Raw genomic sequence first — 72089 nt, forward strand, 5'->3', positions numbered from 1 at the left:
CTCTTTTGGATGCTCTCTAATGGCTTAATATCTTTCCTATATTGCAGTGTCCAAAACTGCTCACAATATTCACGGTGAGGCCACTCCAGTGCAGAGCAGAGCGGGACAATCACCTCCTTCATCTGGTTGGCGATGCTGTGCTTGATGTCCCCCACCAGGACACAGATGGCCCTCCTGGCTGCCAGGGCGACTCATATCCAACTTGCCATTGACCCTGTTCTCTTTACTGTTGAAATCACTTCTTGAAGGTGTCAGTCTCTTTGCTCTTGTGGTATTCTGGAGCAAAGGGTGAGTGTGTGTTATAGGTTTGAAAAAGAGATGTTGGAATTTTTTCCCAGTGTCGGTCACCCCCCCATCCGTTTCTCTGGGATGGGGGAGGCAGAAGGGGGACGGAGTGGGTCCGCACACACAGGGCAGTGCGGGGGTGGGGGGGAGGTTCCCTTTAAAAGCCAACCAGCACGACACCTCGGAAACGCCTTTGGCTGGAGGACTTGTTGTTTGCCGTCCGACAGAGGGAGAGCCACTCTTGGTTTTTCGGCTGCCCCCTCCTCTTTCCTCCTGAGGAGAAGTTTTTTGATTTTTCTTTCTCCCTTTTTTTTTTCTTGCCAGACACCGTGTGGAGAATGACTGGGAGAGAGACCGATTATCTCGGAGGGAGGTGTTCTGCCCTGGACCGTGACAAATTTCCCGCAGCGACTGCCTGAGTACTGCACCGTAGCCCTGTGCCTGAGGGAAAAAGGGACTCTTTCCTGGCTGGCTGCGACATCACCGGCTGCTCAGGTGGCTGCCGGGGACAGTTCACCCTCAGCCCCCCCTCGTTTGCTGCGGGCTTCTTTCCCCCCTGGGGAATTAGGACTTTGTTTAGTTTCTTTTGAAAGTTTTGGTTGTGCCATTGTTGTTTATTCGGGTTTGTTAGTAAAGAGCCCTTATCTTCCTTTTCCACACTGTCACCTGAAGCCTTTTAATTTCAAAGTTGTAATCTTGTTAAACTAAGACAATATGTCATCATATCCCTGTCATCATATCACAGTTATCATATTAGTATGGCCAATCTTTGCGAGCGAAGATTTGGGAAAGATCATTACCCTTCCAGCCTGTGCAGTGGATTTTTTAGGTGAGACACAGTGTGCGCTGAACTGAACCCACCCTTTAATCCTGAGGTTCATCTGCCGAGGCTGAGCGAGCTCGGACGGTGGCAGCGAGGTCCTCAGGACGTAGGTTTGTTTAGAGTGACCTTCTCTTGGATGGATGGCCTTACAGGGCTGACGAGCTCCATCTGCCCGGGGGAGTTTCCCTGACCGGGAATCGAACCCGGGCTGCAGTGGTGAGAGCGCCGCATCCTAACCACTAGACCACCAGGGGGCCCCAGAGTTATCATATAACTGTGATTTTATATTTCAAGTAGAACAGGATAAAAATACAGACTTTTGGATCTCATATTAAGCAGAAGAGGAGGAACAGATTTTAGTTACTGATGTTTATGGTCTTGAAAGACTTTAAATATACTTTTTTTTGCTGTTCAGGGGTTCAGAAGGAGGGGTGTCATTATCTGGGCTGGATGAATTCTCAAATCACGGTAAGGAAACTCATGTTTCTTTAAGAGTCTTTTGGTTGTCTTTTGTTATAGATTCACGAATAGGCTGAGTAGTTGTATTTGGAACCAAAATTAGACTTCCACCAGTGGAAAAGCAACTGGCTGACAAGGCAGTGATCATCTTAATCCTGGGCCTCTCACTTCAGTGACTTCCTAAAATGAAGATCCAGGAAGGTCGCATGACACTTGAATGTAATCTGGTTTGATTAAATCTGATGACAGCCAAATTGTCATGTTGTTCCAATTTAGGCAGGTGAAGAAAATTAAGGTCTTTCTTCTTTTGACTTCGCTTTGAGTGACTCTTGCCAACACACAAGGTAATAATGTTGGAAGTGTGGAACTTCAGAGTGGATGAATTAGAGCTCACACAAAAGGAAGACACAATTTAATAAGTTTGTCAAGGACAAAAAGAACAAAAGAGAAGGCAGACTGTCTTTGTAATGCTACCAAGTCATTGTCTAAGAAAGCTGAAGTTCTCAGATCTTTCAGAGAGACTGGTGTTAGAGACACTTCTTTTAACTTTGCAGCATCTGCAGTATGAATTAGTCCTACCAATAAATAATTAATACAATAGCTTTAGCGAGAATGCATGATCAATTGTGACTGGTGAACTCTTCCTCAATTATTAGAAGAGAGACAACTGCATGTTCATAATTTTCAGTTTAATTTTCGATTAAAATCTGTAGCCTTTGATGACTTAATAGATGTTATGAGATGTTTTGAGACATCTGTTTGATAACAATTTTCGATAAATGTTTCACACGATTATAACAAACAACCTGCTTCAGAATGTTGAACAAGCCTGGAGGAGCCAGAGGGTTGACTCAATCCCTCCATCAAGGCAATTATATTGAGAACATATCTATAAAAGGAAGAAAAGAAGTTCTGTATACTTTATAAGAAAGTGTATTTCAAAAATATTTAATTTTATGGGTGTTTAGCATGGATTCTCCTGGCACTATTACTGATCTGAGATGACCTGGAAACAGATGCACTGAAAGGTTAGCTGTGAGCAGTACAAACTGAATGCAGTGTTTCACTGAGCTGACTGGAAAGGCTTGGTTGTGGTGCACTGTGGTTTATTGCTGCAGTGATGCATAATTCGACTAGGAAAAGACAGAGATAATATGTCTACCTATAAATGTCTATGCAATGTAGAAAATACCTGACCTTTAGCACTTTCTTTGTCCATGTTATAAGCAGCTCAGAATGCATATGTTATATATCATAGAGTAACTGGCAACTGTTTGGGAACTTTCTTAAGTGGTAGAATATTCTTGACATTTTAGAGAAATACTGCTGCCTACTGTCATATCTTAGGATGCCTGTGGAAGTATCTGCAATCTAGGACAAAACTTCAGTTTCAAAAATCAGAAAAGGCTGGATCAATGGTTTAATATTTGTGCTTGCCCTAGTGTTATAGGTTAGAAATCCAGGAGAATTTTTCTTCCCCCTGCCCCCACTGTAGGAAAGACGAAGTTTGAATGGAAAGAGAGGCGATTAGCGTTACAAAGGGTCTAGCCAGCCAAACTGCATTCCTAACGAATGGCCCATCGGAGGCTGGGAGAAGGTAGAGAGGAGTTTTTGGGGGGTTGCTGGCACTCCTCAAAGGGGGGAGATCAGACTGTGGAGTTCTCTCTCTGGGACGGAGATGGGGGCCTTGCGTTCGTGCTTTTGGAGAGAAGGCCTGGAGGCCGGGCTTTCTGGCTTCCCGCCCTGGTCAGCCCTGACTGCTGGCCTCGACTTGCAGGCAGGCTGTCTTTGTCTCCATCCCGGACCTGCTGCGTTCTCATCAGAGAGTTTTTGTGCTCACCGGGAGAAGAAAGGAGGAGCCTTGGGACACTGTCATCTGAGGACAACAATGAGTTTTGTGGGGGTGCACTGTTTTCCTTTCCTCTTTTCTTCCATTGGGGGAAGGGTTCTCGTTTTCTTTTTGGCTCCTCCCACAACCCCAGACCCCCCCAGACCCCTCCCCTCATGGTGACCGCAGAGCCCGACAGCGCCCCCTGCAGGCCAACACCGAGCACTGCAGGCTCTGCTCCTCCAGTGACCCAACAGCGCCCCCTGCCGGCCGGGACTGGAACTGCGCTAAGGACAAAGAAGTGTTCATTCAGACTTTTTCTTTTGTTTGAAGGGGACTTTTTGGGTACAGGACTATTGTCTAGGTTTTTTTGTGTTCTGTTGCTGTTCTTGCCAACATACATATATCTTTTAATAAAGGGTTGTTTTTTTCTTCTGTTTTTTCCACATTTCCTTGATTAAAGCCCCTTAATTTTGAATTTACAATTGCTGAGAGAGAGGTGTTTGGTTTGTCTCATAACTCATCTTCTTTAGCAAACATTCCAGTCTCTTCAAACTGAGACACCTAGCCATATTGCTTTTTGTTGTACAGTAGGATAAAATCAGTTACTAAAGACAAAGCTTTCATGTAGTTGTATGTTTCATGCACTTTTATCAGCAATGTTTCTATGTAGTTTTTTATAATAGATATCATTAGTATGAGAGTTTGTAATGAAATATTGCTATGTGCTCTGTATTTTTGTGGTTACAAAATGTTTCAATAGCACATAAATAGCCAGAGACATCATCTTAGGGGCCTTGCTAAACATTTATCAGACCTATTTGACTTGAAAGGAATGTTCACCCCTTTGAGTCTGTGAATAAAGAGATAACCGAACAGACATAGATCTTAACACAAGGTGAGTTAGAATCATCACCTGTAGTTGATACTCTTTAGCTGGCATGAATCTTTTATAAAGCAAGTACAAAGCAGACGCATCACAGAAAATTCAGGGGGAAATACTTCAGGCAGAGGTTTTACATATCAATTCATTATTTCTGTGAAACTGGGAATTATTCTCTACCAAAAGACAAAGATTAATACAGTACTGCAGAGAAGCTTCAGACCAAATTACAAACCTGGATGGACCTTCATCTGGATTGTTGTGTGCCTGGCCTTCAAGTTCCAGAGCCTTATACCTATTGTGTAAGGACACCTGAGCAGGTGATTAGGCTGGGAAGAGATTTGCCTGGCACCTGGAATATAGATCTAGTTCCATTGCTCCCCATGGGTGTCCTTCTGCCTGATGGTGAGGCAGTAGGAGACACAGGATGACAGAAGAGATGGTGTATCAATCCTTACCCTTTTATTATTGCTAAAGTTCACTTTCAATGTGCAAACATATTAAAGACATATTGAGGCTGCTAAACTCCTGTGATGGAAAGCAATGATAGCTGCCAAAGTCAAATAAATGCTTTTGCTATGCTTGAATGAATATAGCTTTTATTCAAGAAGCAAAATCATAGTTTGTTTTTTGAATTTATAAATAGTTGATGTGTAAAGGAAAGAAAATGATTTGGACTGTTGCAGTTAACATTTTATTATCATGTGCAGAGGAGACATGAACAGAAGAGTCAGGAAGTTTTAAAAGAAAACTTTTTTTACTTAGAAATATTAAAAGGACCAAGACTACTTTCCCCTGCTCCTGCTGCAGGATTCATTCTAGGCCTTTTTTCAATCCATACTGGCAGAAATTATAACATTGACTCTTTAAAAAAGATATATTTTTCCTGAATTGTTTGCTTATAGGTATGTTAATAAAAACAGTATTAGCGGCTCCCACTGCATTCAGGTTTTTTCTTCAAGATATTTTGAGTCTGACTGCTGTCAGGCAGATTTTGAAATCTTCCTGCTCCTCAGTAGCCCTCTTTGCAGGCTGACATGTGGCTCATTGCCTGCAATCCCTAGGAACATCCCTGCCTGGCATCTCTGCCACTGCTGCTTCCAGTTCCAGAGCTCCGGGAGCTGCTACATAGCCAGGGTCCATTCCCTTCAGAGAGGCATTCCAAAGACTTGCTTTTCACTGCAAGTTTTAATGTATAAATACCTCCACAAAACTGAATTGCAGTTATTCATGTTGTTTTATTCATGTTTTCTTTTCCAGACGTAATTCCATCCATTAAGAAAGAATTCAATGCTTTAAGAACAGATAATTATATTTGAGTTCTTAACCCTCTCATTCTCCAGCTGTTGTTGTACTGTGACTTTCTTAGGACGAGAGAGACTGTTTTTTTCAGGTTGTTATACCAACATTATGTACTTCAGAGCTGACATATCTTTGTCTTTGGAGACAACAGATTTCAGTGCTATTACTGGAAGGTTTTTTTGATCCATTTTTCAAACATTAAGTACATTAGTGAGACAAAATACGGATTCACACAGAACCATAGAAGAGTAACCTAAATAGAGTGTGATAGACATCTTCACTTAAAGTGAAAATCGAAATCAGTAAATAAGTAAAAAAGATATTTTTGAGATCTGGATTGCTTTGGTATGTGATAACTCGAAATGGTTTTACACAAAGAAGCTTTAAATTGATCTGACCTTTGAAAAAATAAGCTGCCTAACATGTCTTGTGTTATTAACAGCACATAACAAAAAACTACAGAAGGAGCACTGAGTAATACTGGAGCAGGGAAAGAAATTCAGTAGGGAGAGTTTATAAATCAATGTCATGAGTGTAAACTTGAACTCACAGTCAGAGTATTGCAGAAAAAAAGGACAACAGTCAGGCTCTGGAAAGAAAAATAAGCAGGAAGCTCTTCCACATTCTAACCACATTCTTATGTTCTCTCCAAAAGAGCTTAAGACATGAAGCATTTCCAGAATCTGTATGTTTTGTGTCACCACAAATGTAAGAAAAAGCGTGGAAGGAGACCTAAGTTCAAAGGTAGAATGAGGTATGTTTCATTTCTAGACAGGATTTAGTAGAGTCACATGGTAACAGGTATTTTTTCATGGAAACAGGTTTTTTCACTTCGGCTGGTCCACCTCTGCTCTTCCTCATCATAAGCCACAAGAATGTAATGCGTGATTAGTTTCTTCATATGTGAAAAGAGGTGCTCTTTTTCTGAGCTGTATTATAGCTTGCCTGGTCACCTAGCATCCGATTTAGCAAAGCAAGCAAAGCCCTTCTTACTGTGTTAGAATTCTAAATGATAACTAGTACGTTGTCTGTACTAGTTGTGACATTCCCCCAGCTGGAAGGCAACTCTGTACTGATGCTCTGAAGCACCACCAGCCACAGATAGTTCTCTGCCTGCTTAACCTGATGCCTGACTCAGTGAGGGAATGACTTCTTTCATCCAGTTTCTGAATTGGCATCATGTAAGAACTTAGAGAGAAAATGCTTTGGACAGTTAGGATTTTTAGGAATATCCTAAATAAAGTGATAATTTATTTTGATTTATCAGTGAAGTTCCCATCATTACAGGAACCAAGATGAAGAGATCTACTTGTTTTCCTTTGGGCTAGACTGATGCAAGCACTTTTAATTTCCTATTAATCTGTTCTTTAATATCGCTGATGAGGTATAAAAGTCCAATCTAGATAAATTAAGCTTAATTAGACAGCCAAGATCCTAAATCTTGAGTCCATCTGTGGTCTAAATATGCTGAAATATACAGTGTCACTTAGGGATTTCATCAATCTTCTTTTTCTTGTATGAGCTTTTTGTCCTTTGTATCCCTTCCCAGTTGCTTACAAAAAGACAAGTCTTCAAAGTGTGGGTTTTTTTAACCTTCCTCAGGGTTCTTCTTGAAAATAGAGAAAGGCTCAGATGAAAACATCTCATAACCTCTTCCAAGCAGGATAATTCATTAATGCCATCTCAAAAAGATATCTTGCAGAGCTATTTTTATGGAATTAATGTTAGCAGAACTAAGAAAAATATGCAGAACTGACAACATTTTATGTAGATTCTCAGCTTTCTCAATATAGTGTTCTAATTCTTTAGTTTTAAAGAATTTCAAGTTTTATATTTAAAAAAATTTAAATTTTAATGATTCTGTTGCCTTATGATATTATTCTTTAATCTAGTTAGTGAAAACACCTAATAAACTTCTGTTTTGTTTTTTCATTTGGAGGAAAAAAAGCACTTATTGTGTGTCAAAATCAGTATTCTTATCTGTAATAATAATGACAATAATGACAAACACTTTGAAACATTAAGAAAAAATCTTTTATGACAAGATTTTATAAGAGAACTCTCTTTTATGAGAGAGCTGCCTTTGGTTTACCATTTGCCTTTGTTCTTGATGCCAGCTGTCTCCATAACAGGCAAAATAAATGCACAACAGCTGAGACAGAGTGGCTTATGGTCCTTCTGCAATAGTTATTTAGAAAGGGAGATAAATACTGAGAAAAAACCACCAAAGCAGGTATTTGGTAACTAAGACTAAACAAATTGCAGGTCAGTCCAAAATACCCATGTAAGTTTTTGTTTGACATTTTACCTCCATTCTTTTCTTGTTCAAAGTGTTCTAGGCAGTCAAGTAGTAATCCCAGAAATGCTGACATATGTCATATGAAGGAATTGATAAACTGTCTTTAGTGCCATTACACAGATACATTTGTATTAGTGCTCTACTTGATCTAGGGAGATATTTATCTAAATTACAGTATTATTCTTATTTATTGTCCTCGGGTTTGAATCACAGTGGGGGTCCCTAGGTTTTCAAAATTGTTTGTGTAGGATCAAGTTAAACCAGAAGATGCATGAAGTTAATATGCCCCCTTTAGTAGCAAGCATTCATTCAACAAAGCTGAAAATAAAAGTATAATGCAGAAAATTAATCACTTGCACCATTTCAGTCCTCTTCTGCTAGTGCTCTGTACCACCTGCTAATTTTGACATGGTCAGTCCTTCATTTTTCTTTGATTCTTGTCCATTGTCTCTGAAGAAGATGACTGTAGCTTTGAAGAGTAGGAGGAGAGAAACATAGTTCAGTATTGATTATAAACTGCTTCGTCATTTGCACCAAAGGAACATACCAGGAGCATGCTCAAATGATCTGCCAGCTCCTCCTCTTAAACAAGAATGTGTAGAAATAACCATTTCTTTTGGTGAGGTGAGACTTAAAATGGATGATTTCTTTGTTTGATTTTTTACTGAAAATCGTAAGTATCTGCAGGTCACTTAATTTGGAAACAGAGAATCTTAACTTTGGACCAGACAAATAGAAAAAACATTGCAGCATAAAATAAATTAGCCTATATTTGATTAAAAACACTCTAAAGTGCACTCTAAAGAGAAAGAGATTGTAGATTTGTGGGCAAAAATTTCCTACTGAGTTAAACATTAAGAGAATTTTCACTAAAAAGTAAGTCTCAATCTCTTTTCTGTGTGATTTATTTTTTAAAATCAGAAACCCAAACCAAGTGACTCTGTACTTAGTGACTCCAAATTAATGAAGACCTTTCTGACATTTCAGGTAATTCAGAGAAGAGCTCTACTGATTCAAAGAAATCCTTAAATAATATGTATAAAGCACACTTTTATTACAGCCGGGGAGATGCAGGGCGTTTTGACCCCCGTGTGTGTCCGCTGAGAAAAGAAACACAACAGCTTTTTATACAGTGAGTTTCAAAATTTTCTATCATATACACTCTTTAAGAAGTCTGCCTTATCTAAACAGAGGTTTGGTTGCCTAACTCTTATTCTTATTGTTATAGAGTGGTAACATAAGTTTTATCAGTTCAAACAGCTTAGGTCGTCCGTCCCCCCCTCTCCCCCCCTCCCCCTTCTGTCTCCCTTGCAGTGCTATGTGCTAAGAGGCTTTTCTGCTTTCCCTGACAGTTCCTTTTGTTTGCGTAAGCTAGCTTTATCTTAATTGCCTACAATTTGGGCAGCAACCTTCTTTCAAGAGGTTACAATTTTGCAAAGTCACGCTAACATAGCTGAATTTTTATTTTATTTTGTCTTGTCTTTATTTCACTAGTAGTGACTTCAGTAGTTTATTTTTCAGACCACCAATCAGACAGCCAAGAGAGTGGACCTATGCCAAAAATAGTATTGCTTACTGCTATACTCTGTCACAAGTATCAAGTACAAGGACAGCAATACTTTCAGTCTCAAATGATTAATCAGTGCAAATCCGATTTTAGTGGACAACAGCTTCATTTTCCATTTCATTGAGATCAACCTTGTTTTTGCAAACTAAATCTCATCTTTTTGTAGTACAGAAACACTATTCACTGCAGTTTACTTGCACTTTAGTCCCCCAAACCAATTTTCCACACCTCATTGATACAAATAATGAGAGGTAAAAGTATGTCTTTGGTATGCAATAGTAATTATTTAGGCTTTTTGATAACTTTTTTAAAAAAAAGAGCATATTAGTTTTCCTGTCTTATCACAGAGACAATTCAAAGAATCTATGAATAATGTAGGTATTGTTTGAGTGGGAATGAATCTCTATTCAGGTTATTGAATTTTGATGCATTTTTATTTAAAAATAGAAAGTTTCACAATAATTTAACAAAATAAATTGAACAGCATAGCAAATGAAGTCTATTTTTTAAATAATATTTGTTAAAGACACATTAAAGTACATTCAGTTTAACTTACTTTATCCTTATAGTATTTAAACATAATTTTTATACTGTCTACTCATAGACAATTAGAAAATGAGGTTCATGCCATTTGGAAGATGAACTACCTGTTTCAAACTTTATATTGTTAGATATTTTTTCAACATATGTTTGTAATCATATAATGCTGTTATCATCATGTCCCAAATATTTGCAGACATGGGAATCTGCAATTTTAATTGATTCTTTAACTTCAGCCATAATGTATCCATTCTTAATTTTGTTTGTTTGTTTGCTTCTGAGTGTTTTTTTATAAACCACCAGTCTGCAGATACTGGATGAATTTGTTCCGTAATTGCCACTTATAAGTATTTGGCATAGATCACGTAGGTGAAAAAATTAAAGAGAGTGCTTAAACAGAGGAAGCGTGGAGCCAAGTAATTTATTAATTTCTGTTGAAGAATGGTGTTGGCTTATTTCCACAGAGGATATGACTTTTCCTTTCAAGTCTTAAATTTGTATTTTAAGAAGCCTTTGTAGCCATACAGTAGTGACAGCTGTTACATAACCCTCATTATGACCTACCTTAAAGTGCATTGGAAAAACGGCTTTAATGGACCTCCATCACTGCCTCAGTGACTTTTGAGACCAGAAAGAAAATTACAGTAAAGGGAATTTCCATTATCTTCTTCTCTTGTAGTGTGCCATTATATTAAATAACATGCTTGGGAGATAATAACGCTTAAAACCACAGCCTAGCACTAGCATAAAGCCACTGCATCTTCTCTACTGTTCTCCTCCTAAAGAAAATCAGATTGCCTACAGTGATCAGGGGACAAAAAGAGAAATGTTTATGGCATGAAACAACTGTCTTAGTGCAAAAGTGATGCTGTTTGTTCCTTTGCTCCACAAACACCAGTGCTGATTGAGGGAGACCTTTTCTTTCTCTGTTCAAGTTAAAACCAAATATTTTAGCTTAACTCACCAACATCCATTTCACTGACCATTTTTAATGGGCACTAGAAAACATAACAAAAAAAGTGCCAGACAAGACCTTGATAGGCAGAGGAAAAAAATATTTTGGTTACCTTTTTTACTTCAGGAATGATAATCCTGTAGTCAATGCTGTTAAAAGTGCATGGAGGACTGTATCACAACTGCAGGCATCCTGCCCATGATCAATAATAGTTTCTTGGAAGCATATAAACCAGAGCATTTAATCCAGAGCAAGTCACTCCAGTGACTGAGCAATCACTTTGTGCAAGAAAGATTTAGAAATGTCCTGTTAATTTTTCCATGTATTTACATTTGAGAAATGAGAACGTTTTATAGCCCTGAAATTCAGATAACTTAGTTTATCACCTTATCTATATGGTAGTAAATTTTAATTAATTGCAATGGCTGTCCCTTTCCATTTATCTCCATAAGTTTGCATCTATCATTTTTTCTGTCATTATTATGTAGTCCTACATCAATTTTGCTCAGCCAAATCTCACCCATTCTGAATTACTTGGAAGCAGAATGCTCTGTAAACTTTTTTTTTTTCACATTTTCAGATAATTTATAAATAAAAAAGGAACACAAAGACTGCACTAAAGACTTAATTTTTTAATATTTTTCAAGTACAGAGCTACCCTGTTAAATATTAGAAAAAAACCACTCTGTGGAGGACGAGATGACGGAGTGGCAAAGATTCCAGAGATGGAGAGAAGTGTATGGAAACTGAAAGAAGACATGATTGAACCGATTTTAAGGCTTTGGAATATTCATTGAATTGTTAATGCATGCATATACTGATGTACCACATTTGTTTCTATTGCCCGGGCATGTTCTGACTTGTTCACCCCCTGTTCTCCTGCTCCTCCCTCTTACTGGCTGAAATTTGCCACACTGTGGAGTGAGCTACCAGTTGTCTCCATGTTCCTCCCACCCTTCCTAGTTTATCCTTTGATTCATTCTCTCACCTATCAATGCCATACTCCACCCATTTTTCCAGCACCTTCCCCCTGAGACCCTATAAAAGCCCACACCCTCCTTTAATAAAGTTGCGATAGCCTCAGACCTTCCACCTTGCAAAGATCCCTTATTGGTTGTCGTCGTCACCATCCAAACCCGGGCAGTGGCACACTCCATAGATATTTTAGTTCTATTGTATCATATCACATCTTAAATTTCTCTAATAGATTCAGGGTAGATTGTGCAAATGGGTCATTCTTACTTACACAGTGACTCTCCCAAAAGTCTGAACCTGTGTCGATACTGATTTATGACGACTGCTTTTTCTCTGTAACAGCTTGTGGTGGGGGCAAAATAGTTTTCCCCCTGCAGTTATAAAATGGTAAAACCCCAGGGGGTGGTGACCCTGGAAGTTTTGAAGTTTTAACCAATGAGTGCTTCTGCAAAATATAACCATACCACAAGCAAATGGAAAAGAAGGTTAGTCGTAGTTTGGTAGTAGAAGTGGTAGCCATGTTCTGACACCACGAGGAAAGGGGTTCGGAGCCCCTTGGGGCCTCTGCGGTCCCCCAGCCCCTGGCTGGGGGGGGGCTACAGGGACTTGGAACAGTGTAATGTTGGGCTAAGTACCTGTGGCTCAAAGCTAAAAAAGTTTTCTCCACCGTGAGTAGCAGAAGCGGGGGCAGCATCCAGAGACTGTGGCTAAGAGCCAAGAGATAACTGAAGGAACAGTAAACAGCATGCAGCCAAGGAAGACTCAGAGTTGCTCGAGCCGAGATAGAAAGCTGGCAGAAGAGAGAAGTAGTTGGGGTAAGGACTGAATAAAAACCCCAAACTCCCTTTGAGACCCCTCCTAGAAAGGAGGAAGATTATGGACTCTTACTTGAAAGAGCCTTAGAGTGTTACAGCACTGCAGAAAGGAGCTAAAAAGCTCCGAGAAGAATGCGGAGGGGGGTGACCTTGGCCCCCCTGCTGCTTGATGGCAGAGCACAGGAGCTCTGAAAAGGGACTTGAATTCCCTCAAGATAAGGACCGTCACGGAGACCCCTGAGCTTCGTGATATGACGTAGTGAAGCGACCCTAGTCCTAGTGAACACAACCTACGGAAGAAGACCCTTGCTTGAAACAAGTGGCCGAGGGGGCTTGGATTCTCCCCTCGTGTGTGCTGGCAGAGATCCAGCTGCTGCATGAGAAGAGGATAGATGACTGCCGCCCTAGAGAAACTGCTGCTCTGAGACTGGAAAGGATCTTTCCTTCTTTCCTCCTGGACTTCTATTTGGAGGGGAGAAGAGATTTGATCCATTGTAAATACTTACGTCATGCTAGAGATAGCTAAGATTATGTATATGATGTATTATAATATTTATTTGTACTCTAACCACAGAGTTTGATTAGGCTATGCCATAGACTGCAGCAGAACCCTTATCTGACTAATATTGGTCTTAATTAGAAAAAGTAGCATTCTATAGCTGGAATCATTCGGAAGACACAGAAAAATCCAGGTAGACAATTTGTTTCTGTTGCTAACGCTTTGAACTCTGGGTTTTGATAAACTCTGTAAACTTAAAATAGATTTGTCCAGATCTATGCAACTTCAGCCTATATCAGTAGTGATTCAAATACTGCATTAAAAAGCAAAAGAAGGTGGTGTACCAGTTTATTTTCAGTTTTCATTCTAAGACTGTATTAATGTCAGTTGTTCTTGCTATTCAAGTTCCATTTAAATGATAAGTGTAGATTTATGACAGCTTGAATTGCCAGCTTAGAGTCAGTGAATTGAATTAGGATCTGTGCTATGGTACATTTGGGAGATTTGACATCTTTTATACATAAAAATGTCTGTAAGCCTTATACTGCATCCCAAGAAATGTGTTCCTTGTGCAACAAAAAATCTACCATTTGAGCAGCAGACCTGCTGACGTTGTTTTTTCAAGCTCGACTTTTTCATCATGTTCCTCTCCAAATCAGCCAAATCCCAGAAATGAAACTATATAATAACAATGACACTTTCAAGTACACCAGTAGATTTGTCTTTTTGGGGAGGGGGGAGATCTTTGAATTACTGAACCTGTAAGAAAAATGTGCAGAAATGTGAACATCACGGTAACAGAATAAAGTAGTTAATTTAACACTACACTGAGACTTGCCAAACTGGCTTGCCGACCTAAAGCAGAAACTCAGGAATGATGTGGTATGGCTTAGTGATAGCTTACTGCAAAGTAAACACTCTACTGTAGTGGAAGGCTCTTTATGTGGAATTCCATATGGAAATTTGTCTTTCCTGTATTTATTTTGGCTCCTTCATATTCCTAATGATAATGATGCTGATGTAATACCTCTGTGAATGCTCTGTGAATGCTTGTCACTTCTCCAGTTCGTTTAGAAGAAATCTTCTTATTTAGGTTATACATTTTTTTGTTAAAAAGTTCCTAAATTTTGTCACTTACTGATATTATTTTCAATTTCCAGTAAGAACTCAAAGACATTCTATCCTTTAGTACTGAATTTAAAATATAGCTTGTATAAATATATATATTATTGACATTCCAGAAAATAGTTGGCATAAGTCACTGCTGTGAATAGCCTGTAGTTATTTTCTTGGTTTTCTTTAATTTTAGCTTTATTTTTTTAATTTGATGTCAGTTTTTACAACCACAGATTTTTTTCAGTTCTACTGATGAGAACATGTTTATTTGAAAGACCAGACAGAGGAAACTTATTTCTTCTCTGGTTTGAATTGTCTCCCTGCTTTTATACCAAAAAATTTCAGTATCTTTTAATGTTGATTTCAATGTTAGCAATTTCATGCTATTCAGCACTCTTCCTATAACACGATCCCCACATTTCTCCTCTCTTTATTATAACAAGTGATAGAACAATTTTTAACATTACGACTGTGCTGGTTTAAAAGTTAACCAGCAGGGGAAATGAACTCAACTCAAAAGAGAGATTATAAAGCAGAATAACAATTTAATAAAATAATACAATAAGTACGATTATACAGACAAGCAATTTGGTTTTAACCCACAAAACCCAAATGTATAACCCAGCACCCTGGGGCATGAACAAAGTGGTGTTTCTTGGCCACCCCCCCCCAAGTCCAAAGTAAAACCTGCTGGTGGGAGAGCTGTTGCAGTCTGGTCAAAAGTGGTGATTGCAGTCAAGTTGAGAGTGGTGAGCTGCAGTCTGGTTGAGAGCGATGAGCTGCAGTCTTCCTCTGGATCCCATGAGTGGTAAAAAGGTTCCAAAACTCCAAGTTTATATATTCTCCAGTTCAGGTAGGAATGCTCAGTCCTTCCCTCAGAGCGGGGAATTCCATAAAAGGGTATGAGGATGCTCAGTCCTTCCCTCAGAGCGGGGAATTCCATAAAAAGGTATGAGGACAGGAACATCTACAGGCCTCTACTGCTAACAATTTCTGGGAAATGGCATGGAAGGCTATAGAATACACAGTTTTGGGTTACACCCATACCATGATGAACTGGTCTCAGCTGTCCTAACTAGGACAACGACAAACAATAGAACAATTCTTAACCTTTTTCTTAAACGTATTTTAACCATCTATATAATCAGGGCCTAACGTGATAAGGCCTTTATTGAAACTGTTCGTATAACTTTACTAACAGTGCAACTTCTCTAACTCCATAAACAGTGAAACCTTTAGAACTTGTAATGGGCAAATTCACTTAGAACTTTCTACCTAAGGTTTTGTGTGTATTTGGGTAGAGGCATCAGTTTTATTTTTCTGAGATTTTTTTATAAAACTGTGTGTTGTGTTATCGGTTTTTCTTGTTAGGACAATGTGGTTGAGGTAGTGTTTGTTATGTAAGTGTAATCTATTCAAGGCGCATGATGCACGAAGTATCTCCAAGTCTACTCACATACATGTCCACACAACTTCTCTCATTTACACAGGGCTCTGCCATTTGCTCGCAGATCACGCTGCTCTGGCTCAGCATGGTTCCAGCACTTCACTGTGCAAGGGGGGGTAGTCCCCGTCTCCATTTCAGGCAGCCTTGGTCCGGTCCCAACTCGCACTGTGTCCTGTCCCGCCACGACATGGCCTGTGCAGTGGCACCAGCGGCCCTGGGCTGCACTTGCCTGGCCATGTCCCTGTGCTCGCTCTGCCGCCGCCCAGCATGGTGCGGGCAGCGCCGTGGGGGGATTTTTGCAGCGAGGCAAGACACACACCCTCACTGCTTATTCCGCCCCCCTGCTAGGGCTCAGCACGGGTCACTGCACCACTGCAGCTCCGGCTGGCTACGGCACAGCAGGGACCCGGCACAGCTCCAGGCACGGCCTCGGCAGCCTTCAGTTGTCCGCTTCAGGCGCTGGTGAAACTACTGCCGCCGCCGGTGCCCCGCCATACTGAGCTGGATCGGGTCTGCACTCTGGCCGTACGGGACCCAGAGCCCTGCGCTGACTCTCAGCCACCCCCAGCTTCTCTTCGAACTCTACACTGCTGCTGCTGACAGGTGCTGTGGCCAGTGCCTCTGCAAACCCCATGCCACTTTGCTTTCCCTCAGGCGTTGTAGCTGGTGCTTGTTTAAGGAATTTGGGCACTGTTTCTGCGGAGCACAGCGGGTCCAATGGACTCTTTTAACAGCGCAGATGCAGTGGACGCAGGGGTAGGTCTCCATCCCTGCGCTGCACGACTCCCTGTCTTTTTTTGGAGGGAGCAAACCCAACTCCCCTCTGGTGTCCTCTGTTGTTTCACTGCTTACCGGATTAACATGCTCTATGCACACCTCCTCAAGCTGGGACACTCGACAAGCTGGCCGTGGGAAAGATGGCAATGCCCAGACCTCGGCGTGGCTGACACATGGTTGCAACTCGGCAGTGGCTTGGGGACTCAAAGTCTATCTTTCCCCAACAACCACACGGTCCGTGCCACATGATCGTTCCTGCCCGCGCAACACCTAGCCCAAGTCCATTGTTAGGTTCTCTCTGTCTGCACGCGGTTCTCCTCTACTCCAACATCTGTTCCCTGTGTATGGGGGAGTTCTCTGCCTGTTAGGGCTTGTGGGGGGAACAAGAGGTATAAAATTTTTCTTCTTGGACGAGTTTAAGTTTCTCTGTGAGATTTTTAAGGTGTCCACATCTTCCATCTTTGCTTTCTCTTGAGGTGTCTCTCCAATTTTTTTCCAAGCAGTCACACTAAGGATTATGCTGAGCAGAAATCCTGATGTAGTTATTTCTATCCATTTTAACGGTCCGAGTAGCTTGGTTTGCAAGGTTTCTTTTGAATATTACCTCAATGCTTTTGCATTTATGTCTGTTTCCCTTAAATTTAAGCTTCTCATGCCAGCTTCTTACTTGGGCTCTACTGTAGCTTTGCCTTTTTTTTCCCTTCAAACCTTACTCTGCCAGGTCTCCCGTGCATACAGTACTCAGATTCTCGGAGTTCCCCACGCGGTCCCTACCGCACGATGTCCCAATCCTTTTCGTACTGAATCCGACGTCCTTTCTTTAATGATGTCCTCCGCCTGCTTCTAGTTCAGTATGCGACGTCTGGCTTTTTTCCTCCAGAATGCTTTCCTCAGTTTTAAAACAAGCGCATGCGAACGCTACCGTAATTCTCTTTGTTTCAAGGCAGTCTCTGATCATCCGTGTTACAGGGAAAGCCCCACATTCAGGGTGCCAAATATGGCTTTATTAATATAGTTAAATAAACCCACATAGACCCAGCTGCTTGGGGGTCCAACAACAAAATCCCTTTATTCAAATGAGACAATAACTTACATGTGAGTTCAAATAGTAACATGCACAGCAGGTGACCTTAACAACCAATCACACCAAGGCGCTTCATTGCATGTGTGATCCAGTACTTGGGAAACTACATCTCCCAGACTGCTATTCAGCACTCTTCCTGTAACACGATCCCCACAGCTGGATATGTCAGTATTGCAACCTATTAAATAGAAATAACCTCAAAAGAGTTTTATTGTTGATGTGCACAGGAACATGATGCAACAACATACAAACAAGCAGTTCAGATCTGGAAGTGATTTGTCCCTCTTTTGGGTTTTATTGGCAATTTTCCAAGCCTTGCTGGGTCCTCTGTAAATAGCTGAAGTGCACCTCCACATGACTCTGCAGTGGTTTTGATTCTAGTGTTATGTATGCAGAAGCCAGCCTGATTTTGGCTCTGTAGTTTAATTCTGCAATGATTTCTAAGGACAAATAAATGCAGTTCGGAGAAATGAAATGAGGACTTCTGCTTTGCTGCAAAGACTTTTTCTTCACTAGCCAAAGCAAGAAGAGATTAAAGTACTGACAATAATGAAGTTCTGTTGCCATGTGTCATTGTCAATATTGTTAATGATTAGTGGATTAAGTTCCTAAAGTTTACCACAGAAAGTTTATGACTTATTTTAGTGATCAAAACAGGAGAGAGCTTGTTTATGTACCATATCGCTCTGTTTCCTTTGGTATTCTCTAGGTAAGAAAAAATGAGGAGAGAGAGTAGCAGAGGGAGAGATAATGGAAACATAACATTTTGTCATCTGTGAGAGGCAATCTATAAGCAATTTTATTTTTAATAGAATGTTACCAGTTGAATTTAGCTGTTTAGATAATTACAGTCATTAAGTATTTACATGAAGTGAGCTTTGGAATGGTTAGGAAAATAATAGTGTTGTGTATTTCAATATATGTATATTGGTGGATTTGGGTTTTTTGTTTTGTTTTGTTGATAGAAAGGAAATCTGACATTCTGGATAGAAATTGGTAGAGAAAAAGATCTGGATATAAACGTGGATTAATTTTGGTGCTATAATAGATGTAACTTAAGTGTGTTGAGAATTTTGGCCATTGAAAAGTGCATTATCTTTAAGCTTCTCTTTATTGTTTCCCTCTGGAGCAAAATGAAAAAGCTGGTAGAATTTAGGAAAATGGTTGACTGCTTGAATAAATTAATGTAATTAGTCAGTCCTAGCAAGTCACATATTCTCATTTCTCTTAGTGCTGGATGCTATTTTCTGTTTTTAGAAAAAAAAAAATTAAGGGAGTGATTGTTTAAATAAATGAGTGGCCTTGGCTGTAGAAATTTCAGTGTATGATATAAGATTACTAGACAACAGGTAAAATAATCAGTACAGCTTTGCAAACTGATTCTCTGCTAGGTCAGTAACTTAGACCAAGGGGTAGACAATGAAACTCCTCTCTCAGTATGTGACAAACTCACTACAATATGTTCATCATGTGTGGTTAAACTTTACAGTTACAGCCACACTGATTGTCAGCTGCTGTCTGCAACGATGTTGCTGCCAGTTTTGCAGCAAGGTCTAGTTAACATCTTCACGTCTTATCTAGGGACAAAAAAAAAGACTACGAAACCAAAGAATCTCAAGGTATTTAATCATCTGCTTCTCGTCCTGTGCAGAGCTGACAAAGCATTGCAGTTAGTCACAATAGTTTGCAAACAAAATGTCTTCTTAGCTGTGTCTGTTCTTTTTGTGGTAACTAGTTTCACAAAAAGATGCACAAATTATGAAAATCAGGATACTTTTATCATTTATGTAGGACAGCTTGAGGGAAAGTGCAGGACACAACTGGTATTCTGGATTTCAAAGACCAAAAACTTGTCTCTCTTGATAGTGCAATATGGTAAGAGGCTGAGAGAGGACTCTGAAAAATAGTAACATTTGTCACTGATTGCATCTTGTGCTTTTGTGCTTCACTAGATATTATGGAGATTGACTAATGAAATATCTGTGAAGAATTGTTTTGCAAAAGTTGTGATTACCAAAAGCACAAAACCCTGTGTGCTGAAGTATGTTATGCTATCTTTCCAAGTGGACTTTGCTTGTATGACTTGTTTATTATAGTGTAAAATCATGGGCATATTTCTGTACCCATGTATTTGTATTCACTTTTCCAGGACAGATTGGAAATTATCCCAATACAGAGCCTAAGCTTATATACTAATGGGAAACAAACTTTAAAAAGGCATTTCTATTATCTAGAATAAACTCCCTTATACTGAAATATTAAATTTGTTTTTTAAAAGAAATTTTACTCTTTGTTTTGAGAAGCCTTGTCAGTCTATGAAATTGTGATCACTCATTTTCATTCTCTGCTATATTAAATTGAATGTCGTTTATTTTGAATTGCTTTATTTTGCTGAAATATGTTTCAGTAACGCTGTCTGACTTGTTCTCTTGGGATATTCATGAAAATGAGATGTGTAGCACATGAAGTCAGACCAGCAGGAAAATTTAAAATACAGTAACCCCTTCTAGTCCTTCTCAAAATAACTAATATAAAAAAGTATCCATGCTGTTTTAATGGTTTTCTAGAAAAAACTCTATAGTTTTATGTATTACTTGTATATATCTTTTTTGCATAGTTATAGAACTAATAATAATTCCTATCTGATATCCCTTAATAGCGAAACAAGATAACAGAGCAACCAATGCTTTTCTCTCCTTGGAACTGGAATAGTATTAGGTTTCAGAATGCAAGAAGCTATTTTCAACAGAAAAACATTTTTAAGTTGTATTTTAAATAAAATATAGTCTATACGTGATCAGCACTTTTTCAAACTAGTAGTGATTACACAAATATGTCATGCATAACACTTTTGTTCATCCTCAAAGTTCAGTATATTTCTTGCTTTTTCTTTCCATGCAGTCTTTCTTCTAATTTGTGATTTACACAAACACAATGTAGTTTGGTGATGATTAGATAACTCAAAATATTAAAATAGCTTCCACAGTTCTTTTGGAAAGATACATTTGTAAAATAAGGCTTGTAATACTTTTTAGCAACGTTCTGTCGTAGAGCCTCAATTTCCAAATCAGGATGTCTTAGCTATTTGTGTTCAGAAATTTTTTGCTGTACTGTAGTCAGCAGTCTATATTTCACTTAAATACAGGCTTTGATAGGTTATTTCTTTGATATGCATTTGATAAGATTTCTTTTTGTAAGCATTTACTTTCATTTCATTGGTTTAAAGTTAATTTGTGATTGTCATGTTACAGAAGTAAGATATGCATGTCCATAGTTCTAACAACTAAACAAAAGATACTGTGTATTAAAATTTTGGATAAATATAATCCATGATTTCTGACTAAGAGTTTGGCGTTTAGTTGCATGAATCAAAATAGGTACGTAAAAATTATGTCAATTCTGTTATACAAAAAAGCTACTCATTTTACAACGAATGCATTATTCTATGTCTTTCCTCCCCTCACCTTCTTCCAGTGATTTACTACTGGTGGTTTTAGTACTTTTATCTAAATTTTTCAAAGAACTTCACTATCTGAAGAACTATCTGTCAGAACTGCTTTCTGTCAGGATGGCAATTTTCAGAACAGATCTAAAAGAACTAAACAAAACCCAAAGCAGGCAGTGGATGACATATATCAGTCTTTGTTGTCATGAAGTATAAAAATTCACATTAACATCAAAGTATATATTTTAAGAATGAAAGAGAAGTTAAGCATCTAATAAACATTGCACTGCAATGGAATTTACCCAGTAATTTCTTTCACAAGCTTGCAAGGTTTTATCCTGTTGTAATACTTTCCTACTACTACTTTTTCAAGCAAGGAATTACTGTTACTACTGTACAAACATTATGGATACAAACTGCAAAGTAGTTTGGTTATGGGACCAAACTATTCTCTTTGAGTATGAAGGATAATTTGGTTGTCAGGCTGAAGTCTAATGTATACTTATAGACAAATAGAATTCTCCTAGTTTCACATGTGCTGCAGAATTTTGACTTAAATCTAAGCAAATATCAAGCTCTTTCTGAAAACATTTCTTTCAGGTGCACTGTTGCAGCAAGTTTTCAGGATTCTTTCAATTTATAAATCATTTTTGTTCCCACATTCTCCCACTCAGAGATTGATCATTTTATTTCTACCAGCAGTGAAGATTCTCTGGAAACTGTTCAGGCCCACATCATAAATCATGTCTGGAAGACGAACACCTGCCATGAGAAAGTCATTCACCTTTCACAGTGAAAGGAAGTTATGCTTAGGAAGCTGCTGAATCACAAACATTTCCTACCTACCACATTAGCAGGTTGTTTGATATTCCATGGCTTCCTTTTGTTTCCTTACTGCACCCATTTGTCTGTCTTCTGCTTGAGTGACAAGTCACTTGGCATGCATTCTATTTCCGATGAGCGTGATGGACTGTTCTCTGATCTCAAGAAACAATCACTCAAACCCTCATGTTTTAGCACAGAAGCCCCTAATCAGGTCTCATGAGACTCTCTATTTCTATTTTCACAGCCTCTACCTTCCTTTCTACTTCTTTTTGCCCATCACTCAATATGTGAAAGAATGTAAATATAATGCTCTTTATTTCTTCATAAGAGAAGCAAGATACTGCTTCGTCGCTGATTTAAGAGTTCTTAGCTGTATCATAAGGATATTGAATTTCTTTTCTTCGAAGTTGTCACATAAACATGTTGTATAAGCCATTCATTTGGCAGTCTTTGGGCATGAAAATTGTAATGTTAGTGATGCAGTTTCAGATCCTTGGGGTGATACTAATTTGGAATAACACTTCAATAGATAAGGGGAATACGAATACAAACTCACATCATCAAGGGAAATTTATGGAGGTTTCAGAGAAACTTCAGTTTCCTTGGCAGCTAGAAACTGCAGGAGAATTTAAATGACAACAGTTTACGAAAAAACAAATCTGTGTTAATTTTCTATTTGACTTCTAATAATATTTTTTTACCTTCAGAATTGAAAATTCTCTGTTACCAAAAGCTTCCACTAGATTTATGAAATTCTTGGGTTATTTTAACTTCTAGATAAAAAGTTGGGGTTTTTTTTTGTTTCTTTTTTTTCCCCAGTAATCTTAGCCTTTCTCCTAAATCTTTACACTTGAAATACTCTCTGTAATTTTTTGTTTATTCACTTACTTGCAAACCTTTAAAAATGTTCCAAATACCTTCCAGTTGAAAAGAATACAAGAAGTTGAAATGAGGATGTCTCTTTTGACACTTTTCAGGTTTTTTTCATCATAAAATACACTCAATATATGCAGGGAAGTGAAAGAACAAAATATTTGAGGATGAACTACATAATCTCTTTCAGTGAGACAGACAATTAATCTGGTTTCCGAGGTAAAAAGACTACTACCCACACAGAATAAGCATTGTTTATTTCAAATAAACCATGCACCACTTCACTCACAGATGCTTTGCAGCACAAATGAAGCTAAAATCCAGTTCCATATGATACTAGTGGTTACTTAAATCATTAGACCTCCCTTAAATTTGTTTTCCTCCTCCTTAGCTTCCAGATAACCTTCCAAATTATAAGAGAAGAAGAATTCACTTTTATTAAACAGTCCTGCATCATCCTCTGAATACAACCAGGCAGTGTCTTGAATAAGAAAAAGCATTGTGGGAGATTTGTTCAGTGATTTAGAGATCCATTCACAGGGGGACCGAATAAAAGTGGTAGAAAAAAACTTAATTCTGGCAGCAGCATCTTTCCCTCTGTCAAGGTTCCCAGTCTGTGCAAGTTTCATGCTTCACACTAATGCAGGATTATTGTAAAATACTTGTTGCTGTGAAATTGTTACCCAATTCTTCTAGATTTGGAGGTGGTCATGGTTCTAAATACCTAAGAAAAGGAAATGCATATATATATATTTGATGCTTTAAATTGAATTCTTAATTTGGCAGTATAGTAGACTTCCATCTTTTTTGAGTTATGATTAGTCCAAGAGCCACCTAGAATTGTCTAGCATACAGAAAGCTCTGAATTACCAGTTCTCTGTTCAGCTTATCTGTAGAGGTGCTAAGAGAAACCATACCAGGGCTTGGAACATCATCAGATGCTCCACATACATCTCTCTTCAACAGTGTCTTAACTGTGATTTTACTATGATGATGAAAAATCAAATCAATCAAATAAGGAAAAAAAATACGATTGAGTCATCGCTGACCCTTTTCTGACTCATTGGTGTGATACTTGCCCATGTGAGTGAGTTCCAGCAGGTGTATTTATGGCCTTCTTTAATGGCACATATAAACTACATTTGCTACTAGGAAAGCAACATTGTAGGCATTGAAATTCATGATGATTATTTCTCTCTTAAAGTTTCTAAACTCTCTTAGCCTTCAGTTCCAGATTCTCAAAGCATACAGTAATTCTCTGAAAATGAAACGTGATTTTCCTTGCTTACATGATAGAAAGGCAGTTTCATGGCCTAATGAAGATAAAATGTATAGGTTTTAGTTACAGAAGAAGCACAAATTAGAAGACTAAATAAAATCATGTCTGTGTTGCATTTTGCTGTCTCTGTCCTGTAGATGGAGATGTCTGCTGGTCCACAAAATTACTTGCTGGTGTCATTCTCCCTAATTTACAGAGAGGAAGAAAGAAAATGTTATTGATTTAGCCTTGATCAGTCCAGTGACGAGCCTATGGAGAGGCTCTACAGAGAGGGTAATTGAGGAGACAGTGAACTGCAATAAGGAGTTATGAGCAGTCACCAATACCCTTGGGAGGGGAAACTGAATTTGTTATGGTTTTGCCTCATCAAAGATGTACAAGTAACACCCCTCAGTGATGCTCCCCCCCATGATACTAAAAAGCTCATGTGATTTATGTAAAATACAGAAAGCATTTAAAACTGTATCAAGGTTAATATTGCTAAATTTAAGTCTCCTGACTGTTGAACTTCTTATAGCACTTTCTTTCTTGGCCTGATTTTTGGGTAAAACCCAGTTCTTCAGAAATACTGACGCTTTCCAAGTCTGTTAAAAGATATATGTGCATGGGTGTCGTAGTTTGAGACCCCCAAAAATCCAATTTCCAAGTCCAAGCCCCCCTCCCACAATTTGCTTCAGTGTGAGAGGGTTTTCCAGACATAACACAAGACTCAGTATGGGGAGAAGGGAATTATATTACAATTATTACTTAAATGAATACTATAATACATTATATACACAATCCTAACTATCTCTCCTATGGTAAAGCAATATTTATATTAGACCAAGTCCCTCCTCTCTCTCCAATAAAAGTTCAGAAGGGAAGAAGGAAAGATTCTTTCCACTTTCAGGGCAGCAGTGTCTCTCCTCTTCAATGCAGCGGTCGTAGCTGGATTTGTCGTAGCTGGAAGATTTCTCTCTCCATTACAATATAAGGGGTCTTCTCTCACCCCTCTCAGCCCTTCAGCTCCAACCGAAGGTCTCTCTCCCATGGGCTGCAAAGCAGGGACAATACTTGCTTCACCACAATCATATCATGAAGTGCAGGACATCTTTGTGAAAGTCCCTTCCTCAGGAGATTTAAGCTCCTCCTGAGTTAGAACATTTAAGGCAGCTTTCAGTTCAGTCTTTGCCCCAAGCATCCTACCAGAGCTCCTTTGCTCTGTCTCAAACTGCCAGTGTGGCAGCAGGCGGGGGGGCAAGGCCACTTCCACCGCATTCCATCCGACCCCTTCTGATCCAGCTTCAGAACGTCTCTGAGCTTCTTAGCTCCTCTCTCCAGTGCTGCTGCATTTCAAGACTCCCTTCAAATGGAAGTCCACCCCCTCCCTTTAAGAGGAGTCTCCAAGGGTTTTTGGGAAAGTAATTCAGTCTTACCCCAAAAACAGTCTCTGCTGAGTTTTCTCTGCTTTGTTGCCAGCTCTCCCTCCTGCAGGAACAGCCTGGCTCTGTGCCATCTCGCTGCTGGCTATCTCTTTTGGCTCTTAGCCACAGTTCTCTGTTCAGTGCTGCTCTGCCACTGCTTTCAGTGTCTTCTGCTGCTGCTCATAGTGGAGAAACTCCCCCAGCCTTTGATGACGGCACCCAGTCCAGTTTTAACACTACACCGGGTCTCCTGTAGTCTCGGCCGGGGGCTAGGGGCCTTGGGCCCCAGCGGGGCTTGTTGGCCCTATCTCCTTGTGGTCTCAGACCATGGCTGCCTCTCTTCCAACTATGTCATCCTCCTTCTTTTCTGGTCTGGTGTGATATGTTTCAATTTTGCAGGAGTGCTGATTGGGTCAACACCAAGAAACACCACTCCCCTGGAGTTAACCACATTTCTAACTCCAGGGGAAAACACTTTCCCAACCCAGGACAACGAGTGTTGGAACTATGTATTTGAAAAGTCTTTCCTCAAAGGCACCGTGAAAAAGCAGACAATTAGGAAGAGGAATGCTCCAGTCAATTGAGTATGAAGACTAAAGCTTACTTGCTTGGATTCCTGCATATAGGTCAGCCTTTAAAACATCTGTGGACATCTCATTAAAATATGTAATGCTTCCTAAAATGTCCCCTTAGAAGTTGTTTCCAATATTACATTTCTAGTTCTGGTACAGAACTGCCTATCTGATTTGCCTAGATTTGCAAGATACAGACACTGGAAAGGCAGTATTGGCAAACTATTTAATGTCAATTTTAGATTTGACATAGCTTAGAAAAAATTCCTCTACTGCAATAAGAGAATTAGGTTTATTTTGCTCTATGACTATTTAAGCTGATCTTCTATCTGTTCCAATGTAAATTGACATTACTTGTGGTTGTTATAATTTAAAATTATTAACATGTTGATCATTCTCTCCATATCTTTATAATCTTGTTTAATTAAAAAAAGTGCTGTGGTGGAGTTGTTCCAACCCTAGGACACAAACAGATGGCCACCTGGGCACACTGCTGGCTCATGTTTCTTTCTAATATTTTGAAAAATATTTGACTTTTATATTTTTATTTCAAAATATTTATGTGGGGGGGTTTTATATTCAAACATTTAAAAGTTAGGGAATTTTTTCTGAAATATGCATATGTATGTCTTCGTTTATGTTCATTACAAAATTAAATATAGAAAGCAGGAATTTCCAAAGAGAAAATATTTATGACTTGGTTAGCTAGCCAGTTTCACGAATTTCTTTAAAGTGTTTTTCAGTGTGGGATGCTCTGAGTTAACCTAATTATGCTAACAGTTATAGTTCTTCCCACCATAATTAAGGTGCAGACGGGTGAAACATAATAACCGATATTATAAACATGACTTTTTATTACATGTTTAATTTGTTATAGGAATTACTGCTTCAAAACTACTGTATTTTGCAAATCCACATTCATGTTTCCATTTTCAAGTAAAAGCATCTGTTCTTGAAAATGGATATTGACTTTTATCTCATTTTGCATATATTATTTTTTTTGTATTTTCCAGGCAGAAACCAAAGAATGTTTTATGTTATTAGGGAAATCACTGGATGTGTAGATATGGTAAGAGCAGCAGTTGTATTTACTGAATACTGCAGTGTAAATGAACGTTGCATGTTCTGTCCTGGTGATAGAACCCCACATCTCATTTAAAGCTGGCACAGACTTTTTGAAGCTATGTTACTGAACTGCAGTGCAGATGTAATTATCCCTTCTCTGAACTGTGTATGCTGTGCAGTTTCTCAGAGAAAGTACTTATGTTAGGGTGTAGATGCCTTAGAGGAGCTGCAATTAACCTCACTTTTGATTCTGAAATATGAAAAAGGTTCCTAAACCACACTATCTCATAGAATATATTATTATCTTTTATGCAGATCAGCGTAAATAAGATCTTCTGATGCATAAGAAAAGAAGGTAGAAATAGAAGCATATCAGTGTTGGTTAAGTCCTGGATGTTGTCAAAAATTAGCCTTGAACACTGTGGGGTTTATTTTTCTTTCAGGTTGACAAACTGGTGGCCACTGCTTGATTGAGGCAGTCAGATTTAGCTCTGGCAGATTTCCCTCCTCCAGCAGGAGAATTATGGGATTGATCTGTATAATTTGAAGCATTACAGCTGTTGTTCTGTCCTGTACATACTTATTTTTCTAGACTGCTGTACTACTTTGGAGTACAGTAAGATTGATGTAGATATTCTTTCACTCATGTATTTTTCATATTGATCAGCAAATATTTTGCAGGTTTCTGCTCAACTGGTACAATTTCTGTTTGCAGAAGAGAAAATGTCGGAAATATTATTAAGAATTCTGAATACTTTTATCTTTGCAAGATGCAGCTCATGATTTTACCTCAAAATATAGAAGAAAAATAAGAAAAGATTTGGCTGTTAGTTATAGAAACATGCAAAGAAACTACCGCGTTTGTCTGCTTTTATTTTGGTAATACAACATATTTTGTCTGTTCATATTATGGCAATATAGTGTTCTCTACCATATTGTGGAATTACTGATGTTTGAACTGATATTGCTGATAAATATGTCCTAAGTCACAGTAAAATCTCCTCACCTAAGCTATGATTAAGCAACATGGCTCACACTGAGAGGTGCTTTGCCTTAGGCTGGCACATCGCCTAAGATATACTAAACAACTTGTTCTAATCATATTTGTCTTTTCTGTTGCTCCACACTGTAATGGTATGGACTGTGTAGCATATGCTATTATAAATTCTCAGTTCTTGTACTGATCATTTAAGTTTTTGCTACAATTTAGACATACTCTCCTTGAATGAAATTTTTTATTTTAAATAGAGGATAGCTATTTCCATTCTCATGCCTGGCAACTTTTAGTCTTGTAAACTGCATACTTATTTTAGTACTTCTCAGAATTACAGCATTCCAAAATATGTTACTTAATTGTTTTGGGTTTTTTTTCTTGAAAGTTTGCAGACAGTGGAGATTGTGTATTTTTAATCTAGCTATCTTCAATGACTTAAATGAATTAAAATCCACAGCCATCATGGCTGGACCTTCCTTGCTACTCATGAGGCAAATGCTAGAGAAGACTGGAAGGGACTTCCTGGGAACTTTCTGAAAATGCTGGAAGTTTGTGTGTCTAACAAAGAACAGCTAAAATATGTCCTGATGCTGGATCAACTTTATTTGCTGAAGTGCTGCTATGGTCTACTGAAGGTCATCATCATCATCATGGCTAGGCTTCGCGAACAAAGATTTGGGAAGGCTCTATCCACATTTGTTACAGGCACGTTGGTGACTTATGAGGCCAATACGTGACAGACATATCCGATTGCAAAAGGCACAGCAGAAAGACTCTTTAGATGGTATATTCTGCAAGACACGGTTCTTTCTGTGTTGCCTTTTCTCCTCGTGTGTTCTCAAAGGAGACAGGTGCGTTATAGATGGTATGAAGTGCTAAAAGGGAATAACCACTTCTCCAAAGGATACTGTTATTGAATATGTTATCTAGGGTCAGACGTCATCTTTGATATTCTTACCTTCAGAAATCTGTAGGAACTGAAGGGCCTGAATTGATATCTGTCAGACTAAAGATGCGTTCACTGATGCATACAACAGATTTGTTGTTGCTTTGCAGACCATTACGGTGCCGAAAGGTGACTTGCAACCCTGTCAGGGCTTTATACAAACAACATTAGAGGGGACTTTTGTGTAGAAATGCTTAGATGATCTTAGCAGAGGGCTCTGAAAGACTTAATATGCCTGAATTTACCATAACTCTGTTGCCAGAGAAGTTTGGTCTCACTAGGTCAACCGTATTTCAACCCCTGTGGTTTCCTCGAACATTTATCTTCCTGTCTTATCTGCATGTTGTGCTCTTCTCATTCTTAATGAGAACTCTGAGTTCAGAAACTAAATTATCTTCATGTTTCTTTCCTTACAGATGAAATTGCACAATTGAGCTTGCTTTATATAACAATAAAATAAAGGAATAAAAAACTGAAGTTTTTTGTTATGAGGAAATGGCTGCATAGAGCAAATGTTAAACAAGAGCCATGTATTAATGACAGCATATATTGACTGCCATATATAAAACAAAATACATGTCATTAATTTATATAATTTCATATCAACACTCTTTTATGTCATTAAAAATCTACTTGAAATTTAAGATTCTTAATCCAAATTTATTCTTGTGGCAAGCTTTCCTCACTTAGATAATGACAGTTCATCCAACACAACTCTGATGAAACCTTTGAACCTTGCTTTATTCCTCAGAAAATGTTAATTCTTTACAACCATTTCCCTTCTGCCCCAGGTTTGCCCACCTGTGCTCGTGTTAACCCTGATATGGTGCAGATGTGGTCCCTTGGATCAGGCAGAGCTGTGTGAGCATAAACTGGGAGAAGACTCTTTGAGGGTGCCTAACCCTGACCCACTGACTTGACTTCCCAGCTTTGCCCAGGATCTGTCTCATCACCAAGTGCCTGCCTGGCACTTGTTGGTCCTGCTGGCAGTCCCTGGCTGCTGTCACTGCTCCCTGCTGTCCCCTGTCCCTGGGCTCTGTGGGGCTTACTATGTTCTCCTCCCTTCTTCTCTGCCACCCTCAGCACCTGCTCCACAGCCCCAGTACAGCAGTATCCTCCTGGTGCTTCCTCATCACTTGTTCACTAAAGGCTGCTTTTCTCATGTAATATACTACATCTGTGTTTCAAAGCTTGTTACCATGTTCCAGTTTATTTCCAGATCCTACTTAAGATTAGTTTTGATTAATGTTGTTGCTCAAAATGTGCTTGCAGACTAGAAGAGTTTGATCAGAGTAGGGACATCAGGTTAGTCCCTTTTGCTTTTCTGCCTTACCTCATATTTACTGACCTCCAATGTTATTTTTGTGACTGATCATATATATCAAACTATGAGCTTTCTTTTACTTCTGTTGTAAAATCCCAAGACACAATATGCTTTTATTTGCGTATATCCACTGCTCTATCGTTATCATTATCATCTGTATTCTGTTTGTATTTTGAAAAGAATACTGATGAAAAATAGTATGTGGCTCTGTAACTTCAAACAGATTTTAATTCATGTGCAGAAGGACATAAATGAAAATTCATCTCTTAGCCTGATAATGAAGTTCTACTAACACCATTTTATACTATATATATATATACACTAAGAAAAATTCATTATTTTTTTCCTAATCTATTTTAAAAATTAGAAAATAAGATTTTGTTTCCAGGACAGATCTCTTTTTGCATGAGATATGGTAGAAATTAGTAATCTTGAAACTAATAGTTGGCCAATTTTTCAATTACTATGGTGAATTTGCCAGAAATCCTCTATGTTTTAATCTGCATCCCATTTTTTCCTGAGTAAAAAAATACTGAAATGACTCTTATTAAGCTCATACTTTACCTTGCAATAGCATATTGCAACTAATTGAAACATTTCAATAATTTCTTTTTAGAACAAAGCAAAAAAAGTACTATACATAAAACTCAGTACCTTTAGAGAATGAAATTCAAAGGAATAGAATGAAATGCAGAGTGCTTTGGTTGTGATTTACTCTTGAAATCAGATTGTATACTTGAGTTTGATGTGTACTTATGATTTTGAAATCCCTGGAGAATTTTGTGAGAGTTTGCTGGTGTGGAAGATTTTGAGGGAGTGAGCTGTGGAGGATGTCATCAACCCAATCCTGTCTAGTTTGCTTGGTTGGTTGTGGGACCCATCAAGCCAAATTGAAGGATAAAATGGCAGCCTGAGTATACCCACTCAGAAAATAATTGGCAAAGAAATGTTAGGACGTCTGTTGATGTAGGATTTTTAACTTAGTGGCAAAACGTTCCTTCCTCAGAAGCATGAATCTGTTGAGAAAATTTCTTTAGAAGTGAAAAATTATTTTTAGTGGAAGACTTAAATAGGAGGTAAGTAGATAACCATGAATCTGGAGGCAAGTTCAAGAGGAATGAAAAACAACAGTGAAGGACTAGGAAGGATTTGAGTCAAATATATTATTGCAGAAGTATCATATGTACAGTTAAATTACTGAGTTTCAGATAAAATCAATCTCTACAGGGAATCAATACTATAGAAATAACAGATGTGCTAGTTTTTTTGAAGACTGGTACATGGTAAACTGGGCAATGATTATGTCTGTCCTTCAGCTTTTCCTGCTACTTGAGCATTACCTGAAAGACATTTTCCTATACAGGGAATCTAAATAGCACTGAAATTTACACTTTATTTGCATGCAACATCATGATAAAACAAAAACAAGCTGCAAAATTCTAGGGTGTCACTCTCAGATGTCTAAAAGGGATAGAAAATGTCTTATCCGCCTACGGAATGATGATGCAGGTGCTACTCCTGGGAAATGATAGGAGCTAGACCAGTTGAAGAGCTATAGTCAGGCAGAACCTGAAAGATCCTGGAAGAAGTCATGACCCTTGTGTGTATACTTTGGAAGAAAATGAATCATAGAATCATAGAATAGTTTAGGTTGGAAATGATCCAGAAGATCATCAAGTCCAACTTAGCACCGTTGTGTTCACCACCAAACCATGTCCCTCAGCACCGCATGTACATATTTTTTAAATACTTCCAGGGATGGTGACTCCACCATTTCCTTGGGCAGCCTGGTTCCAATGCTTGACCACTTATTCAATGAAAAAATTTTGCCAGTGTCCAATCTAAACCTTCCCAGCACAAATTGAGGTGGTTTTCTCTTGTCTTATGACTTATAACATGAGAGCAGACACGGGGCTTCACGTTGCTGCACCCTCCCGTCAGGTAGTTCTAGAGAGTGGAAAGGTCCTCCTCCCCCTGAGTCTCCTTTTCTCCAGACTGAACACCTCCCTCAGCTGCTCCTCATAAGGCTTGTGCTCTAGAACTTTCACCAGCTTCTTTAGGTGATCCAGAAGCTGGCCAAATGCATTCAACCACTTAATATTTCCTAGAGTAGTATCTTTCTTTGGTGTAGAATGAATTTTATTTAACTTTTCTGTATCTATTTCCTTTCTTTAGCTTCTCAATATCCAAAAAAGTTGTTTCCAAAGAGAAAGTATTTTTCCAACAGTTATTGTTAATGGAACTTTAAGGAGTTATTTTTAAGCATTTTTCACCCTTGCTGTTATGATTAATTCAATGGTCCATAATTCACACTTGTTCCCTATTCTTTCCTCCTTTCCAAAATTAATTCCTCACAAATGTGTAAAATTGACTTTTTTTCCATTGAACAAACTAAACAGTGGTTCCATTTTGGTATGTTTTGGCAGGCCAAAGATCAAGGTGGAGTAAATAGGAGAGTCAGGAGAATTAAACTCCCTCACATTTTTTTAAAATTACTACATAGCAAAGTAAAACTCACTTGAGACAGATTAGACACTGCAAATGAAGAAGCATCTGTATTTGTTCACTGCTGTGAAAGTGCTATCCTGACAATTGGGCAGTCTTGATAGCTATAGATAAGTCTGAACTATCATAAAAGACTTTTGCCACTGCAGGTTTTTGTAAAGAGTTTACAAAAAGGCTTCTGAATTTGTTGTACAGTCTTTCTTCTTCCTGTAACCTCACAACATGTGATTTTATCTCTGTGAGATGCTTATTTCAAAGCTCAGGAAGAAGGGATTGAAAGGCTAGGTTGTTAAAGGGTTTTAGAATACATACCTAGCACAAGATAAGCAATTGCTGTATTTATAGTTTCATTTGTCAGTTCCTAAAATTCTGACTTAGGATCATTTTTTCCCTTTATCACTATATCCTACAAGAAAAAACTCAGAATTCTCTCTATGAGTTGCTTTGTCTCCTATAGAGGATGCTTATATCGAAAGCATCTAGGGACTTTGTGTTTCTTTGTTGCTGTTTTTGTTGGGTTTTGTTATTTGTTTGTTTGTGTTTGGTTTTTTGTCATTTTAGTTTTGTTGCTTTTTTTCTTTTTATGACTGTAACCCTTTTTCTGTTCATCCTGTGTTAGACAACTCTGCAAGTCTCAGACTCAATATGCAAGACCTAAAAAGGCAGTGAATATAAGAAAATAGAAGATGGGTCTATAAATGATAGGAATCTGTAGAAAGGTAGATAGCTGGGCTCTCTGCATAGGAGGAGCAGCAACTGTGTTTGACTTGCACCCTATTAAAGTATGAAGATAAAGTGGGTGTTTAGAACCAGTAAAAAAAATAACTGAATTTCTGATACAACACACCCGAGACTGGCTCCTGGGCCTTCATAATTATGTAATTAGATATTTAATACACAATGTTTCACCAAAATTTGGCTCAATACAGGTCATACACAAACAAAAAAACATTTTCTAATACCCTACGATAAGTTCAAGATCTGTTGTGAAAGATAAAATTATAATACATGAAGGCAGAGTGCTTGCTATCCATGCAGCTAAAATCTTTCCAGGTTGTAAGATAAGCTTGTAGCTCAATTGTTGATACTTGTCCCAAAAGTTTTCTCAAAGATATGTGTAGTTTTTAGTGATAACTTTAGAGTTGGAAGACACATTCATAATAACAGGTGCTTTTTTGAGAGGGTGTCCTGGTTTCAGCAAGGACAGAAGTAATCTTTTCCTTGTAGCTGGTCCAGTGCTATGTTTTGGATTCAGTGTGAGAATGATGTTGATAACACAATGATGTCAAATTATTTAAGGGTGTCTAATCTTATTTATAGATCAGAAATTTTCATCCAGCTGTTAAGGGAACAGAAAAATACAAAATGAAGTACTTTGCAGAAATCTTTTTGTACCAAAGAGCTAGATAGCTGGCCTTCTTTCCCTCCTTATTTAAAAATGGAGTAATTTTGCATATATGTGGAGCATAAATAAGGGTTTGAGAACATATATGTGCCATTCCAAGCTTTGCCTCTGAAGCATAACAAGTCTTGATCAACTTTCTTAAGTAAAAAGATGTTCCATTATTTCAGAAATCTCATACTTCAAGTATGTAAATGCCTAATTAACAGTATAAGTTTACACGGGAAATATCAGACATTTTACTTACATAAGATTTTTTCCCCCAAATGCTGGACACTGGAAAATTTTGACTTTTAACTTCTCTCTACAGTTATCTTTTCTTCTTTTTGTTTAAAGCTAGGATAATAGAATTTGCCCTTCTGTCTCAAAGAATATGAGACAGATGGCCTTAATGAAATGCAGCTTTCATCATACTGTGAAAAAGTAGTGTTAGGTAAGATCAAAGAATTTACTGCAGTACGCTATTAGCAAAATCACATCTCGTGTGTTTCCTAAGTTAATAATGAACTAAGAGAATGACAAAATCTAATCCAGGTGAATGAACACTGACATTTAAATTCAATATCATTAGTTGATTTTCCATCAAGAGCCATATAAAAACCACACCTCACTAGAAAACCTACCAGAAATTCATAGTGTTTCTGTGTCATATCAGAGAAGCAATGGGACTTGTAATCTTACTTGTGAGTAGTCTCAATAGTAAATGGTAATACAGATTCTTCCCATTTGGTTCTCATGGTTAATCTAAGCTAGTGGGTACAATATCTTCTGATTATTTTATACTAATCCCTCAGTTATTCTCATTTCCAACCTGTATTTTTTCTGATTTTCACTTAATTGTGTGATGTTTCCTTTCTGCTTTGCAAAGCAATGCCTATTTTCTATACTTAATCTCCTTTTCCAAGTTCCATACTCCAGCCCATTGTATTGGAAATACTGCTGTCTTCTTGTACTCTTCCTTTTTCCAGGATCCTCATATCCATCTTGGCTTATTTACTGATTTTATTACTCCAGCTATTTCTTCCAGTTTGCTTACCTAGACATTTAATTCCCATAATTGCTTTCAACATCTCATCGTCGTTGTATGTCTTGAAAATTCTGTTGTTTGAATCTACTTCTGTGCTCAATTACACAATAATAAACTGCCTTTTAGCCAGACCACCTTAAACCTTCTTCTATATTTTCACAGTTGTGTTCCCCTTACCGATTCCAACTTTAAAAGATACTTTGTGTAATATTTTCTCTCCCTAACATGCCCTCATTTTATGAAGCATACAGTAAATGGAAGAGGGACTGGTTTTCTGCTCATGTGTGGGAATAAACTTATTCCAGTTCAACATGTAGTCAGCACTGCATGAAAACTTCAGCTTTGGTTCAATATATCTGAGCTGCTTTGAGGAGCTGTTATGTGTGTGGTTGGGCCATCTGTAGAAGCTATGAGAGGAGGAACATTTTCAGAGTAAACAAATCCCAGAAATTTTATTTTTGGATAAGTTAGACAATCAGGAAGACAATACTATGGAAGAGTGTTAAGATTACCCATATACAGTAAAAGATATTTAAATTTTCACATCTTAATAAGAAATTTTAAAACTCTGAAAAGAGTATTTAAAACTGTTCAGAGAGAATATCAGCAGATTTTCTTCTTAAGGGTCAAATCTGTGCCTCTCTCATTAGTCTTATCCTCAGGAGTGGTTAAAAAAATGCTTTCAAGATCACAGAACGAAGTTTTGAGGAAGAGGAAACCAACTGAAAATTTTTCTGTTAAACTAAAGATGTTGGAATACTTTACCCAAGAAGTAGAACAGAAATGACTGTGGGATGATATTGCACTCTCTGAATCTCAATTTATTTTTTTTTTTTTAATAGAAATTTATATCTGGTAAAACTGATAGCTTCAAATCTGTTAGAATTTTGCCAAAGGGCAGCTCTGAGCCATCTTTTAATGGCCTCCAAGCCTCAGACCCTAATGTGAGTTCCTGCATCTACTATAGTGTGACAAAAACTGTTGCCTGGGGAACTCCTACAGCAAGATGTTTTTGCATGGCTGCCCATATGTTCATGGGTATACATGCCTGACTGTTCTTAAATGGATCTTATCTCCTGATCAGTTTTGCTCAGTTTTAAGGTATGAACCATCTGGGTGCAGCCAAGTCACAAGCCTTAATTGCAAACTAGAAATGCTGTATAGATTAGCAGAAAAACTTAACAGATTTTTATGGTCTTGGTTCCATTTCAAGACAAATGAATCAATTTCTGGATATAAAATTTAGTTGTAATTATTCTGGTATGAGATATAATCTCGGTATTTCGCAATGGAAGGTGGAGATCACTACTAATGAGACAAAAAATCCTTTGCCAACAAAATTGTTCAATCTTTTTGTAATAAAGGGAATTTTATATTATTAAATTTAATGAGGTCATTTATTCAGTTGAACCAAGCAGAATTCCCTGAATACCTATAAAAGCACTTTTCAAAAGGACAACTAAAAGTTTGGTTATTTGTCCCTATAACTGTAGATACCTGACTGCCATGCATGACAGCATGTTGGATAGTTTTAACAGATACAGTAATTTTTAAAAAGGATTCTACAGTGATACTTTTAAATTTAGCTAAGTTTTCTCAAAATCCAATTCTACTCCATTACCGAGTAGTAATGGGTAATTTTAACATATTTTTCATGTTATGGCTTTGAATATATATCAGCATATAGTCAATGCATTTAGAAAAAGCTTACGTCTGTGTAAAGAAAAGGGATAAAATATGTATAGTTCAATTAATGAAAATATAGTTCCAGAAGAAGAGTAGTGTGAAATATAGAGCAGACCACACTGTGTAACAGAGAGAGAGGAGCATTTGACTTTTTCCATGACGGGCAATGCATACTTCTGGTTATTGAGGTTAGAGGAAGTAGGAAACTTCAGAAGGGGTGTTATTGAGTTTACTGAAGGTGAAGAAATAGTATTCTGGTAGCTTATATGGACTTGTAGGAAAAGTATTTGCAAGAAAAAACTTTATTTACAAGAACCTCAATAAACAGCATTTTTCTAGCCCATACATTTGGGCGGTTTTTAAATTTATTTATTTATTAGCCTTAATAAATGACAGTTTGCCTAGACCAGGGAACTAGAGAGGTTTTATTTTTTTTGGTTCACTGGAGAGACTTATTTTTTCTGAAGTGATTTGTTGTTGTTTTTTTTAATCCTAGGTTTTATGATTTATGGCTTGTTTGGAGGCTTGCAATAAGTGTTTTGAAACAGGGAGATAAAGCCAGTGAAATGAGCTATCCATTTCTAAGGCACAAATGTCTTCACTGAGAAATTGCAATTAAATAAAGAAAAGAGATTCCCATCTCAATTTCAAGAAAAATAATAAAGTAAAGTCATCCAGGAGAAGTTTGTTTAATAGGTGAGTTAAGAAATTTTACCTTCAAATGGGAGAGATTGATCCAGTTCCACCATGTAATCTAGATTATGCAATTGGTATAATGTACAGTTTGAGGAGAGAAAGCACCATCTAGGAAGATGTGATTTATGTTAAGAGCTTCACACTTCAGATTGGCATTGCCTTTTTCATGTATTTTCTTTGAATATAAGTACTTGTGTTAATTGACATGGCTTTTGTGCAAAGAAAAAAAAAAGGGGGTATTGCTATTTCTAGATTGTCAGAGGAAATTCTATTAAATGCTTCCTCAGCATCAGGCCTCAGTACATCAGAGGTCAGAAAGTCTATTTGAGTGGCTGTGTATCTAATGAAAGTGTTGTGATGAACAATTGCTCCGTAAATCTTTTACCAACCACATACATCAGCACAAAAGAAGAAAACAGCAACAAAGAAAAGTATTTGTCAAGTGAAAGTGGTGTGGGCTTCCAGCTGAGAACTGATGATTACAGGTGACATGCTGTGCTCTGCAAGTGGGAATGGGAGATGTTATTGTGCAACTGAAGTATCATTTTTTACACTATGTTATGGCTTACAACTGCCCATTTTCTCAAAAAAAAAAAAAAAAAAAAGGCACAAAACCCCCAAACTCCAAAATGAAATAAGCAAGCCCCAAAATCAGTTAGAAGAGCAGTTATCTTCTTTGTACTTTCGTACTGTTGGTATATTTAGGGAAGAAAAAGATGATTTCAAAACAAAGTCTAGCTCTTTGTGTCTTTGCAGTCAACAACTTTATTTTCCTGCTTTAATATCAGCCCCTGTCTCATGATTTTCTTTTTTTCCCAGTAATTAGCAACTGTAAATTTGTATTATTTTCTGGCAAAAGTGGAAAGAAGGAACAAGGAAATGCAATGCTATATGAATGACTTTCATTTACCTTATGTTTGAAGATAAATTTGCAAGTTAAGGTCTGCAAAGTACTGTTGCCCCTATCAAACCTGTAAGTCTGTGGTTGTTTTCTTTGGCTGAACACCAGGTGTCTATGGAGCCTGTGCCCAGTTCCTCCAGGGAGGAGGGGAAAGAAGGAAAGGGAAAAAAAACTACTCCAGGGCTGCTAAGGAAAATTATTTATACTTACACAAAGATAGATAAACACTATAAGCAATATGCATACAAAGAAGAGCTTAAAATAGAGATAGTTCTCACACAACCGATGTTTATTCTTCCCCCCTGAAGGAACTGACCCGAAACTGCCTCACTCAGTGCCTAGAAGAGAAGAGAGAGCTCTCTTCCTTCCGTCTGTTTCTATATCTGGGCTGATGTAACATAGTACGTCAACCTGTTCCTTCCGGGAAAGGAAAGTATTATTTGACTGTACAAACCTACTACAAAGTCAGAAGGCAAGTCATTAAAAAAGCAGGGTGTCTTAGAAAATAGGAAGGAAACAATGTCTTCAGAGAATGTGCATCAATTCACTGAGATCACATATACATTAATAGAGTGGTTGTGACGAGTTTCACAAGGTTTATTTACGGTACTTTAGTAATGGTCACTGAGTCTTTCGCATCTCTCACACAAGCCTAGCTATAATTCGATGGTTTACCTTTCTGGAGAGATTAATTTAGATGGGAGGAAGGGAGAACTATGCACTAATGGATTTCCAAACCTCAGAGACTGTAAATTTAGAAATTGCTTTGCTTCTGGTAGGAAAAAGTATTTCAGAAAGTATTTCAGAATGTTATGGGGGAGTGAGAGCGGGGTTTGTGCTATTCTTTTTAGTTTACAAGCAGCAAATGAATGGCTGCACCATAACTGCTTGCTGGAGCTTTTATAAAAAGTGATTGCACTGCAAATCCGGCTTCCCAGAATTAAGATAATTCTTATGATAATTAAGACTTTACTAATGCATCAGGCTTATAGAGAATAGTTTTAGAGGAACTGAAATGGAACCATAGTGGTTCTAAAGGGAGTGCTTGCTGTGGGCAATTTTTTTATCTCAGGTCAGCAGTTACAGCACTATAGCATCTGACATCTGCACCTGCTCCCCAAGAAGAATTATTAAAATGGCAGAAGGAACTTTTAGATGATTCTTTCTGTATTGTTTTGTTATGCCAGCTCTGAAATTTAGCAAATATCTTTTGTTGCCATAGCAAACAAAACTGTTTTCAATGAGATCTTTCAGCCTGAGTGAAATTTGTTGTAGGCCCTCTGAATCCAGCTGATAAACTAAATAAGTATGCCTGAGTTGTAAACCAGATCTATTTAAACATTTTTTCTGATGATGGATGATGATAGTTTGAGATCAGGTTTGTTGACTGCAGGGTTGTTTCCACAGTGTAAGTAAGTACAAAGCAGTGAATGTACCGTACCTTTATAAGGAAGATAGCTCCAAAGCAGATATTTTGAAGACTAACGCTGAAATCAGCTGAGCAGTTTTGATGGAATTTTTTATTGGGCAGTTCCTCTTAAGTCAATGGGATTTGAAGTAATCCAGAAGTCAGCTGGATCCAAATGCTAATATTCACAGTGGTTTTGTATTTCTATGAGCATTGGGGGAGGATTTATAGATTAAGTACTCTAACACTGAAAGATGAAAGAAAAAAATCCATCAAAAAACATTACAAATTTTCAGTATTAATCCTTGCACAATTAAAATATATTGTGCTGGTTTAAGAGTTAACCAGCAGGGGAAATGAACTCAACTCAAAGGAGAAATTATAAATCAGAATAACAATTTATTAAAATAATACAGTAAGTACAATCATACAAACAAATAATTGGTCTCAACCCACAAAACCCAAATGTATAACCCAGTACCCTGGGGCATGAACAAAGTGGTGTTCCTCGGGCCCCGCTTGAGTCCAAAGTAAAGGGAGAGGGGAAGAACCTGCTGGTGGGAGAGCTGCTGCAGTCTGGCCAAAAGTGGTGATCGCAGTCCAGTGGTGGTCTAAGTCTGGTTGAGAGCGATGAGATGCAGCCGTCCTCTGGATCCCACGAGTGGGTTGAAAAATGTTCCAAAACTCCAAGATTATATATCCTCCAGTTCAGGCAGGAATGCTTGGTGCTCCCCTCAGGGCGGGGAGTTTCACAAAGGGTGTGAGGACAGAAACATCCTCCTATCTCACAGGCCTCTTAACACCTAGTTTATAGCCTGAGGAGTCAGGCTCTATGGGCAGAGGGTGCGAATAGTCTATTGACAACAATAGTCTAGTTTCTGGGAAATGACATGGAAGGCTATAGAATACACAGTTTTGGGTTACACCCACCATGATGAACTGATCTCAGCTGTCCTAACTAGGACATATATGGAAGTGCATTGAAATAATTTTAAATGAAGGTGTTAGAGAGGGAAAAGTGATGGAAAGATTAAAAACAGTGCCACTCTTCTAGTCAGCTTATTTTGAATTTTTCTGATTAGGCATGTCTTGTTTGACTGTGTGACACCAAATATTGTCAGAATATTCATAGCAAGAGACCTTATTTGTAACTGCAACAGAATTATTTTTGATGATGCCTACATCTAGCAGCAGGGGTGGCCCCCCTAGGAACCGCGCCAGGCTGCGGGGGTTCCCCCCCTCGGGCCGTGTGACCCAGGGCTGCCCCCGGGCCCATGCAGGGCTGCCCCCCCCCCCTCCACTGGGGAAAGAAGAGTGGGAGCTTCACTGGCATGGTTTTGCACCCTCATGGGAGAGGAGAGGGGAAGCCTCAGAGCACACAGAGGTTTGCTGGTCCGGTTTGGGGTAGGGGAAGGGTATCAGGCAGGCCATGCCAGTCCTCGGACTGGTGGGAGGGCAGGCGGGGCAACCCTGTGTGAAGTGTCACAGGTAAATGGTGCGTGGGAAGATATGAGGTAACACAGTGGGGGAGGGTAAGGTCAGGGTGGATAACGGGTTCTTCTGGGGGTTGGGGGTCTCAGCCGGGCTAGGGCCTTGAGAAGTATGGAGGCCGGAACGATTTGATTTTGGCTCACCTGCAGTTACTGTCCAGGTTCGGTATGTTCTGGATATATTTGCTGCTTCCTGAAAGGGTGGTCAGGACAAAAGGATGTTCCTGAGTATTTCCCTGGGATTGAATATAGATGGATGGCAGAAAAGTAGTGAGTGAAAGGCTTGCCCTAACCATCTTAATGGGAAAGAAGCCTGTGTGCCCTTGTGTGGTTGCGAGATACGCTGGTGATGATACATGCCTTTGGCAGGGTTGCCCATGCCAGACAGGTCAAAACCATAGGGTCAGATACAATACATCTGTGGGCAGGATGAGCTCGTTAGCCTTCTGGCAGTCATCCTTAAGAGAAGGACAACTCTAACTCCAAACCCAGGCAGATGGAGCTCACTTAGCCCTGTAAGGCCATCCATCTAAGAGAAGGTCACTCTAATTAAACCTACGTCCTGGGACCTTGCTGCCACCATCCAAACTTGCTTGGCCCTGGCGGATGAACCTTAGGATTAAAGGGTGGGCCCAGTTCCGCACATACTCTGTCTCACCTAAAAAATCCACTGCGCAGGCTCAAAGGTTTTCCCCACATTTGCAAAGCCCTGTAGCGACAGGTGAGGGTCGAAACGGCAGGTGAAAGGTGCACTGGAAGCCGCAGACCCAACCCTGCATGCAGGTGGTTCAGGATATTGGTCATTAGAGACTGACCGGAGATGACAGTCTCTTGGGGCAGCACCCTGAACGACCAGGCAGCCTTTCCAAGGACAGCACTGCTTGCTCCACTCGGAGAGGGGCCTAGAAAAGGTGGCCTAAACAAAGCTCATCTCCACCTTCACCCGGTTGGTTAACCGCAGACCAACGGGCATCTTCTACTAATGCGGTCACACAAAGATCAAAAGACAAAGGCATGCACCTGCCTCCAAAGGTGTTCGCAAATTGACTCTCGCATGCTGGAACACCAGAACCATGCTCGATTCTGCAGATAGTGGACATCCTGAGCGTTGCTCTGCCCTAATTGCCCACGAACTATCACGTCTCAATATCAACATAGCTGCTCTCAGTGAAGATCATCTCCATGAGGAAGGCAGCCTTAGAGAACAGGGTGCTGGCTACACACTCTTTTGGTCAGGTAAACCCAAAATCAAAAGGCATCTCTCAGGAGTCGGCTTCATGATCAAAAACTCTATTCTTCCTAAACTCTAAAATCTACCGACAGGTCATTCTGATCACATTATCTCCCTATGCCTTCCACTACACAAAAAGCAACACGTCGTCCTCTTTAGTATATATGCCCCAACTCTCCAAGCTGACCCTGCCGAAAAAGATAAATTTTACACAGACCTGCGCTGCCTTACCCAAAAGGTTCCTGCAGATGACAAGATCATTATCCTTGGTGATTTTAACGCCAGAGTAGGAAAGAACTTTGAAGCCTGGAAAGGAGTATTAGGCAAGCATGGTGTTGGAAACTGCAACAATAATGGTGACTTCTGCTAGAATTCTGTGCGGAGCAACAGCTCACCATCACTAACACTATCTTTCAGCAGAAAAATAATCTATAGGCAACCTGGATGGATCCTAGATCTAAGCATTGGCACCTCATCGATTATGTCTTGGTGTGAAGGAGAGATGTCCATGATGTCCACCACACCCGCGTGATGCCCAGCGCAGAATGCCAAACAGACCATCGGCTTGTGCGCTGTAAACTTAACTTCAGTCTTAAGTTCAAACCTAAAAGGGTCAGTATCCCAAGGAGAAGACTCCAAGTTAACAATCTCCAATCAACCACAGTGAGAGACAGATTCCAGGCAAATCTTCAAACTAGGCTCGAAAACCATTCCATAGATTTTATAGATGCCTCTCCTGAAACACTTTGGCACCTTATTAAAAACAGCATCCTGCAGTCCTCTGCAAGAACAAGGACTGGTTTGATGAAAACAACCGAGAGATCCAAGAACTGTTGAGGAAGAGGAGAACTGCTCACCAAGCACACCCTGCACTGCCATCCTGTCACGTAAGAAAAGCAACCTTTCTTCTTGTATGCAGCAAGTTCCAACAGAAACTCCGTGACATCCAGAACAAGTGGTGGATCAATCTAGCTGAAAAAACTCAGTTATGTGCAGATATGGGTGATCACAGAGGATTCTATGAGGCCCTGAAAACAGCATACGGGCCTACATACCAGGTCCAAAGCCCTCTACCCAGCGCAGATGATCAAACGCTTCTGACAGATAAAACCTCCATTCTGAACTGATGGTCTGAACACATTCAGACTCTTTTCAGTACTAGTCGTGTAGTCCAAGACTCAGCAATTCAGTACATCACACAGTAACCAGTGAAATATGAATTGGATACTGCCCCCACGTTGGGAGAAACCCTTAAGGCCCTACAGCAGGTGAAAATTGACGAGGCAGCTGGGGTTGATGGAATCTCACCTGAAGTCTGGAAACATGGGGGCCTCGCACTCCATACCAAATTTCATGAGTTTGTGGTGCGCTGTTGGGAACTAGGCAAACTACCATCAGACCTTCGTGATGCAGTATCATCACCTAGTATAAAAAGAAAGGCGATAAATCAGACTGCTCAAATTACCGTGGTATTACTCTGCTCTTCATTGCTGGCAAAATCCTTGCAAGAATACGTTTGAAGACTGATACCTGCTATAGCAGAAGGAATTCTACCTGAAAGCCAATGTGGTTTCAGAACCAACAGGAGCACCACAGACATGGTATTTGTTCTCAGACAACTGCAAGAGAAGTGTAGGGAACAGAACAAAGATCTCTATGTAACCTTTGTTGACCTCACCAAGGCTTTCGATACTGTGAGCAGAAGAGGTCTGTGGCAGATTTTGGAACATTTAGGTTGTCCCCCCAAGTTCCTCAAAATGATCATCTCACTCCGTGAGGATCAGCACGGCCAAGTCAGATATGGTGATGCACTTTCTGAGCCCTTTCTAATAACCAACGGTGCGAAACAAGGCTGTGTTCTTGCACCAATCCTATTCACAGTTTTTTTCAGCATGATGCTCCAAAGGGCTACGGCAGACCTCAAGGATCAGGACGGTATCTACATTCGAATTGATAGAAGCCTATTCAACCTAAGGCGACTGAAGGCCCACACTAAGACCTTAAACCACCTTGTCCAGGAGCTGCTCTATGCTGATGATGCTGCCCTTGTCACCCACACAGAAGTAGCTCTGCAGCATTTAACACCCTGCTTTGCAGATGCTGCTGAGCTCTTTGGGCTGGAAGAAGACAGAAGTTCTCTATCAACCTGCACCTCAAGAGGTCTTCCATCATCCCCATAGCACCATTGGCCAATCAGAGCTCAAATCAGTCCAGCAGTTTAATTGCCTAGGTAGCCTCATCTCCTCGGACGGTAAGATTGATGGAGAGATAGACAACAGGTTAGCAAAGGCATATAGTGCCTTTGGAAAACTCCATAAAAGAGTTTGGCATAATAAACACCTGAAGAAAAGTACAAAGATCAGTGTTTACAGAGTCATAGTGCTGTCTATTCTTTTATATGGATCCAAATCACGGGTCATCTACTGCCACCACCTGCGACTCCTAGAACGCTTCCATCAACACTGTCTCCGTACAATCCTAAACATCCACTGGTCAGATTATGTGACCAATACATCTGTTCTAGAACAAGCAGCAATCACAAGTATTGAGGCCATGTTGCTGAGAACACAGCTGTGCTGGGCAGGACACATCTCCAGGATGAAGGACCACCGCCTCCCTAAGATCCTGCTCTATGGTGAACTTGCCACCGGCTGCCGCAAGAAAGGAGCCCCAAAGAAAAGATACAAGGACTCCCTGAAACAACATCTCAGCCTTGGCCACATTGATCAACATAACTGGTCTACTCTGGCCTCAAATCGGGAGACCTGGAGACACGCCATCTATAACGCTGCTGATGCTTTTGAGAACGCCCGCAGGATCACCCTTGAGGAGAAAAGACAACACAGAAAGAATCGTGTCTTGCAGAATATACCACCTAAGGAGTCTTTCTGCTGTGCCTTCTGCAACTGGATGTGCCTATCCTGTATTGGTCTTTTTAGCCACTAGTGCGCTTGTAGCAAACGTGGGTAGAGCCCTTCCCAAATCTTCGTTCACGAAGCCCAGCCATGATATCCAGCACTTCTCTTATTGATACATAAACATGAAGAGTTCTATTATATTACCAACATTATAATTTATATGAAAGAGATCTGCTGGTTAACTCATGTGATTTTGATTATATTAAAGACAAAAAGAGAATGGACAGGCAGAGGCAGAAAGACGGATATATTCCATATTTATATCTATTTGCTTGAAGGTTCAAACTAGAAAGGGAAAAAGACTTGCTGGAAGTCATTAGGTGATAACTAAAGGTGAAAAGAATAAGGGCAACATCTAAAGGCCTTCATTTACTAATAGACAAACTAGGAATGATTTTATAAATAATGTCACATATTCTTTCTTTCTCCTAGGATGGGGTGAACACTTTTCATTTGACATCTCAATAAAGGGCAGGCTAAGAAGGAGAATATCTTGAAAACATTGTTTTGGTGACTGACCTGCTGCTCCTAAAATCCTAGATGTTGATGTGTACGTGCAACCAGGATTCATCTGTTCCAGGGCTAGAAACTTTCTCTAAGAGAGGAATTCATGCAAATGTTATTTAGGGGGTCTTGTTTAGGTTTTAAAGTTAATCATTGAAGAAGTAACCTCAATTGCAAGCATGATTTTTGCCGTCCACCTCCAGTGCCCTTCCAGCAGTGTCACACAGCTGCTGACACCTGCTAGATACTTTCTGGAAGTATCTTAAAAAGCTTTTCCAATTAGGTGGAACTCTGCCTTGAGTAAATTGGGTGCTTCCAGCCAATCATCCTGATCCCATGGCAGTGAATGCAAAGTCAAACCAAGAAACAGTTGTATTTAACCCACAGAGACTGTGGATAGCCAGCACGGATATTGAAGCAAATCCTGTTATCCTTCAGAAAAAAAGTTATTCAATGAAAATAATTTGTAATCTATCAAATACGTATACACATGAAAAGGTTCCATTAATAAACATTTGCCACACAGGAGAAAGACTAACTCACAGTGAATACTGTCTTACACTTAAAGCAGAAGAGGTAAAATAAGTCTGAACTGTTCAGTAAGACTTCACTTGCTGCTCAGTAAACTATGATGTGCAAACACATTAATCTTTAAAGAAGTACTTATTCACAATAAGATGCCCTGTGGTCTCCCACCTCCACCATGCTAGTCAGTGTATCTGTGTTTGAAAGCTGCATTGTGTAGTCCCAGCAGTTTTTTTGAAATTACTGTAATTTAATTTGTAATTACTGTAATTTAAAAGAATGCTTTACTGTAGACTCACTACACAATGAAATGTGCTTATTATAAAACTAGAAAGAAAAATGACAATTATGTCTACTATTATTTTGGACAAAGGAAAGCTTGACCATGAAACAACCTGTTCATTTGTTTGTTTGGTCTTTTTTATTGTGCTGAGAATTTGTGGGACGCAGGGTAATATTTAAATGCATCATGCTGTAAATAACCAATTTTGGTCCAGATAAATAAATACTGGAAGGGTGCTCATTTGTTGGAAAGGTAATTAGTTCAGGAGCAACTATCTACTAAATGTTAAGATTTTAAGGTTATATTTTTACTCTGTTTAAAAAAACCAAACACCCAAAAAGCAAAACAAAAAAACCCCCCAAAACCCTCACAAAGCCTGAAAAACCTGAAACAACCTGCATTTTCTTTTTTTTTATTCACTGTAAAGTGCATTTACTTTTAATCAGTCACAAGCTAACCCACCTCCTCTTTGACCTCATCAATTTGGTACTCACTTTGAAAAGTGTTTTTCCATATCGTAGTGGGTTTGTAACCCTCCCTGTGAGGGAAACAGAACTAAGATAGGTCACCTGATGTATATTTTACTATAAGGTATTCCATACCATATTATGTCAGTTCAGATACAAAGAGACGAGAAGAAACAACTTCCTTCTTCTCTTCTGGGACAGTTGTGTGGGATAGACGGCTGTTTTTGGAGGAGGAAAACACCTTTCATGGGAAAGTAGTCTTTATTGTCAGTTTTTCCTGTGCGTATAGTGCTTATAGTTCTCTTTCTTTTTTGTATAAATATAAAACCGCCTTTCTCAGCAGTCGCCGTTTTGCAAGTTTTTTTCCTCTCCCCCATTCCCTCCTCCTTTTCCCTCTGGGTGGGGTTGGGTGGAGTCTCGGTGGACACCGGGCGTTCAGCCAAAGTAAACAACACATATTCTTGATCTTATTTTTTTCATGAAAACAACATTCTCTGAAGCAGGCTTTGGCCAGTAAATCAACTGTAGTACAAATCATTACAAACAAACAACCTCTTAGACAATAACTGTCTCTTTCAGTACTATCAATAAAGTATTATTTATCTCATAAAAGAAAAAATCCAAACCCCAAACAACTAAAAAAACCACTGGTGTGATTATTTTCTTACAGTTTAGCTTGGAAACATCTGAATTAAAATTCAGGCCAAAGTTAGACCTCCTTTGAACATGCATTTTTAAATAAAAGCAAACAAATTAAGATACAAGAAATATTTCAGCTGCTCAGTAGGCACCATTCCTCCTACAAAAGGTCTAATTATAAGGGCAATGTTTAGTAGGTATACTGGAAATATATTCTCTGGCCAATGAAGAGTTCTGATGCCTTTTGAGAGAAAGAAGGGCTTATCCTGCTGAGCTCAACATTTGTGCAGCCTCATCTCCAGCATTGTGTACAACTTGGGGTTCCACAATATAAGAAGGACATAAAAATATTAGGATGTGTTCAAAGGAGAGCAACAAAGGTAGTGGAAGGACTACAGGGCATGGCTTATGAGGAGCAGCTGAGGATATTAGGTTTGTTCTGCATAGAGGACTCTGAGGGGTGATCTCATTGCTGTCTATACCTTACTCATGAGTGGAAGGGGAGATGCTGATCTCTTCTCTGGTGTCTGCTGACAGGACTCCAGGGAACGACTTAAAACTGCATCAGGGGAGTTCAGATTGGTGATTAGGAAAAGGTTCTTTACTGAAACCGTGGTCAAGCACTGGAACAAGCTTCCCACAGAACTGATCATGGCCCCAAGCCTGTAATTGTTCGAGGAATGATTTATGGTTTATGGAATATGTGGTTTAACTTCTAGGTTGTCCTGTGTGGAGTCAGGACTTGTACTTGGTGATTCTCATTAGATCTCTTCCACCTAAGAATTTTCTATGATGTTATGATTTTCTGTTGCATCATTTCTCACAGTCAGGAGGAGGAATGAGAACTCTAAACAGTAAGACACGTAGAGATAGTTATAAAATATACTTCTTGGAGCACTACCTTAGTTCTTATATCCTAATTCCCTTCTCTAGGACTGAGAATATGTCCTAAATTGAAATTTGCATTAATTTCCAGACAGTTATCTTTGCCAATTAAATTTATAATCCCATCAAAAATTAGTGTGGCTTATTTGATAAAAGTTTGTCTGGTAGGATTATTTTTCAATCTTTCATTTTTTTGCAATCTTTCAGTTAATTTGTGTGTTGCAATCTTTCAGTTAATTTATGTGCAACTGATTTCTTGGTAGCAGGTTTACAGTTTCTTGTGGCTTTTAATATAAATAAAATAATGGCAAATTTCTTGAGTTAAGGATTCTCTCTGATGTTCAGAAATTTTTAAAATTGTTTGTCATCTTCAGTATTAATTAGTGCTTAATGAGTTCTTGGAGGATACCAACTGGACCACCTGATAAAACAGTGTTACTGGGAAATCTGTCTTAATCACCACCTTTCACAGTTCCTCGTGGCCTTTAAAATACTATGTGGGTTTTGTCTGTTATAATTTTGCTTCCAAACACACAAACACAGCATCTGCTGGATTTGCATGCTAATTCTAGTTTCTCAACAACTGTATTTGTTAGAATCCAGTATGCCTTTCACACTCTAGGAGTCTCCTTGGTCTAGATCTCCAGTGAGTTGAAGTCTTAATTACACATTTTAGAAGAGGTAAGACCAAGGTCCTTTTGCTTTTTTGTAAGTATTTTGAAATACTTAAGTGACTCATATATCCCTTCTTACTGTTCTTCCATCGTGCAGATTATTTGCTCATGTTCCATTAGCTATTCAACACCTTTCTTTTCAACATTTAAATTTCCAAATTTAACCCATAATTTAAAAATTATTTACAATCAATTCAATTCTCGTTGTTTGCTTTTCTTTTTCTACTTACTGTCTCTTACTCTACTTACCTTCTTTCTTGATTGTGGATTTCTGGGCATCCAACATGCTCTTTTAAGAATTCCATATGCCCCTGTATTTCTACCTAATTTCTTTTAAACAATAATGTCATACTTGTTGTTACAAAGTTGCTTTTCTGAAGTCCCAATTTTTAATATGCATGTGTGTCTCTGCATGTAAGATTTTGTGTTGCTTTTCAGCCCATTTGGCACTGTCCTCTGCTTGCTTCTAATGAATATAATCACATCATGATCATCCTTGATCTCTAGTCAATGCTGTCTTCTTATTCAGTCCTTAATTCAATTGGTAATGTGTAGCATCTCTTGAGGTATTATTGAAGCAGGAAGACTAACAAAAGAAAAACTAGTAACAGAGAACAACTGAAAGAAAAATGTAAAATTGTGAATAATTGTGTTGTGGTGTTTCAGCCTAATTGCAGCATTAGTTGGTGCCATTTAATTAAATGAAATGATAGCAGAGATCTGAGATGCTAAAATGGAATCATAATTACGCATAAAGAGGAACACTCTTTTAAAAGGGATCAAGCATATGAGATAATAAAGAAATGTGTTAGGATAAGACTATCAAAAAGCCATCTTTTCAAAAATATTTTAAAAAAATCTTCTAAAATTTTGTAAAATTACTTTTAATTACATTATTTTCAAGTATTGGGAACAACCAACTGGTTGACATTTTGCTATATGAAGATTTTGGCACTGCTGTCAATTCTTGACTATCCCCACAAGAGAAAACTGTCCTTTCACTAGGAGACTGTGATTTTGTGACTGTTGTTTAGAGCCTTCATACAGAGAAAAATCACTGTGCAGCAGTTGCAAGAGACTGGATATTTCCTACTCCCAAAATTATTTTCAGTTGCCATAGGTGTACACATGGACTAAAATCTGAAGCTGTTTGTCTGTTGACACTTCCTAATTATGCAGGGCAACTAAAAACAGTCTCAAAAGGTGGAGATTGTATTAAAACTGAGTAGATGTGTAGCAGGTACTACTCTGAGAAAAAGTTCAAGGTAATAAAGAAGTCCTGTGCAGGAAGAAAGAAGAAAAAACTCCAAAATTCTTCTCACAGGGCAATTTTGACTGAGAAAACAAGATGTGAGCTTCACGTTTCGGTTCCTTTAATGAAAAGCTATAGAAAATAGCTTCTCATAAAATTGTATGGGGAAAACATCCCTGTAAACACAGTTTAATAGCACACTGGCACACTGCCAAATTCCTGCTGCTTGGATTTTGGTTTGGTGTATAAAATAAGCAGCAACTAAAAAATGGAGGAAGGCGAGAATTTGTGAATTCTTTTACTACCATTTTATGAAGTACTTTGTTTATTTGGAAGTTAATAGTGCAGAGATTACCTCCTAGTTTAAAGGACTGAATCCTATGGAAAAACTGAACACATACTGATGCCTCAGAGTTTTTGATTTTTTTAGCTTTCGTAGATTTTAGAAATAATTGTGTAGTGAATGTAGGTTTTAGTGTAGCTGTATTATATCCCTTACTCTTAGCATAGTAGTTACACATACCCAACTCTGTTACCCCATTCCATAGCAATTCCTCTAAATTCCATTTTCAAGGTAGAATTGTAGAAAAACACCCTAAGGCATGGATCAGAAGATATCACACAGATGCAGTGACCTTCAAGCCCAGAACTTTGGAGGAACTCCAAGGACTGTGTGTGCTGCAAAGAAGATGAAGATGAGGAAGAAGGGGTCCCAAAGACCCCAAACCCAATTCCCAAAGGGATGTGTTGAGGGGCAGAACCTGGGGTAGACTGATCTGGGATTGGATGGACCTTATTATGAAATCATAGAACCACTGTCTAGAGATGTGCGCGTCATGTGTATTCCCTGGGCCTCAGGCCTGAGATTAAAGGACCTACTCTCTTTATCTTATACACTAAATTGGCCTGGAATCTTTCCCTCCCAACCCCTGCAGTCTTTTTAGGCAACAATACCTACTAGGTTTCATCTGTCCCTTTGCAGATTAGGCCTAGATAATTTAAATAAATCAAGTGGAAAAAATTCACATGCACTGGAAAGTAGTTTAGTTGCCTGCACAAAATCAAATCTACTTTGCCTACTGAATTTTGAATTCTGTTGCTAACCCTGTCTGTAACACAGGCTTTGCAGGCATGAAAACTGACAAGCTTTCCTACCAGCTAAAGCAAGTAATAAAGAATCTCTTTTTTTTTTTTTTTTAACTGTCTCACAACACTGAGCTTGGCAAGACAGTGAAGCCACTCTTCAGAATTGCTCAAGGTAGGAATTTTATGTCAGTTTTAAATTAAAATACCAGAAATATAAAATGAGTTCCTGTTTGTGGTATTCAAGAGACTAACTTCACAGGTAGTGAATCACCGTTTACTCTGCTTCTATTGAAACAGAAAAAAAAGTTGGCACAATAGGGAGGGAAATCTTGAAGTAGTAAAATTTGAATTTTTTTATTTTATCCTGTATCTACATAAAACAACAAAATGTGTTTCCATTCACACCAATGATATCTGCTTGTTAGTAGTTACCCTAAAAGAAAATAACAATTAACAACACCTTCCTTCTCCAGCTCCTTCTCTGTTTTCAAACTAGCATTTAGATTGTTCCAGGTTCCATTTTCATTTTCAAAAGCTGTCAATGGTGCTACCTATGCTGACAGAATTACATCCATTTCTATAACTTTACCATGTTATTTGCCAACTTTATTTTAAATTTTTAGTAGGAGTTTGAAATAGCTGAATTTGATAATATGTTAAAATCAACACCCTTGCAAGGCCAGACTCCTATTAACTCAATGGAAAGTTTAATGATTCCATTGCTTGTTAAGAGAAATTCAGATTTCACTGTTAATCTGTAAGTAAAACTCTGAAAAGGGTAATGTTCAATTTGCATTGACATATATGTTGTGGAAGTTGTCTATTTCTAAAACAGTACAAGATACTTTAAAAATGGGGTTATCACCCCCTGACAAAAAGACTCACTAAGGTTATGTGTGACAGTCAGGCATTGTCTTCCACTAAGTAACCTTAGGGGATGGTGTACAGGTTAAGGAAAATAAAATCTGTACCGAAGAAAAAAACACTGACAGGCTTATTCATGTCATATTTTTCTGTTCATATAAAGACACTAATTTTATAGAAAATAAAATGAATTATTTCAGTATGTCCATGAAGAAAGAAACAAGTGTTTTTTCTGGTGGGAAACTGCTCTTGAATTTCTTTCCTGAAAGTCAATTTTGAAATGACTTGAAATACAATTTAAATGAATACATGCTACTTCAGTTTAAATTTTCATTTTGAGAACTCTTATTTGTGAGAAGTACTTAGAAAAACTAAAAACAGTGATTTCAGCATAGCAGTAGCATGAAAATAATTTCCTGTTCAGAGTAAATTAATAAATCTTATTTTATGTATTTATAAGGCACAAACAAATTATTATTGCCTGGTGAAGGAATTTCTGAGTTTATTTCCCTGTTTGTAAAGGAAATGAAGTAAGTCAACAACACGCCTTTGCTGCAAAGAAACCCTAGTGGTATCCTGTGTGGTGTAAGACAGCGCTGCCAGCAGGTTGGCAGAAATGATCCTTCCCCTGTGCTCAGCACTGGTGAGGCTGAAGTGTTGAGTGCAGTGCTGGGCTCTCCAGTTCAAAAAACACAGGAGGGTCTCTGTGAACATCAGGAAACACTTTTTCACTGTCACAGTGACTGAGTACTGATGTGGGTAGCTGAGGGAGGTGGTGGAGTTTCCACCCTTGGAAATACTTAAAAGACAACTGGATTCTGGGTAACTGGCTCTACATGGCTCTCCTTGAGCAGGGGATGGACAAGGTAAGCTCCAAGAGTTCCCTTCAAATCTTAACCATCCCCGATTCTATGAGATACCTCATGGAATAGGTAGTTGTAATGAATACTCATTCTTTTGTCTGTTTTGCTGTTTTCTTGAATGATCTGTGTACGTGACCAGTGAAATGCCTACAAGATGGTATGAGTTCATGTGCAGGTGTTGGTAGCTATCCACATTTGCTAGGAGTCATTCAAGTACATGTTTAATTTGGATTTGTTTGAAAACATTTGTAACAGGACACACACACAAAACCAAACCCCAGCTATACATTTAAGATCAGTTATTTTATTGTTATCTTTCAAATAACATGACTGAAAATCCAAAACTCAGACAAGCAAGAGAATAGTTTCTGGGTGTTGTTACTTAGCCCTGTGATTAGATTTATTATGAAAAAAAGAATTAGTATTGGGAGTTTTGGTGGGTTTTGTTGTTGCTTTTTTCCCGTAATATGTTGGCAGGATAGTTTCTGCAGAGTAGAGTTGGAATGTAGTGACTCTGTAGATCAGAGTGTTTGTAAGGATTTCAAATTCATAGCCAAACCTGATTTATGCAGCTCACTGCAACCAGGGTCCTAGGCTAATTCCGTGACTGAGCAATAGACTGGTAAGTAATTGGATACATTGTGACTGTCACAAATTTTTTAGGAAGTTACTTTCTTTTCTGGCATAAGAGCAGAAATCCATATAGAACCTAAAAAAGAAGCTGAAATAGAATTCCTGGTTTTTGGCCATTCTTAGTTGCTGTAATACTGACACTTTAAAAACTTATCAGCTACATTTTATACTGCACCCAGCAGCCCTAATTTTAATTTCAAAGGAACTCTTCTTGTCAAGAGTACCAAAGGTCTCAAAAAACCCTAGGGAAAATTCCTAGTTCAATATCCCATTATTTGATGATTCCCTAGCCTGACCTGAGAAAATTTCTGTTCTTCTAAGATAATAAACTAAACTTTTTTACTGAAGGTGTTGGGAGGATTATCTTTAGCAAAAAATATATTAGGCAGGAATATTTTTGAATACTGAAACTGAGGCAGAGTACAACTTTTTAAAGAGTGCTAAACAATACTATTTTTACACAAAGTACATCCTTTATATTCTGGTTCAGAAGTATAAACAGTGAAGCCATTTTGTACCCTGATATAAGGCATACTAATGTGGAAATGGTCATTACTATATTATCAGAGTGTTTATGCAGAAACTGTAACAAATGCCTAAAATCTAAGATTTCAATTTAACAGAGCTCTCAAAATTTTCTCCAAAATAGAACTGTGATTTATCTCATGGAGTAATTAGTTTCAGAGGTTTTTATAATCAAAAGGCAAATAGGGATGAAGAAAAACAGGTGGTAAAGCATGACAATAAAAATATGCCTTATTATTTCTCATTATAGGACGCAAACTTTTTTATGTGTGTTTGCTAATTGTGTGTGGAGGGAAAGCATAAAAAATGCCTATCTTGGGAAAAAGAATTCCATAAGTTAGGATCATGAAATATGATTAATTTATTAAGGTTACAGAGAAAAATACCCTTAATTGTTTAATAGGAAACAAATAGTTCTGGAGAGTTTTCCAGACATCTCCAACAATAGAAATTTGTCACAAATGCTTTAATGTGAAAAATTCAAAACTACAAAATGCAGTTGAGACCCAAAAAATAGGTAAATTTTACTAACTGGAAAAGTAATAGTAATTTTGGCAAATAGTTCCTCATAATTTTCATTTCTGATCCTAAGCTGCTGTAATGGTTTTGAGTTTAGGCCTTCCTTCCTGGTTGCCAGGGAGGAAGGAAGGAAGTATGATTCTATGATTTACACAGCATTCCTTGATGTTTTCCACTATTATCAGGGACACAGTCCTGCTCTTGAATACAGAATATTTTTTGCAGATTAGCCCTATTGGTTTTCCAGAACTGAACCCAAACTTAACTTCAAATAATTCCCATAGATTACAGGGCTGAACAAAATGCTATTTTGATATATAGTTTGTCTTTTGCAATACATTATTTTCTAGATAATCTGAAACACTTTGATCCATTTTCTCACTTTTCTACACATAATGTATTATGAAAAGAGTCTTCATATTTCCTATTTAATTAAATAATATCTTTGTAAGTTTTGCCTTCATGTCAATTTAGATTATCAATTGTCAGAGAACTCAACATGCAAAAGAGAAAGCAGATGTTTTAGATTCAATTGATTTGATAAGAGATAAAAACTTTGCATTACTTATGATCTGCATTTATCTGCCTTGATTTTCCTATACTTCATTATTGTCAAAATAGACTATGCTTTGCACATTAATCATAGAAAAATGTCCTAAAGTTTTCAGTCTATTTCTAGTCAGGAGTTTTGGGCAATTTCAGCACAGATTCACTACAATTGTAGCACAAGCCTACTTGATAATTATGCATCCATTGTGTACTGTACTTTAATGCTGTGTACTGTACTTTAAACGGTGACACGTGTGAACCACTCCGGTCTTCAGCATACTGATAGAGAGATTATTGAGCTCATTAACCCAGCAGAGGCAGCTTCATTCCTCCAGGCCCAAAAAATAATGAGGCTGAACACATATTCTCAACAGAAGCACACACACATGTATGCAACATGTACACGTGGCCAACCAACATAGATCAGCACAGACAGATGCACTCAGCTCTCACACAAAACCAACACCAATGGCCTCATCCTGTTCTGGCTGATCTAATAAAGTTTTGTTAGTGGCAAGTTTACACAAATATATGTGAATCTTTCCAGCAGCTGGGCTCAGATACTTGTTCAGTCCAATATGCACTCCTGAATCCCTGCCCTGCCTGGTTACTGGCACCCCTAAGGCTGCAGCCCTCTGCCAGCTGCTGGTGTGGACCTTTAACCATGTCAGTACATGTGCTGCACAGCTTTTAGTGGACAGACAGACCTAACTGTCTTTCCAGCGCTTGAGGTTAACTGGTCCCAGTCCCTCCAGTAGTCAACTTCCAGTTGTCTTTATCAAGAAAGCTAATCTGCAAGAAATTTATACACGATTTATACACATCTGGCCTAAGATTAGACTGGCTTTGATACTTGTGTCTCAGACTGCTTATCCTACACCCTGGTTGATATTTACTAGCTGTCATTTGCAGGTATATACATCCTCCCTCACTCTAATTGCTGGTACCATGGAGGTACAAGCCTCTGATAACCTGTGGGCCCCTACTAGTGGTAGGCATTCAGATGCCTCTACACACATGAATTCAGAGAGTCCTTCATCCAGCAAAAAATGTTAGAAATCGAGATTAATGAGAAGACAGGACAGCCTGCATAGATCAGGGTCAGAGCATGACCAGATAAGTGTATTGACCAGCCCCTGTTTGCACATAACTGACTTCTTTTATCCTTTATGCCTTAGTTTTACCCATAATTTTCCTCCCCCACCCACCTTATTTCCCTTTCACCACAGACAGTTCTTTCCCTAAACATTCCATAACAAGTCTGAAATTTTCCCTTGCATCCTGAAATGAGTCCCACAGCATGTAGGGAGTGACCTCTTTCTGTCCATGAGGTGGTCTTGGATGTAGCATGTGGCATTGCATGCCAGATGAGCCCAGTCCACAAGGCTAATGCTCAGACAACTTGCCTCATGCCTCTGGGATCTAATAAATTCCAGCAATACAGACTACATTTTACCTCAGTCATAAAACCATAAACTGTAACTTTAAATTTAAGAATGCAAGTAATACCCTTGAATCTTGTGGGATTGTTCATCTTTCAAATAGGGATGTGGCTAAATATCATGACAAGATGGAATTTTATATTGTAAACAGCATCAGACTTTAAGTAGACTACCTTCATTTCACTCTGAATTTCTTGATTTCTTGGTTTTCAATCTGAGTTTGTCCATGAAGACTTTTCAATCAAGATAGGAAGGAATGTGAAGGATATAGGATCTGTAAGCAGGAGATAAAAAATATATTAGAATCATAGAATCAAAACTGCACACAGGACTCAAGGTGAGGCCCCACCAGTGCAGAGCAGAGTGAGGCAATCCCTTCTGTCACCCGGCTGGTGATGCTTTGCCTGATGCCCCCCCGGACAAGTTTGGCCCTCCTGGCTGCCAGGGCACTGCTGACTCATATTCAACTTGCCATCGACCAGGACCCCCAGGCACTGCTGTGGCACTGCTTTCCAGCATCTCATTCCCCAGTCTGCCTGTACATCCACGGTTGCCTCATCCCAAATGCGGAATCCAACACTTTTCCTTGCTGAACTTCATATGGTTGGTGATTGCCCAACTAATTTGTTGAGATCTCTCTGCAGGGCCTCCCTGTCTTCAAGGGAGTCAACAGCTCCTCCCAGTTTAGTATCATGGATAAACTTACTTAGTATCCCTTCCAGTCCTATATCCAAGTGGTTTATGAAGAAATGAAAGAGCACTGGCCCTAGAATGGAGCCCCATGGAACCCCACTGGTGACATGTCGCCAGTTTGGTGTCACCCCATTCATTATTACCTTCTGTACTCTTACCTGTGAGCCAGTTGCTCACCCACCACATGGTATGTTTTTCCAGCTGTGAGATGGACACTTTGTCCAGAAGAATACAGTGAGAGGCAGTGTAAAAAGCTTTACTGAATTCATAAATGATTACACCATCTGGCTTCCCTTGATCAGCTACGTGGGTTACCTTGTCATAGAAGGAAATCAGGTTTGACAAGAAGGACTTTCCCGTCCTTAACCTGTGCCAGCTGTGACTGATATTGGTATTGTCCTTCAGGTATTTTTCAATACCTCCCAAAAAAATCTTCTCCATAATTTTACCGGGCACTGAAGTGAGACTGACAGGTCTGTAGTTTCTAGGGTAATCCTTCTTGAAAACTGGGACAACATTAACCATCTTCCAGTCAACTGCAACCTCTCCAGACTCCCAAGACCATTTTCAAAAATCATCAAAAGAGGCCTTGTGATGACATCAGCCAGGTCTTTGATTATTCTTTGAGTGTATTGTCTCTGTGTGAGTTTGGTCACATGGGGAGATATGAGCTGCTGGGAGGAAAAACACTCATGCATAATTTAGTAAACTTTTGAAGAACAGCTTTCATTGAAATGGGATTGAAAACTTTCTTCTCATCTAAATAAACTTGGTGTGTGCACATAAACGTTATATGGGCTTCTACGTATATTCAGTGTTTTATTTAAATCCTTTCTCTTAATAGGATGTTCTTAAAAAAAAAAGAAGAAAACAAATGCAAAAAGTCAAAGGACAGAAAGGTTTTATTATGAAAGTAGCATGTTGCAAGCATCTATTTATTCTAGACATTAGCTTAATAAATCATTTTTGACAACAAATCTTTCAGCAAAACCCTTTAATCCAATTCAAGAAAAACTGTCAACAATGTTATATTCTTACATTAAAAGTCTGAATCAGTTTAATGAGTGAACATCAAACATAATTATTAATTATATAAATATTCTCTCAGTTACAAATTTTAGTTGTTCATAATGCAAGTAGTTTTTAAATTATTACATTTAATTTTGTTTCATCTAATGATGGGTTATATCTAATTAGCAGATGTCTTCCTTATAAAACCACAGAATCACAGAATCATTTAGGTTGGAAAAGACTTCTAAGATCATTGAATCTGACCTTAGACCGATCAACACCTTGTCAACTAGATCATGGCAGTAAGTGCCATGTCCAATCATTTCTTGAACACCTCCAGGGATGGTGACTTCACAACCTCCCTGGGCAGACCATTCTGATGCTTAACAGCCCTTCTCATGAAGAAATTCTTCCTGAAGAGCAACCTGACCCTCCCCTGGTGCAGATTGAGGCCATTTCTTCTCGTCCTTTCCTGGAGAAGAGGTCAACCCTCATCTTGCAGCAACCTCCTTTTGGGTAGTTATACAGAGCAATATGGTCACCCCTGAGCCTCCTTTTCTATAGGATAAAATGATGCCATTGTGCTGCATTCTTAGGATGTATATGTCCTTAATCTTATCCGCTCCTAACAGTAATTGTTAAAAAATAGTTTAAAAAAATTAAAAATTTTATTATAATAATCAATAATTTTTTTTGTCCTTTGCAAAATGTAGTCACCTTTCATATGAAATGCGATGAATTTATTTGTCTTATTTCGGTGATTTTGTATTTCTTAATTATTCTGTAAGGTTTTAAAGAGTTACCTGATTTCAGAGTAAAGGCACACATACTGCAAAGTATAACTCGATTAGTTCAGCTATGTGGGGTTATTAACTACTGATTAAATTTTACTCTACAACTATCATATGGCTTTGAGTATTTTGTTTCAGTTATTACTATTTATTATACACTATCTCCTTGTAAAGGAATAAAATTGCTGCTACTGTGTAAAATTTTGTGCAGCTTTTTATTTTCAGTATTTCATTTTTGTTATTTTCATCAGTGCCAAGAAGGAGATATTCAAAACTTTCATTATTTATTTCTGAATTAAAGTTACTACCTGAATTCTATCTTATATTATAGGAACACAAGACTAGGCTCACCATATCATATTAAATTCAAGTGATAATGTAATTAGACATTTATATGGTATTTAAAAATTCACTGTTCAAGCCTACAAAACAGTTCTCAAATTTGCATTAATGTAAACCCTCAAAACTGTGAAACAAAAAAAAAAATAGAAAAATAAAACAAGAAATAATAAGAATTTATTTTTGGCAGGTGAAAATTACATTAGTGGACATAACAAGGAGGGAAAGAACTTAAAGATATTTTTCCCCAGTCTTCTGTTTGCTGTGCCATTTTCGTAATTTGCCACTTTAATATCAGAATAGGGAAAACAGAGTATGAAAAGAATGAATGATAAAATCTAGTGTGACAAAATAAATGTAACTTTGAGATTTCTACTGGCACTTAAATTAGCTATTTAGTATAAACTCTTCAAAAGTTTTGATTAAACATAAGTTGCACAATTATGACCTGTTTGGATGAAAAGTGGCAATTCAAGGTATATATGGCTTTACTACTGGCTATGTGGTTTTCAGGGTCTTCCTGCTATTTTGTGTTATTGGGTGATGCATTCTCTTTCTTTCTGACTGTTAGGCAGCTATTTTGCCCACTGCCTACAAACTGATATTTGAGTGTCTGCTGTAGAGCTCTGTAAATATTCAGAGAACTATTTATTCTGTTCAATATAATAGCTGTCTTCTGTATTTGCATAAATGTTTTTCAGTAGCATATTCATAGATAATTGTTTCATTTAAAGCCTCACATATTTTTATAGCTCTCATTAATTTTACAACAAAAATTACATCATGCATGTTACCTTCCTCTTTTTCATAAATCTTTCAAATTATGTCTTTTGAAAGCTAAATAATTGAAGGACATGTGTAATCAAAATGAAGGTGATAAGAAAAATGATAAATTTTTTCACATATGAAATCCCACTTTAAAAAGCGTTCATTAAAAATGTTCATATGTTCACAACATCTTTCAAGAAGCTGGCTTCAGAGGAAGCAGCAAAATCTACCTTTCAAAAGGTAGGGTATGTGATGATATTCTCTGAAAGTGTGAGTGTTGTTGTTTTCAGCCCCTCAATTAAAGAGTTTATCATTTAGTCAAGCTTGAACACAAGAGGGGTTGAAAAATGGCCAGATACCTCATTAGGAAGCATAACACATTGTCTCTGCCTTCAAAAGGACACATAGAAACTAAGCAGAGGTTAGTGTTCATTTTACATGTAATTCTTTGACAGTTTCCAATTACGTTACCAATCGAAGATAAAAAAATCCACAAAATGAATTAATGTGTTGCATTAGGTGAAACGTCAAGATAAAACATTGCCTGGCACTCTGCAAGCTTGCAAACAGGTTTGCTATGGCAAATAACATTTTAATTTTTTTTATGTTAATGGACTGCTACGAGTGAAACACGATCAGTTATTGGATCTTTTAATTAAATCCAGTGTGTAATGCACTATTTTTCTTATTTTCCCTGAAGTAGGAACTTAAAAAAAAGGGCAGTACACTGTGTCCCAGTTCTATGAAAAATATATTGCCCCAGCAAAAATTAATCTTTTTCTTGAAGAAGGAGAATTTACAATGAACATTCTCAAGAAGAAGTTCTTCAATGATCAAATCATTTACAGAATCTTATTTTTGTTACTGTTTCTTATGTTTTGCATCATTTTCATCACCATTTAAAGCCTTTGGTAATGCTTGTCTTTTGAATGCTATTGAATGTCTAAACATTGAATGACAGCTTTTCAGTAGAAGGAGAAAATAACAAAGAAGTCTTTGTTTATTCATTTGCACAAATCCTGAAAGGAAATCAGGAAAAGAACCAAACAAGCCTGAATCAAAAAAACCTTAGTTTCCAAGGACATCAGTACAATAATGCTTGGTTCCAGAATCTCATTGTTTCTAAGATAACTCAGTTGTAACTAGACTCCAGAAGAGATCTCAATATAGAAAAAGCCTTTTGCACAGCTATGACTGGCCTAGAACCCTTATACTGAACATGATCTTTAACCTAAAATCATAGGAAATAAAAGCTCTGTGAGCATGACTTGCATAAGTAATTATTCTCAAATTCTGTTCTTAATCTCATTAGGCAGAATATCCATGGAAATGTTCTGGATTTAAAAATTTCTTTCTCAATATAGTTTACTATTTCCTAATAAAAAATAGTACCTGTGAAACATTTTTCTCTATGCCATACATGAGCAGTCTTTCAGCCCTTCCAGCTCTCTCTAGCTGAGCCTTTTTTAACTGAAAATCTTTTGCAACTGTTGTATAAGGAGACGTTGTATTTTTTTAGTGAAAAAACTTACACACACTCTCTTTTCTAATAAATGGCATTCACATTATTTTTTGAAATACTAATAAATACGTAGTCAGCTTTATATTGTGTCTCTTACAATAGAAAAGAGATCTCCTTTTCACTGTTAAGGTTCTACATGGGTTACAAATAAATGAAATAGGTGAACATATCTTAATTTGAAATTACAGATTTTACTGCTTTTATAGGTAATTGAATTTGTGTTTTCTAGACTGACTCAAAGGTGTTCTCCTTATTGCACACCTTGAAAAGAAGTCAATGTATATAACTGGTGCCAATTTTAGTTTGAAGATGACAATAGCCAAAGTTTATTTTAGTTAGGAACAACACATGTTCAACAGTTTATGCTCCATTATTATGATACAAACTTTCAGCATATATTTAATCTCTGGTTCACTTTGTTGGGTGTTAAATCAAGTATTTGTGAAAAATGAAGTGATATGAGGATTAGTTTCTACTGAGATCTATGTTGCATGCTGAACAAGTTCACACCTCAGAAAAAGATACTGAAATTGTGCTGGTATTGCAAATATTAATGCATCACTAAGAATGAATTATTTCATGAACATATTACCAGAAATTAGGGCTACTGGTGGTATGACTTCATTGAGAAGAGCTGCTGCTTTTTATGTTTTGGCCATGTAAGCCAGTGCTGGCTGCTCTTATCAGTGCAAATCCAGAGCAGCTGCACTGATTCCAGTGGAAAGGCAAATGACCACAAGCATTTAAATTAAAACAGCATTAATTCTCTTGAACTGTACAACAAAGCCAAAGCCAACTTAGATGATAGTCATTGCATGACTGGTAACTATTCTAGAGGCTAAATCAAGAGCTACAGAGCACTGCATGGAACTTTTTCTATGCAGCAAGATGCTGCAATACCTGTGGCTATTCCCTCTTTAGTTCACACCCTATGTATTCTGCTTTGCTGGAAGCAGAAAACCCACACAGGTACTTGGACACATGATCTTTAAGTGGGCAGCCTATCCTTCCTGTTGCATTATTTATTTATATTCCTCAGAGTCTTACAGGTTTCTTTTTCATCTTTATTTTGGAAAAATTAACTAAAATACATCAATTATTATTCCTTTTTTTACTTCCTGTGTAAATTCCTTAACATTTGATGTGACAAAGACGTGTGGATAAAGAAATCAAAATTCATATCTTCTCAAGAAACTCTTAAAACTTTGCAATTTAATGAAATGTATACAAACAAACTTTAAAATCTCAGAATATAAAGAAGCAGCTCTCTCTGGGGCTTTTACTTACTAGCAAACCCATGATTTCTGAATTTATCTCTGAAAATTCTACTCAATTTTGTGATCAAATGATTAGTTTTGAAACTTACTGGGCAATTTAGGAGTCAAATTCTACAAAATGCTGAGGTCTTCCCCTAAGGAAAGCCAAGCATCCTCCTTTCTTGTAAATACTGGGAAATTAATTTAATGGTATTTGCTGTGTGCGCTTAGCTCCAGGGTAGCAATCAGTACCTGCTAACATTAGGATCTCTGTATTCTCAATTATCAGGAGCTGCACAGAAAACATATTACTTCTGAAGGGAAAGCTTGAGTATTGTCATCATATAGCACAAACAATTTTTCTTGTGTTTGGGTATACCTATTCCCTTTGTTTTACTAAGTACTCCATTTTAACAATGACTCACGTTTTTATCATGAGACTCAGAAAAAGAATGTGTTCTTTTTCTTTCTGAAACACAATAATTGTATCTTTATTAGAACCATGTTGAAATGACAAAGGGTGATAACATAAAATAATATTTCTGCTTTTCATTTTCATAGTGGGCTAAAGAGGTCCTTTTTATTGCGTTGAAGAAATCCTAAACCATTGCCTATCATTACTCTTTCTAGTTGATAGTATCTTTAAAAAATCGAATAACTTTAATATTTTAAAAAAATCCACTCTGGTATATAAATTGATACTTTTATATGCTAAGATATTTATCTTGGAAGAAATCTTGATTCAGAAATTATGGATACATTACTGGAGAGTAATGTAATCTAGGGAAGTTTGAGTCTCAAAAGAAATTGAAGACTACATATTCAGTTTCACTGATGTCTCTCACACATACACAAGGGCCACAGGGAACTCACAGATCTATTTATTACTCATAGTGCACACTGCTCCTCTGAATTAAAAAAACTCCTATTGCAGGTGCGATTGATATCCCACCAATATGTTCTGAAAAATAATTACTGTCTCTGCCTCATGTGGATAGAAAAAGCCAGAAAACACCTGAATGTAATGACTCTAATGGATTAGAGAACTGTAGTCTTATAAAATGTTTTCCTTCCTTACGGCTGGAGTAAGATCTCACCAAGACAACTAATGGTAGTTACTTTGCTACTTTAAAAATATATGAACCCACTGGCAGAGATAGATAAATGTTGGAAATGAGATTCTGAAATGTTCCTGTTGTCAACTAATAATGGATTGCTATTATCTTTCTAATCTGTTTATGCCCTGTAAAATGTACAGATTTATTGTGCATTCTACCTCAAACAATATTACAGATTATTACTCACACAACCTGCCTTTTTTTTTTTTTAGCAATTACTTGTTGCCGATTTGGGCCAAACTTGCGTTTCCTGACTTGTGTAACAGGAAATAAGAGTCCTTGTGATGTAAGTTAAATGTGTTCCCTAAGAGTCCAGTTTTTAGTTCTCTGAGTTGGCCTTCGTTCCTTTACAAAGGTTAGCTTTATTTCAGTGAGAACAATGTTAAAGAAATGCTAAAGGTTTTCTGCTAATCTTGTCCAGATTATGCTTTTAGTTTTGTTGTGATGGAAAGAGGTATCTATGTGGAAAAAAAGTGTGAACAGTAATTCCAAGCCATGTTATGTCAGCAGTTTTTAACCACCAAAATCCTTGGGGAATTCTACCTTAAAACCAGTGATATAACTGTACCTTGCCATTGTTAACTGCATCTTGTCAGTTTCCAGGAACCACAGCCATGTTCCACTTCCTGTTGTAGCCATCAACAACAGATTTGGTTCCTGCCTGTAACTGCTTACTCTGTACAAATTCTATGAAAGACAAGTTTCTTCAGAAAGCTTTGATTCTCTTTGACACTGGAGAAACAGTAGGTGACCAGTTACATGAAAGATAAGCTTTATGTTCTCCAGATTTTTGTTTCCAAAACATGAAGCATCAGTGAAACAGAGAAGAGCATATTTGGAATGATTGTTTCATGTTGCAGTCACAGATCATAGAATATAAGGAGCTGGAAGGGATCCACAAGGATCATCGAGGCCAACACTTAAACCTGCACGGGACCATCCCCAAGAGTCACACCAGATGCCTGGGAGTATGATCCAAATGCTTCTTGAATTCTGTCAGGCTTAATGCTGGGAGCACTTCCCTGAGGAGCCTCTTCCAGTACCCAACCACCACCCTCTGAGTGAAGAACCTTTTTCTAATATCCAGCCTAAACCTCCCCTGACACAACTTCAGACCATTCCCTTGGGTTCTGTCACTGGTCACCACAGAGATCAGTGTCTGCCCCTCTTCTTCCCCTCGTAAGGAAGTTTTAGACTGCAATAAGGGCTCCTCTCAGTCTTCTCTTATGCATGCTGAACAGACCAAGTGACCTTAGCTGCTTCTCTTAGCCGCTTCCCCTCAAAGCCCTTCACCATCTTCGTTGCGCTGCTTTGGATGCTCTCCAATACCTTAGTATCTTTCTCATATTGTGGTGCCCAAAAATGCGCACACTATTCAAGGTGAGGCCACACCAGTACAGAGCAGAGTGGGACAATCCCCTCCCTCAACCAGCTGGCAATACTTTGCCTGATGCCCCCCCTCCCCCTCAGCTGGCCCTCCTGGCTGCCAGGGCGCTGCTGACTCATATTCAACTGGCCATCAACCAGGACCCCCATGTTTTTTAATGTGGCACTGCTTTCCAGTCTGTCCGTGTATCCAGGGCTACCCTGTCCCAGGTGCAGAATCCAGCACCTGTTAAACTTCATATGGTTGATGATTGCCCATCTCTCTGATTTGTCTAGGTCTCTCTGCAAGGCCTCCCTGCCTTCGAGGGAGTCAACAGCTCCTCCCACTTTTGTATTGTCTGCAAACTTACTTGGTATCCCTTCCAGTACTGTGTCCAAGTCATTTAAGAAGATGTTGAAGAGCACAGAGTCCTGCATAACCCCACTAATGACATTGTGTATAGGAGTGTGTATAGGAGCCATGGATGAATAGTCTAAGGAAAATATCTCTTGTGGCCTAAAAATAAAAGCTTGTGCTTTGGGAAGGTGAGTGAAAGTATAGAAAACTAAATCCCCTAGAAGGCAAGGATGTATTTTCAAAAATAATTTTCATCCAGAGACACAAAAATGACAGTCTACATCCATGGAAGGAAATGGGTATTTGTATTTGACTTCAACAGCAGATAGATTTCTAAAATTTCCTTTTGCTGCTTCTATGCTCCTTTGGGTTTCAAGAAAACAAATCTAGCCTTGTATAACTTTTTTTAAAAATGATGTTTATAATAATAATAAGCTTTAATGTTTTCAGGTTTTAGTGTTTGAGTTAGTTTCTTCTCTGGGAAATTAACCTTTACAGTTGCTATAACTTCATGTCTGTGGACATATACAAAAAAGGAGAGAGGTCAAGGGAGAAAAATGTGGGGAAGGAGAGATTTCTATATTGTAGGACTCAATAATAAATTATTCAGCAGAGCTGATATTTAAAATTGAAGATGAAGTACATAATTCACAAACAACATACAGGCTGAAATATGTTAGCTAAAGATATTCCTTCAACAGTTTGAAAACCAAACATTTATAATATCAAAATCTGTGTGTACTTAAGTGTAACAGGCTGCTGAAGCAGGAAAAGAAGTTTGTGGGATCATGTAGGATAAGGTTACACTGAATTGGTTCAGCAAATATAGAAACAAACCAAACATGTAATTCACTTCAAGCACCTCTGAGAAGAGCCTGGCTCCCTTTTCTTTGCACCCTCCCTTCAGGTACTTGTGTAGATAGATAAAATCCCTCCAGATCCTTCTTTTCTTCAGGCTAAACAGTCCTAGTTCTCTTAGCCTTTCCTCATAGGAGAGGCATTCCAGTCCCTTCATCATCTCAGTAGCCCTTCACTGGACTCTTGCCAGTGTATCCATGTCTCTCTTGTACTGGGAAGCCTGGCACTGGACAGTGTGGCCTCACCAGCTCTGAGTACAAAGGAAGGATCACCTCTGCCAACCTGCTGGCAGTGCTTTGACTAATGCAGTGCAGAGCACCATTTGCCTTCTTTGTGGTAAGGACACACTGATATCTTATGTTCATTTTGGTTTCCATGAGGACCCCCAAGGCCTGTTCTGCCAATCTGCTTCCCAGCTTGGCAGCCCCCAGACTGTGCTGGTGCCTGAGGTTGTACCTCCCCAGGTGCAGGACTTTGCACTTCCCCTTGTTGTAATCATGACGTTCCTGTCAGCCCATTTCTCCCTCCTGTCCAGATTGCATGGCAGGTCCTCTGAATAGCAGCATGACCTGCTGGTGTTTCAGTCATTCCTCTTGGTTGCATATCACGGGTATTTAGGAACGTAAGGTATGTATTGCAGTGAAATTCCAGGAGCTGAGTCTTTTGGTCATCAAAAAAGGAAAATGAGAAAGTCAATATGTTTTCTTCAGTCTAAATTTCATCAATAAATAATGTAAAAGCAAAGATTTTACAAGACCCACTGGTAGAGTACTGAAACTATCCAGATTCAGTGTATAAATAGGATAAAAGTATTTTACAAAAGGAAGTAATTTTTCCTTAGAACTGCAGATTTTCTTTTTCTTTGTGTTCTTATCCTGATCAGCAAAAGCTTGCAACCTATTTAATAGAATATGTGATAAAATGATTGTTACTATACCCTTTTTTAAAATTTTGTCTCTACAAAACTTTAACAGCTTGCACTCAGTATTAGTATTACAGTGTTTACTAACTCAGTCTGGCTGGAAGGGGGTTAGTTTTCCTCATAGCAGCTCACAGAGTACTGTGTTTTATGTTTTTGACCAAAACAATCCAGCGTTTGCACAGCGTCAAAGCCCTCTCTGCTCCTCACACTGCTCTCACAGCTTTGGGTGGTGTGCAAGGGATGCAGAAAGGAGACAGCCAGGGCCTGAGCTGTCCTATCCAAAGGGATATTTCATGCCATATAAGCTCATGCTCAGCAGTAAAATGGAGAGGAGGGGTCTTAGCAGAGGTAGGTTCTGGAACTAGCAGAATGTTATTGCATGTGTGGGAGGTGAAATGCACTAAACCTGCTGTTTACTCTGAACAGACTCTGGGAACAAAATCTCAGTTCAACAAAAGCCTTGAATCTACAGGGAAAGGGGAATCTCACTGAAATTAATGAGATGATGATTAAAAAAGTACAGTAGTTACAACACAATGTACGTATGCCAATACAATCATCATGTATGTCTCATGAACTATATATTGGAAACTCACTTGCTGAATGATATTGTCAGTTTTAGTGTTTCTTTTGATTAGTTGGGTAAATAATCCAGAGTTCAGTTCTCCAGAATCTCCATTTATTTTTTCACTTGATGGTTACCTGTTGGTGGCAATGAGAAATTCCATTCAACCACAAATGAAATATTTATTTTGTACATTTTACCATAACAATCAAAGTTATTTGAAATATGAAAATGTCTTTCTGAAAACTAATTTTGAAATTTTAAATGTTTTGTTTTGCATGTTTAGTCTGGTAAAGATAAAATAATTTATAAAATATTTGTTTTTGAGATATGACATTTTAAAATTCCTCATTACTGTTCCACAAAACAAAATGAAAAAATTCTGTGTAACGGTGAAAATTCAAACAGTTGCTCAAGTTGATATGACTACTTCAAATTACAAAATTTTCTGTAGGTGGTACTTTAAAGCTGTTTCTCGCATGGTCTAAATACAGATCAATAGAAATGACGACTAGACAAAATAAAAGCTGAAGAGCAAATCATCTTACTTTATGGTGAGGGGTTTTTCCATTACAGTGTAAATGATATTTATTGACTGACCTGGTTTTCTAGTTTGATTTCCATAAATTTATATAATAAGTAAATCTTCAAAGTAACTTGAGTTTGGGTAAATATATAATATATTAACATGATCAAGAAAAAAATGAACATGAGAAAAACTGATAACACTGTAAAAATCTCAATTTTAAGCTATTCTTTTGATTTTAGGGCACCTACTGCTCCAGCTGATTTCTGTTCTCATACAGCTAAGTTAGTCTTTAGTTTTGCTAGTAACAAAGATTTAAAGTTGTTTTAAATGGACATATCATGAAGCAATTTTTTTTCCCCTAAAAATGCTAAATGGAACACAGAAGAAAGAATAAACATTTGCATAATAACTTTCTATTAATTTGAATTTAATAATGTGTGCTCAATCAAGTCTTTAGGTTGATAAATAACAAATTAGAAATGCTATGCTGCTTTTGCTTTTTGTGCTACCTGTGATTTGCAAGCCTAATAAAACAGGATGTAATTATATTGATGATGGCTATCCATGAATTTTTTCATGGCCAACACCTCAAGAAGTTTAAAACATGAGTTTATGGCACTGATAAAGCAGCATTCTCCCCTCTGGGGATTCCATGATGCGTGATTAAGTTCTTCTGCAATTTAGTACAGCCCAGATGAAATGTCACTAGTTTCCAGAAATTTTAGTTTAATGTGTCTTGCATTTAGTGCATTTGGTTCAAATCCATTTTAAGGTACAAGGTGAGAATTTTGAGGGAGCTCCTCTGTTGTAGGGACACAACTTGTAGCCCTGGCATTACTGTTGTGCTGCTACCTGTGTCTCTGGGGCTGAGCCCCTGAAGTTGGGGGTATGAGGCAGTGTGATGGGGTGGGTTATGGACCAGGCACCAAGGCCATGAGTCCTGCTCCACAGATGGGAAGTGCCTGCTTTAGGTTGGACCTGGAGCTGTGGGGCAGGCTGTGGGGCAGGATGTAGGTCATGCAATGGATCCTGTCCCACAGCCAGATAGCCCTTGGGATTGGTCATACGTGGAGCTGTGGGGCAGCATGTGGGTCACACAGAAGGTCCTGCCCCACAGCTGGAGCTGGAGCTGAAGTGTCTTGAGTGGATGACACACAGGTCTACAGGGACCTCACTAAAAGTCTGAGCACATTGCCATGACCACTGTGACCCCTGAGAATACCTGGACCACCTGAGGGATGAGGGCCAACATCACCTGGCTCCAAGGGTCCTCACCTGGGAGGCCTACTAGGGGGTTCCTATGGGTATGAGCATCCTACTGTGGAGGGAAAAATGGGAGATTTTTGGGGAATAAAGAGGATTTTTCAGGAAAAATGAGGGAGTTGCTCTTAAAAGTGAGGATTTTAAGGGAGAAAAACCCAGGAGTTTGGGAGGGAAAAATGAGATTTGGGGATTAATAAACAGGAATTTGGGGTGAAAAGGGGGAATATGCAGGAAAATGAGGTATTTGGGGGTAAAAAGGGGGAATTTGTAGGGGGAAAAGGAAGATTTAGGAGAAAAGGGGGATTTGGGGAGAGAAAAACTTTATTTCAAAAATGGGGTATTTGGAATGAAATAAAGGGAGGCTAAAAAGTTTGGAGAAAACTTGTGAAAAAATTAAAAAATTTGGAGTAAAAAACGTGGGCTTCCCCCACGGAATGGAGAAGGAGGAGAGAGAGGAAGGCTTGGGGACACTCAGAGAAAGGTTGTGCAGGTGTGTGTATTCACACCTGTAACAAATTGGGGGTACAACAGGGTGCAATGCAGGGGTGATGTGGGGCCACTTTTGGGGGCCCCCATATCCTCTGCACAGTGCCTGTCTTGGCTGTACCCCTGCATCGCTCCTCTAGCAGTGACTTGGTCTTGATGATTTTATCCAGGAGTGGGGAAACAGGGAAAAGAATAAAGAATATTCAGTCCTGCACTATCATAGGGATAATGTATTCAGAAGATGAGAGGATAGGGACAAACCCGCATGGTCAAGCTAAGGATTTGTACAGTCACAAACATACCATCATATATCAATTTTGTTTTTTTCAATCTGCAAACATTAAATTTTCAAAAATACTACAAATTACGGTAACAATTTTTTGAAATTAAATATAGGGCAATTATTCAGGTGTCAAACTGCCATGTGAATCAGTTTGTTGCTTGTGAAATGGAGAAAGCTGATCTCACACTATTTAATCTCACTCTCATGAGGCAAGGCATAATTAAAGTTTGCAAAGTTCTTTGAGAGTCTGTGATGAATAGTAACAGAAAGTTGGTACCAGTTGTGAAAATTATTACCAATATGCAGCTCAAGTCTCCAAACATCAAAATCACCAGGCATTTTATTGCCAAAATTGTGCTGTGGGCTGGACTTGGCTCGCTCTGTCAATAGAGTTACTCATAACAGCAGAAAGAATTTCCATTAAGGAAGAAATGTGAATGTCATTTCTTATGTACTGAGTCTGATAATGAATAGGGAAGTGTTTTAGAAAATGTCAAGATGATAAAAGTGTTTGGCTTCTCTGGACTTTGCCAACATTTATCAAGAAGAAGTTCTGCTTCCTTTTGTCTACTGTTCCCTGAGAGTGAGAAGGTGTGTCTAGTTCTCTA

The 72089-nt window shown here is 38.4% G+C and overlaps 2 long non-coding RNA genes across 4 annotated transcripts; one reads left to right on the forward strand and one right to left on the reverse strand.

The window, feature by feature from the left end:
- Window positions 1-21343: 21343 nt before the first annotated feature.
- Window positions 21344-41696, reverse strand: LOC127468969 (uncharacterized). Of its 3 annotated transcripts, XR_007903746.1 has the most exons (4): window positions 41640-41696; window positions 40039-40252; window positions 24087-24261; window positions 21344-23521 (listed from the first exon to the last, which is right to left on the reverse strand). It is a non-coding gene; the product is annotated as an uncharacterized LOC127468969 (long non-coding RNA). The 3 variants fall into 3 exon arrangements; XR_007903747.1 differs by lacking the exon at window positions 40039-40252; XR_007903748.1 differs by lacking the exons at window positions 40039-40252; window positions 41640-41696 and adding an exon at window positions 25492-25554.
- A 7754-nt stretch (window positions 41697-49450) lies between these two features.
- Window positions 49451-51697, forward strand: LOC127468986 (uncharacterized). The gene is made up of 2 exons (XR_007903769.1): window positions 49451-49628; window positions 51452-51697. It is a non-coding gene; the product is annotated as an uncharacterized LOC127468986 (long non-coding RNA).
- The last annotated feature ends 20392 nt before the right edge of the window (window positions 51698-72089 follow it).

This window comes from Manacus candei, unplaced genomic scaffold (genome assembly GCF_025592945.1).
Source record: "Manacus candei isolate 608988 ecotype Guabito, Panama unplaced genomic scaffold, ASM2559294v1 h1tg000016l, whole genome shotgun sequence".
NCBI lineage: Eukaryota > Metazoa > Chordata > Aves > Passeriformes > Pipridae > Manacus > Manacus candei.